Genomic DNA, 72,089 nt, shown 5'->3' with positions numbered 1-72,089 from the left:
TATATTTTTGGACTGAGAATTCATGAGATGCTTTTATAAATGTTTGACGAGATAGACACAAGTAAAATATTCCTCGAATGAATTATTATACAGACAGAGGTTCTGTTGATTGTTATTGAATTAGTTGAACGTTATAATTGATACTAATTGATGTGAATATTTCCCCTTGATTATTATAGCTTGGTAACCTAAGAATTAGGAAATGGGTATGGCCCCTAATTCACGCGAATCCTAAAGGTAGCTACCGGGTTTAACACCCCCACCCAGAATGTTCACTAGACGGAAGAGCTAGTGGGCGTGGTGTTTAGTACTTCGAGGTTTATATATTATTACAGACTGAAAGCTCTGTTTATTTTGGAGATATTTATGATGCGAATTAAATGTTAAGGTCGGTTACCAAGCCAAGCAAAGTGAATGTTATATATCGAGAGAATGATTTTATACACAGGTTATGTGTTGTTATCTTGTACACAAAATATGTGTACGGTTACTAAGATTTATAAAAAATGGTTTCGTACACGAGAAAGGTGATGTGTGCAGCGGTGTATACGAAATAGATTATATTTTATTACAAAATACTATTAAAAATGATACAATTTTACACAAGTTATTTATTTATTTATTGAATGGATATACCTAAACCTTGCTACAACACTTATAGGCAGTGTACCTAATCGTAGAGTAGTGTAGTTTTTAGTAAGTCCTGTTCGTTCCACAGGGAGCTGGTTGATTACGTACTATATTTTTAACAACTATATTTATAAAAATATATATATTTACATATAAGTGTTTATTATTATTATAAAGGGGGATTTTACCGTTTAATGACCGGTTTGTCGAATTTTATATTTTTAAGCGTAAAGATAAATGACAATAATTAAAAGTGCGATAATTAAAAGTACAATAAATAAAATTTCAGTAAATAAAAGTACGATGAGATATAAAATAACACAATTATGCTTATTTAAACTTCCGTAACCATGATGTTTGACGTTTTGATTTTAATTTATTTATCTGGGTTAATTGTCCTTTGTCCTGGATTATTTGATACCTATATGGTTTTTGTCCATAATAGTCCATCGGTCATAATTATAAAATGCTCGTCAAATTAACCTTATTCCCGAAGTCAAATATTCTAACTAATTAGGGATTCGAACTGTAACAAGGTTTTAATACTTTGTTAATAATTACACCAGGTTATCGACTGCGTGTAATCCAAGGTTTTAATACTTTGTTAACAATTGTGAGGTCGGGTTCAAAAAATGGATTATCGAAAATTTGAACTGAAGTACTTGATTGACTGGATGACGATTCTAAAGAAAAATCAACGGCTGTAATATTAGCTAGATGTCTTGATCTAGTTACAGGTGGTGAACGTACAAAAGGTGGTGAACGTCTTGCTCGGTGCATTCACTGAATATCCTATTAGTTTTTAAAGGAAAAGAAAAATTATATAAGTTATCCAATCAATAGACTTTTCTGATTTTGCCCACGTTTCGAATAGCCAAAAGATGCAGCAGAGGGGCAGGATTCGTTTGGTCTCAATATAATTGAGGACTGTTTGGCTCCAATAACCCGGTCCACGTACAAATCCAACAATTACTACGAACCAGAAAATTTTGATGTCTATCAATTTAACCACTTAAAATAAATTTTCGTAATTTTAAGAAATTTAGATAAGAAGTAGAATAAAAATCTATGTCCTAAAACTAGAATAGCGAGAAATAAGAAAGAAAAAGAGCGCGTCGAAAAAGAAAAAGATTGAAAAAGAGTGACTATAAAACTTAAAAACACTTGACTAACCCAACCTTATTACCATTACTAACTTAAAATTATAATCGCAAATTGAGATTACTAATTGGAATGATAATTGATACATAGTAAAAGGCGTCTAAATATATTAAAGCTTACAAGTAAAACTATATCCCAAATGGCAATATCTTAAAAAGGTATTAAAACTTAAAAAGGCGTCGCAAAATTCTAAAGCACCTAAATCTTAGTCTAAAGAAAAGGCATTTAAGGGATTTTACGGCAAAGCCTAAAAATCTAGAAGTAAAAATAACTATGGCAAAAACTATGTTTAAAACTAAATATGAGCGAAAAACACAATTATTAGCTAAAACAATTAAAAAGGGACAAAATATAAAAATATACTAAAAGTTGTAAAAATTACAATTTTTATAAAAATATTATTTTTATATTATTTATTTTATAAAACTATTAATTTTAAATTTTAATTAAACTAATTTAACTAAAAATACAAAATAATAAATAAACTAAACTAAATTAATTAAAATAATTAAACCTAATTAGGGTTAAATTTAAATAATAAAAATAAAAGCCCGTAATTAATGCCTGATTAGGGTTCTGTGTACCCTGTCAGGGTTCCTCCGCGAGTCGCGGTTCCACCTGGCAAAAATCTCCGCGAGTCGCTGGGTTCGAGATTCCAGATGACAGGTTGTTTCAAATTCGACGCGTTTTTACGTAATTATATTTTTTTTTTAAATTATATTTTCTGTTTTAATAATTAAATAAAATATTTATAAAAACTAAATAAAAACTTATGTTTTAAAAACTAAAAAAAATAGAAATACTCTATAATTTTATAAAAATCTTAAAAATAGATTTATATATATATATTTTTTCTTTGATTTTATGTTTTAAATAAAAACAAAATATTTAAATAAAACTTATATTTTTATAAAATAAAAATAAAGAAACTTTATAAAACTTAAATATTTAACAAACTCTTAAAAATATTTATATTTTTGTTTTCTTTTTATGTTTTCGAATATTTAAAACGTATTTTTACAAAAGCGTATTTTTTATATTAGTAAACTAAAAAAAAATCTTTTTTTATATATTTATTAGCGTTGCGCTTCCGGCTTTTAAGCTAGATTGTCCCCGGCAGCGGCGCCAAAAATACTTGATGTTATGCGAGGTGTATATGAAATAGCTTATATTTTACTAGGAAATACTATTAAATACGATACAATTTTACACAAGATATTTATTTATTTAGAGAATGGATATACTTAAACCTTGCTAAAACACTTATAGGCAGTGTACCTAATCGTACAGTAGTGTAGTTTTTAGTAAGCCCGGTTCGTTCCACAGGGAATCTTTTACTCAAAGCTTAACGCTATATTAGTTTAATTTATAAAAATACAAATATATATATATAAGTAATATTATTATTATAAAGGGGGGTTTTTACCGTTTAATGACCGGTTTGTCGATTTTAAAACTTTAGTTGCAGTTAAAAAAATGTAAAAATATTAAATAAATAAAAGACTTAATTTAAAGCGTAAAGTAAATAACGATAATGAAATTGCGATAAATAAAAGTGCAATAAAATAAACTTGCGATAATTAAAAAGTACGATAATTAAAAGTGCAATTAAATACAATAACAATAAATAAAAGTGCGATAATTAGAAGTGCAATTAAATATAAAATAAAGGAAATTAAATATGAAATAAGATAATTATGATTATTTAAACTTCCGTAATCATGATGTTTAACGTGTTGATTTTAGCTTTATGCCCATGGGTTAATTGTCCTTTGTCCTGGATTATTTAATATGTCCGTCTGGTTTTTGTCCATAACAGTCCATCAGTCATAAATATAAAGTGCGAGTGTCCTCGTCAAATTATCCTTATACCCGAAGTTAAATATTCCAACTAATTGGGGACTTAAACTGTAACAAGATATTAATACTTTGTTTAATAATTACACCAGGTTATCGACTGCGTGTAACCCAAGGTTTTAATACTTTGTTAACAATTATGCCAAGTGTCCTTGTACATAATTTCACTCCTGTTTTAATAATTCCATAGACTATTAATTCATTCCCGTGTCCGGTTAAATGAACGATTATTCGTACATATAAATACCCCGCCCATCGTGTCCGATCGAGTGTATATGGTTATTTATAGGGACGTCCAATTGTAAATCTTTATATTAAAATTAACAAATTATCATTTAGTTAAACAAATATAAAGCCCATTAATAGCCCATAGTCTAATTTCCACAAGTGTCGTTCTTTTGTCCAAACCCCAATTATGGTACAAAGCCCAATTACCCAATTTTAGTAATTAGCCCAACATCATGATTACTTCGTTTTAAATAAGCATAATAATAACTTAGCTACGAGACATTAAATTAAAAAGGTTGAACATAACTTACAATGATTAAAAATAGCGTAGCGTTACACGGACAGAATTTCGACTTACACCCTTACAACATTCGCTAACATACCCTTATTATTAGAATTATAATTAAAATTAAAATTAAAATTAATATATATATATATATATATATATATATATATATATATATATATATATATATATATATATATATATATATATATATATATATATATATATATATATATATATATATATATATATATATATATATATATATTACGTTTACATATAGAGAAAGAGAGATTTTATGGATATTTTTACGATCAGAATTCGCTGGCTTTTATAGGAATTTTCATCCAGGGGGACTCCGCGACTCGCGCCCTTTTTGCTCTTCAAACTCCGCGAGTCGCGGAGTTTGTTTTTACAGCTCACCCAGCTTTGGATCTTTGTTTACCAACGGATTTTTATATTATATAATATATAAATAATTATAAGAATTATTTAAATATTATATTATATTTATGTGCATAGTTGACTTGTAATTTTTAGTCCATTGCGTCGAGCGTTGCGAGTTGACTCTGGACCCGGTTCCGGATTTTCGAACGTCCTTGCGTACAATTTAATATCTTGTACTTTGCGTTTTGAATCTTGTACTCTTGTAATTTTGAGACGTTTCTTATCAATAATTAGAACCTCTTTGATTGTATTTTGTACTTTTGAGCTTTTTGGTCATTTGCGTCTTCAATTCGTCGAATCTGTCTTTTGTCTTCACCTTTTATTATTTAAACGAATATTACTTGTAAATAGAACAATTGCAACTAAAAGCTTGTCTTTCTTGAGGAATAATGCTATGAAATATATGTTCGTTTTTAGCATTATCAAATATTCCCACACTTGAGCGTTGCTTGTCCTCAAGCAATATAGTCTTGAAATACAAGAATCACTTCTTTATTCTTCACACTTTGTACATCAGTGATTTCTTTACGGCGGTATAAACAATGGTAGTAACGATATGGTTTACAGTCCCACATGACTATAAAAATTTAGATCTATTAAGGAAATTGGATCTTTATGAAAACATTTGATCTTTTGAAAATTAAATCTAGCTTTTACCCTAGATAAATTTTCGGGAATAACCCTTCACCGGTGTTTGCAAATTATTTTTGTGGGTTTGGTGGGTTTCATATTTGAAAATTTTAGCTCAAAACTTGCGGTTTTGTGTCACCCACTTGCTAACCTTGTATTAGGAACGCAACACATCCAGTATACTTGCTCTGAATATTACCTTTCGGTAAACTACCGTCCGATTGTAAAGGAAAGCGTTGAACAAGCAACTGTTAAGGCAATGTCCCCTGACATGCTTTTAATTATGGTCTATAACGTGTCGGACGCAATTACTATCCTTTGTAGGAGCAATAGTAAATCTCACCCTTATAATTTGTCGGTCTGGCATAAGGTCCTGTCTTTGACCATGCTATGCAACCACCGTTCTTACGGTTGACACCCGATTTAGTTCAGGTGACCTAATGAATTCCAGGTGAATTCCCAGGATTTTACGTTCAATGGTAATGAACGCATTGAAAATAGGTTTTCAGAAAACAAATCGGTTTGTAATTTTGATCAAAATATTTTCTCGTTCAAGCTCGAGTTTAGATATCATTGAATTCCATGAGTTTGTAATTCTCAATCTTTAAGGTCAATCTCTAGGATTGAGTAATATCGGGCTTAAAAGCTGATTTTTGATCTTTTAAGGAGATTATCCTTTCTGGGGTCTGATTCATTAGTCTTATCAAGCTAATTTGCACGGTGCCCTCCCATTGTACGAGATAAATCCTTCTCATGGTTAGGATAAATCTGACCACTTGGCGACCCTGTTTTATGCTGAGGTCCGTGGATTTTCTGCTGATTTTAGTGATGACTTTTCTAGGTTTTTCGTCAACCTACAGCTGGTCTGGACGACAACTTCATGACCTAAATCAAGAAGCGCGTGTCTTTTTCGGAAGACTTTACTTTATTTTAATGATGGAATTGATTCATCGTGTAGATCCATCTTTTCTTTTCTTTTCTTTCATCGGGTAAAACAGTTTAGTTTAGTCCAAAGCAAAAGTATCTTCAATTATTTGTTATAGAAATATGTGACATATGTTTAGGATAACTTGGTAATTTTTCCCACACTTGGCTTTTATTTTCCTTTTTATTGTCCTCTATTCTATTTTAAATGAATTTTAACATTTTGGTTTGTTTCTCAATTTATGTCCTTTCCTAGGTAACAATAATTTCGGTGTTAACACCTAGTTTTATCATTCATAAATATGTATAAACATGATTTTGAGTTCATTTAATTGAAAATTTTGAAAAATTTTACTAGAATTAGGTAGTCAGTATATAAGACTAGGGATGTTCTTTATTATCAGAGAGCACTAGATTCTAATACAACTACTACTTTACTAGTATTTCTAATGGTAACCAAGTGTATAAAGTAAAAATTTTAAAATTCGAAAGAATTTAACCCCTTCCCACACTTAAGATCTTGCAATGCCCTCATTTGCAAGAAATCAGTAACAATTTAAATTATTGAGGGTGATTAGCGTAGAAATGATTAAATTTTACCAAAGTTTCCAAACATATTTTTGTTTATGTTGAATGATAAATGGTGCACATCATTTGTTCATTCCGTCTTGTTGTTATTTCACATATATTTTGCATCTTGTCGTCAAAATTAGTTGCTTTTGCTGAACTTAATGCCAGTCTTTGAAAATGCGTTATTTTACCCTGTTGTGTACATAAGATAAACTGCAAACATATATACATATTTTTGAAGTTTGGTATATTACCCCACATTCAAAAATTATTAAAATCTAATAATAAAAGTTAGAAAATTATAAAAACTATTACAATATTAACATAAGTATTAAATGTATCAACATTACAAATTATAAAATAAATAAAACTAAGTAAACTAGGGATGATACTGATACCAGTAGGAGTTCCATGCATAACTATATGTGTTATAAAATGCTTCGGCTGGGTTATACGTAGGATACGGTGATTGGATCTCTATAGACCAGGGAGGAAATACGGGCGATGGAGTAGGAATATAGTTTCTACCTACATGTTGGCAATGAGCTATGATTTGGTTTTGATGAACTTGCCAATCTTCAAATGCTCTATGTCTAGCATTTTCATACCCTTGTGAAGCTATAAACCTTTGCATTTCTGTCATTTCATTTCCCCCTCCCACATTACCTGGCTGTTGGTTTCTCTCAACCTGTGGATGTCTACCATTATATCGTACTGCGGTGTTATTTCGCCTCTTCAAAACTTTAGCACCATGGTATACATTTAAACCAATTGTATCGTGGGGTTCTGGTTCTTCGATTAATAATCCCCCCGACTTATATCCACACCGAGATATTCAGCAATCAAAGTAATAAATATACCACCTCCTATTATACTGTGCGGTCGCATGCCCCTAACCATAGCTGATAAATAATAACCCACACAATAAGGTATACTTACAGCGCTTTGTGGGTCTCGAATACACATGTGGTAAAACAACTCCTGTTCATTTACCTTTTCCTTATTCTTACCTCGTTGTGTAATCGAATTAGCTAAAAATCTATGAATTACTCTTAACTCTGCTCTATCTATATCCAAATAAGAGTAATTTCCCCCTTTAAATCGGTGATGGCTAGTCATTTGACTCCATACACCATGCGTATCAAAATTTTCATCAATTTTCCTACCGTTCAATATCAACCCTCTACAATCGGCAGATGCTAACTCCTCAGGCGTATATATACGTAAGGCCTGAGCCATGTCTAGTAAAGACATGTGGCGCATCGAACCTCCTAACAAAAATCTAATAAAAGATCGATCAGTTAAACTAACTACCCGATCATTTATTTCTATACTACACAATAATTCTTCACACCATACTTTCTATACAGGTCTACGCATGCTAAATAATCGTACCCAATCGTTAAAAGTAGAATTACCATACCTCTGTGTAAGTAATTCTCTAATTGGCCCGGCCAATTCTACAGCTTCTAATGGTGCCCATTCTATTACCCTAGGTACTTCAACAGCTTTAGAATGAAGAGTATGCAAACCCCTTTAGTATTTTGGATAATCTATCCAACGTCTGTCAAATCTCAAGTTCGGGTGCAAATCTTCCAAGTGCATATCTGAAAATGTCATGACTGGATGAGGTATATCTTGTTTGTAGTAGTTATCCCCCTCCTGTTGTTCCACATTCTCAGCAGGAGCATTGCGAGCTTGGGATGAAGATTCACCCCTTTCAGTCTGCAAAACACATCAAACACAATTTTTGTGCATCCAAATATGCATTAGTGTCAGCAAAATCATCAATCAAAATAATTACAATGACATGTTCAATTTATATCAAACTTAAGCCCATTTTCATATTTTTATCAAATCTACACTTTTTCAAATAAGCATATACGAAAATGTTCGCCAAGTTCATAAGCATTCAACTCAAATAACATGTCAAAATAATCATTACTAGCATTTAAACAAGTTTCAAATGGCATTATTTCTCAAAAATCAAGTTCATGAATTTTAGACTTGAAAAAGTCCACTTTAATTCTCAAAATCATGTTTAGGCTCAAAGTTTGGATCATTTAACTACCTAAACATGTTACACTACTTAATTTAGCAACAATTCATGATAAAAATCGGCCATAACCTGTTTATATCAAAAAGCCCCAAATTGCTCAAGAACACAAACCCTAGATTACTCAAAATTTGAAGTTTAAGGCTTCTAATCATGTTAAATAGCATCAATCTAGGTTATACAAGCATAATACACAAGCAATTTAAGCATAATTACACTAAAAAGCATTAAAATCGAATTGGGGAAAAAAATTGCTCAAGAACACTAATTTTCGGATTAAATGGTGTTTAGGTGTAGAAATTTACCGTTTTTCTTGAGTAATTCCTTGATAGCATCCTTCTCAACATGATTTTAGTAAAAGATTTGATGATTTTCGATGAAAAAATTCGATTTTGGGAGTATTTTTTCAGTATTTTTCGCAGTTTATGTGGGTGTGGGTGAGCAACTGATCTGTTTCTGGCCGTTTTATTTTTTTATGGGTTTTTGGTCCTCCGCGAGTCGCGGCGTTTGGCAGTTTCAAATACCGCGAGTCGCGGTATTTTTTTTTTAAATAAAATCTTTAACTTATAAAACAAATATAAAATAAATTTAAAATTTTGTTTTCCTTTGTTTTAGGACGAGGTCGTTTCGGAACGATGTCCTAGTCCGTCCTTCGACAAAATTTTAAAATTTGTCTATTTGTAGCGATTGTTTTAAAAGCTAAGATTTTTGGGTTTTTTTTAATGTTTTTGGCATACTTTAATTCTATAAGATTAAAAATAATGATAATAAAAGTTCTCGTCCCTCCCTCGAGTAAAGCAATTTCAGTTCAAAGACCTAGTCTTCAACTTACGAAGAATTTTAAAAATCATATTTTTAACTTTGCGAAATAAAGTAAATTTTTGTTTTTAAATTCACACCAAACTTAAATTAAAAATGCATAAAATTAAAAATTCATATTTTAAAAATTAAAAATTCACACCAAACTTAATTTAAAAATTCATATTATAAATTCACACCAAACTTAAATTAAAAATGCATAAAATTAAAAATTCATATTTTAAAAATTAAAAATTCACACCAAACTTAATTTAAAAATTCATATTATAAATTCACACCAAACTTAAATTAAAAATTCATATTATAAATTCACACCAAACTTATATTATATTTTTGTTGTTATACATACAAACTTAAAAATATTAATTTTTCAAATATTTACAATTTTAAATAATATTGATTTAAAAAGTTTACAATATTAAATTAATAACTATATATTAATTTTTAAAAAAACATGGTAAAAATAAAATTAAAAATCTTTTTGGCTTTTATCCCACTTTAATCAATCAAATATTATCAAAAATATACGCCCCTCTTTTCGGTAAAGTAATTTCGGTTCCATGACCTAATTTAACTCATGACGAATTTTTGAAATATTTTGGGTTGATTGATGAAAGATATTTATACCTTAAGAATAAACGTTAAATTTTGCCGTGATGTAATAAATTTTTTAATGATATCAATAATTTCGGTCACCAAACCTAATTTTATTCAATACCAATTTAATACTTTATAGCGAACAAATTAGCGTTTATTATCAAAAGGTTAAAAATAAAAATAAAAAAATAAAAACTGTACAGACTTACCTGTGAGATAGTATTCTTAGTGATACGATCTATCCCACTCATAAGATAGTCGGTTTAATTGGTTTTCCATAGCTACATAGGCGTAACCTCGAGCATTCAGTGTTTTTTCTTCTAAACATATGAACGGTCCGTCTCTGCATAAAGTAACAAATTCGGTGTTTGAATAGGTTTGATTATTTGAACATTTACCTCCATGTGATCATTTTCCGCATTTGTGACATCTTTCTAGGTGTCGTGCTCTTCTTTTCGCTGCGGATTTTGATTTTCCTTTGCCAAATTGTAACTTATTATCTTCGCATCTGGATTCTTTTCTTACTTCGTCCAATCTTTCTCTGATTACTGATACTATTTCACTCGGAAGTGTGTCATTATTACGTTTAGTGATCAAAACGTGTAGCATTAGACCATGGTTTAGTTCACAGGAAGTCTTCATTTAGTAAAAACCTAAAAAAAATAAAAATTCAGAATGGGGGGAGAAGACTAGTTCTTTAGGGTCTGCTAGGGAAAGACCATTCGGGTTCCATTTTCGAGAACTACACGAAAACAGAAAATCTAACTCTAACAGAAATACATATTATCCTTTAAAAGACTTGATTCTCCCCACACTTAGTTAGCTGTGGTATCGAAATTGTGATTAACTTCATTGTCAACTTCCATTAGACTATCTATGTAATGTTTAACTCTGTGACCATTAACCTTAAATTCAATCCCATTTGAATTTATTAATTCTAGCATTCCGTATGAGAAAACTCTTTTGACTATGAATGGTCCAGACCATCTTGATTTCAATTTTCCAGGAAATAGCTTGAATCGTGAATTGAAAAGAAGAACTCTGTCTCCTTCTTTGAATTCTTTTGAACTTCTGATTCTTTTATCATGCCATTTCTTCGTTCTTTCCTTATAGATTAACGAATTTTCGTATGCTTCATGTCTTAATTCTTCTAATTCATTTAGTTGACTTAACCGTAGACGTCCAGCTTCATGTAAATCAAGATTACATGTCTTCAAAGCCCAAAATATTTTGTGTTCAATTTCTACTGGAAGATGACATGCTTTTCCATAAACAAGTCTAAAAGGTGTGGTTCCAATTGGAGTTTTGTAGGCTGTTCTAAAAGCCCAGAGTGCATCCTCCAATTTAATGGACCATTCCTTCGGATTTGATCCTACGGTTTTCTCTAGAATACGTTTTAAAGCTCGGTTGGTATTTTCAACTTGTCCACTTGTTTGTGGATGATATGCGGTGGAGATTTTATGAGTTACTCCATATCTTTTAAGAACTTTCTCAAGTTGATTGTTACAGAAATGAGTTCCCCGATCACTTATTAAAGCTTTCGGTGTTCCAAACCTTGCAAAAAGATGTTTTAAAAAGTTGACTACAACTCGTGCATCGTTAGTTGGGAGAGCTTGTGCTTCCGCCCATTTAGATACATAATCAATGGCTACGAGAATATAGATATTATTATCAGATTTTGGAAATGGACTCATAAAGTCAATACCCCAAATGTCAAATACTTCACATATTTGAATGACATTTTGTGGCATTTCATCACGTTGACTTATTTTTCCGGCCCTTTGACAAGCATCACAGGATTTGCAAAGAAGGTGTGCATCTTTGTAAATTGTAGGCCAATAGAATCCGGCATCATAAAGTTTTCTTGCTGTTAGTTGAGGCCCATAATGCCCTCCTGTTGGTCCTGTGTGACAATGGTTTAAAATTTTACTAGCTTCATCTCCGAATACACATCGGCGTATTATTCCATCTGGACAACTTTTAAATAAATGTGGATCTTCCCAGAAATAGTGTTTTATATCACTGAAGAATTTCTTTCGTTTTTAGTATGACAATCCTTTTTCAAGGTATCCACATACTAAGTAGTTTGCATAGTCTGCAAACCATGGAATTTCATTATAATCTATCTTCAATAGATATTCATCAGGAAAGTTGTCTTGTATGGTCGATTCATTTAGAACTTCTAATTCGGGATTTTCAAGATGAGAAAGATGATCAGCAGCGAGATTTTCTGCTCCTCTTTTATCTCGGATTTCAATATCGAACTCTTGTAAGAGTAAGATCCAACGGATTAATCTTGGTTTGGCATCTTGTTTTGAAAATAGGTATCTAAGAGCAGAATGGTCGGTATAGACCACCGTTTTTGCTAGAACGAGATATGAACGAAATTTGTCAAAAGCAAAGACAATAGCAAGGAGTTCTTTTTCAGTAGTTGTGTAATTTGTTTGTACTCCTTGTAACGTCTTACTAGCATAATATATAGGTTGAAATCTTTTTTCAATCCTTTGTCCTAAAACGGCCCCCATTGCAAAATCACTTGCATCGCACATTAGTTCAAACGGTAGATTCCAATTTGGTGTTATCATGATCGGCGCATTAGTGACTTTCTCTTTAAGAATATTAAAAGATTTAATGCATTCATCTGAAAAGATGAACGGAGCATCCTTTTCTAGGATTTTATTCATAGGAGTGGCAATTTTAGAAAAATCTTTTATGAAACGTCGGTAAAAACCGGCATGCCCTAGAAAACTCCTAACTCCTCTAACATTGGTGGGATGTGTAAGTTTAGCAATTACATCTACTTTAGCTCTATCCACTTCAATTCCTTCTTTTGAAATTTTATGACCAAGAACGATGCCTTCTTTAACCATGAAATGGCATTTCTCCCAATTAAGTACTAGATTTGATTGTTCGCATCTAATAAGCATTCGTTCCAGATTAGCTAGACATGTTTCAAATGTATCACCGAAGACTGAAAAGTCATCCATGAAAACTTCCATGCATTCTTCTATCATGTCTTGAAAAATCGCCATCATGCACCTTTGAAAGGTTGCAGGGGCGTTGCAAAGTCCAAATGGCATGCGTTTGTAAGCAAAAATACCATAAGGGCATGTGAATGAGGTTTTCTCTTGGTCTTCGGGGGCTATTGGAATTTGAAAATATCCGGAAAAACCATCAAGAAAACAATAGTAACTGTTTCCGGCTAATCTTTCCAACATTTGATCAATAAAAGGTAAGGGGAAGTGATCTTTTCTGGTGGCGTCATTTAATTTTCTATAATCAATACATACACGCCATCCTGTTACAGTCCTAGTAGGAATAAGCTCATTTTTCTCATTTGTAATGACAGTCATGCCACCCTTCTTAGGCACGCATTGAACTGGGCTTCCCCATGGACTATCAGAAATTGGATAAATTAAACCTGCGTCTAGCAGTTTAATAATTTCTTTTTTAACTACATCTTGCATATTAGGATTTAGTCTTCGTTGGCGTTGCACATACGTTTTATGACCTTCTTCCATAAGGATTTTATGTGTGCAATACGAAGGACTTATTCCTTTTATATCATGAATCTTCCATGCAATAGCTGGTTTTTGAGCTTTCAACACAGAAATAAGTTGTGATTTCTTATTTTCAGTAAGAGAAGACGATATTATTACAGGTAATTCAGATTCACCATGTAAATAAGCGTATTCCAAATGGTTTGGAAGTGGCTTTAACTCTAGTGTCGGAGGTTCTTCTATCGATGATTTATATCGATATCCGTCTTCTTCTTTTAGCATTTGAATTTCTTCTGTTGTTGGTTCATATCCATTAGCTATTAGTGTAGCTAACATTTCAGCTTCATCAATTGGTTCAGTTCCTTCTCCTAAAGAACATTCTCCTGTTCCTTGTAATTCTGGAAATTCTTCTAACAATTCTGCATGTGAATCTATAGTTTGAATATAATAACATGTATCATCTGCAGATTGCGATTATTGCATTGCTCTATCAACTGAAAAGGTAACACTCTCATCCTCTATACTTAGGGTCAGTTTCTTACCAAACACGTCTATCATTGCTTTAGCCGTGTTTAAGAATGGTCTTCCTAATATGAGAGGAACTTGAGAATCTTCTTCCATGTCCAGAACAACAAAATCTACTGGAAATACTAAAGTACCAACTTTAACTAGCATGTTCTCCATTATCCCTCTAGGATATTTTATTGATCTATCGGCTAGTTGTATGCTTATTCTTGTTGGTTTCAATTCTCCAAGGTCTAGTTTACCGTATAGTGAATACGGCATTAAATTTATACTAGCACATAAGTCTGCCAATGCTTCTATTGAACTAAGACTACCCAGAAAACATGGAATTGTGAAACTTCCTGGATCAGATAATTTTTCTGGTATCTTATTCAACAGCACTGCTGAACAATTAGCATTCATAGTAACGACCGAGAGTTCTTCCATTTTCTTTCTATTTATGATTAGATCTTTCAAGAATTTAGCATATCTAGGCATTCCTGAAATCACATCAATGAAAGGAAGATTTACATTTATCTGTTTAAACATATCCAAGAATTTGGATTGCTCGGCTTCAAGTCTTTCTTTTTTCATTTTACTCGGGTAAGGAAGTGGTGGTTGGTATGGTTTAACATAAGGTTTAGCCTTAACTGTGTTATCTTCATTAACCTTTTCAACTACCGGTTCTTTTTCCTTATCTTGTTCAGATTGTGGTTCTTGTGGAGTAGGAATAGCTTCATCAGAAATTACAGGTATTTCAGGTGGTTTAAGTGTTGTACCACTTCTTGTGGTAATGGCTTTAGCTGTTTCATTCCGGGGGTTTGCATTTGTATCACTAGGTAAACTTCCCGGTTTTCTTTCACCTATTAACCTTGCTAGGTTACTTACTTCTTGTTCTAAATTTTGAATAGAAGCTTGTTGATTTCTAAATGCTTGAGCATTTTGTTCATTCGTTTGTTTCTGAGATGTGAAAAACTGCGTTTGAGTTTCAACTAGCTTCGTCATCATATCTTCTAAATTCGGCTTTTTATCATCGGGTTGTGGTTTGTTTTGAAAATTAGGTCTTTGGTGGTTGTAAGTATTGTTGGATACTTGTTGATTGCTAGGACCTTGTTGGTTGTTGTATGGAATATTTCGGTTATAGTTCTGATTTTGATTGTAAATAGGTCTTGGCGGTTGATAATTATTCTGATAATTATTTCCAGGCCTTTGGTTTAGATATGAAACATTCTCTCTTTGTTCCATTGTTAGTTCAATACTGAGACAATCTTTTGTCAAATGTGGTCCTCCACACTGCTCACAACTAATTCATATTGAGTGAATATCTTTAGTCATCTTTTCCATTCGTCTCTCGACAGCATCTATCTTTGCAGAAATGGAATCTAAGTCATGGCTAGAATCGGCTCTAGCTGCTTTAGATGATCTAACGATATCTTTTTCTTGGTGCCACTCATGTGAGTGGGAAGCAGTGTTATCAATAATTTTGTAAGCATCAGTTTCGGTTTTCTTCATAATAGAACCACCAGCTGCTATATTGATGTCTTTCCTTGTAGTGATGTTGCATCCTTGGTAGAATATTTGTACTATTTGACAGGTGTCTAAACCATATTGCGGACATCCTCTTAATAACTTTCCAAATCTTGTCCACGCCTCATATAGAGTTTCATTTGGTTTCTGTGTAAACGTAACAATTTCTCCTTGAAGTCTTACGGCTTTAGATGCTGGAAAGAATTGTTTAAGAAATTTTTCAACTAAAACGTCCCATGTATCAATCGCCCCTTCAGGTAACGATTCCAACCAATCTTTGGCTTCTCCCTTTAAAGTCTAGGGAAATAACATGAGATATATCTGTTCATCTTCCACTTCTCGGATTTTAAATAGTGTGCAGATCCTATTAAAGATACGAAGATGTTCATTTGGATCTTCCTTTGGCGCACCACTAAATTGGCATTGATTAGTCACCATATGTAGAATTTGTCCTTTGATTTCATAATCTGGCGCATTAATGTCTGGATGAGTAATTGCGTGACCTTGGCCAGTGCGTTTAGCTCTCATTCGGTCTTCCATACTTAAAGGTTCCAGATTCTCCATAATTGAATTTGTTGAATCGGAATCACTAGAGGATTCTGATTTAATGGTTCGTTCCTCAACAATCTCTGTTTGAATGATTGGTGGTTCCGGAGGAAAAATTAATGGTTCAGGATCTACGAATCGTCCCTGAATATTCTCCGGATTCTCAATTGTGAGGTCGGGTTCAAAAAATAGATTATCGGAAATTTGAACTGAAGTACTTGGTTGACTGGATGACGATTCTAAAGAAAAATCAACGGCGGTAATATTAGCTAGATGTCTTGATCTAGTTACAGGTGGTGAACATACAAAAGGTGGTGAACGTCTTGCTCGGTGCATTCACTGAATATCCTATTAGTTTTTAAAAGGAAAGAAAAATTATATAAGTTATCCAATCAATAGACTTTTCTGATTTTGACCACGTTTCGAATAGCCAAAAGATGCAGCAGAGGGGCAGGATTCGTTTGATCTCAATATAATTGAGGACTGTTTGGCTCCAATAACCCGGTCCACGTACAATCCAACAATTACTACGAACCAGAAAATTTTGATGTCTATCAATTTAACCACTTAAAATAAATTTTCGTAATTTTAAGAAATTTAGAAAAGAAGTAGAATAAAAATCTATGTCCTAAAACTAGAATAGCGAGAAATAAGAAAGAAAAAGAGCGCGTCGAAAAAGGTCGAAAAAGAAAAAGATTGAAAAAGAGTGACTATAAAACTTAAAAACACTTGACTAACCCAACCTTATTACTATTACTAGCTTAAAATTATAATCGCAAATTGAGATTACTAATTGGAATGATAATTGATACATAGTAAAAGGCGTCTAAATATATTAAAGCTTACAAGTAAAACTATATCCCAAATGGCAATATCTTAAAAAGGTATTAAAACTTAAAAAGGCGTCGCAAAATTCTAAAGCACCTAAATCTTAGTCTAAAGAAAAGGCACTTAAGGGATTTTACGGCAAAACCTAAAAATCTAGAAGTAAAAATAACTATGGCAAAAACTATGTTTAAAACTAAATATGAGCGAAAAACACAATTATTACGCTAAAATAATTAAAAAGGGACAAAATATAAAAATATACTAAAAGTTGTAAAAATTACAATTTTTATAAAAATATTATTTTTATATTATTTATTTTATAAAACTATTAATTTTTAATTTTAATTAAACTAATTTAACTAAAAATACAAAATAATAAATAAACTAAACTAAATTAATTAAAATAATTAAACCTAATTAGGGTTAAATTTAAATAATAAAAATAAAAGCCCGTAATTAATGCCTGATTAGGGTTCTGTGTACCCGTGTCAGGGTTCCTCCGCGAGTCGCGGTTCCACCTGGCAAAAATCTCCGCGAGTCGCGGGGTTCGAGATTCCAGATGACAGGCTGTTTCAAATTCGACACGTTTTTACGTAATTATATTTTTTTTTAAATTATATTTTCTGTTTTAATAATTAAATAAAATATTAATAAAAACTAAATAAAAACTTATGTTTTAAAAACTAAAAAAAATAGAAATACTCTATAATTTTATAAAAATCTTAAAAATAGATTTATATATATTTTTTTTCTTTGATTTTATGTTTTAAATAAAAACAAAATATTTAAATAAAACTTATATTTTTATAAAATAAAAATAAAGAAACTTTATAAAACTTAAATATTTAACAAACTCTTAAAAATATTTATATTTTTGTTTTCTTTTTATGTTTTCGAATATTTAAAACGTATTTTTACTAAAGCGTATTTTTTTATATTAGTAAACTAAAAAAAATCTTTTTTTTTATATATTTATTAGCGTTGCGCTTCCGGCTTTTAAGCTAGATTGTCCCCGGCAGCGGCGCCAAAAATACTTGATATTATTCGAGGTGTATATGAAATAGCTTATATTTTACTAGGAAATACTATTAAATACGATACAATTTTACACAAGATATTTATTTATTTAGAGAATGGATATACTTAAACCTTGCTACAACACTTATAGGCAGTGTACCTAATCGTACAGTAGTGTAGTTTTTAGTAAGTCCGGTTCGTTCCACAGGGAATCTTTTAATCAAAGCTTAACGCTATATTAGTTTAATTTATAAAAATACAAATATATATATATATATATAAGTAATATTATTATTATAAAGGGGGATTTTTACCGTTTAATGACCGGTTTGTCGATTTTAAAACTTTAGTTGCAGTTAAAACAAAATGTAAAAATATTAAATAAATAAAAGACTTAATTTAAATCGTAAAGTAAATAATGATAATGAAATTGCGATAAATAAAAGTGCAATAAAATAAACTTGCGATAATTAAAAAGTACGATAATTAAAAGTGCAATTAAATACAATAACAATAAATAAAAGTGCGATAATTAGAAGTGCAATTAAATATAAAATAAAGGAAATTAAATATGAAATAAGATAATTATGCTTATTTAAACTTCCGTAATCATGATGTTTGACGTGTTGATTTTAGCTTTATGCCCATGGGTTAATTGTCCTTTGTCCTGGATTATTTAATATGTCCATCTGGTTTTTGTCCATAACAGTCCATCAGTCATAAATATAAAGTGCGAGTGTCCTCATCAAATTATCCTTATACCCGAAGTTAAATATTCCAACTAATTGGGGACTTAAACTGTAACAAGATTTTAATACTTTGTTTAATAATTACACCAGGTTATCGACTGCGTGTAACCCAAGGTTTTAATACTTTGTTAACAATTATGCCAAGTGTCCTTGTACATAATTTCACCCCTGTTTTAATAATTCCATAGACTATTAATCCATTCCCGTGTCCGGTTAAATGAACGATTATTCGTACATATAAATACCCCGCCCATCGTGTTCGATCGAGTGTATATGGTTATTTATAGGGACGTCCAATTGTAAATCTTTATATCAAAATTAACAAATTATCATTTAGTTAAACAAATATAAAGCTCATTAATAGCCCATAGTCTAATTTCCACAAGTGTCGTTCTTTTGTCCAAACCCCAATTATGGTACAAAGCCCAATTACCCAATTTTAGTAATTAGCCCAACATCATGATTACTTCATTTTAAATAAGCATAATAATAACTTAGCTACGAGACATTAAATTAAAAAGGTTGAACATAACTTATAATGATTAAAAATAGCGTAGCGTTACACAGACAGAATTTCGACTTACACCCTTACAACATTCGCTAACATACCCTTATTATTAGAATTAGAATTAGAATTAAAATTAAAATTAATATATATATATATATATATATATATATATATATATATATATATATATATATATATATATATTATGTTTACATATAGAGAAAGAGAGATTTTATGGATATTTTTACGATCAGAATTCGCTGGCTTTTATAGGAATTTTCGTCCAGGGAGACTCCGCGACTCGCGCCCTTTTTGCTCTTCAAACTCCGCGAGTCGCGGAGTTTGTTTTTACAGCTCACCCAGCTCTGGCTCTTTGTTTACCGACGGATTTTTATATTATATAATATATAAATAATTATAAGAATTATTTAAATATTATATTATATTTATGTGCATAGTTGACTTGTAATTTTTAGTCCATTGCGTCGAGCGTTGAGAGTTGACTCTGGTCCCGGTTCCGGATTTTCGAACGTCCTTGCGTACAATTTAATATCTTGTACTTTGCGTTTTGAATCCTGTACTCTTGTAATTTTGAGACGTTTCTTATCAATAATTGGAACCTCTTTGATTGTATTTTGTACTTTTGAGCTTTTTGGTCGTTTGCGTCTTCAATTCGTCGAATCTGTCTTTTGTCTTCACCTTTTATTATTCAAACGAATATTACTTGTAAATAGAACAATTGCAACTAAAAGCTTGTCTTTCTTGAGGAATAATGCTATGAAATATATGTTCGTTTTTAGTATTATCACTTACAGTGGTATTTAATCGCGTAGCGTTACACGGACAGAACTCCGACTTTAAAACCCGTAAAATATTTCTTACAATAACCCAATTATTATTAAACTTAAATTAAACTTAATATTATAAATATAAATATAAATATATCTTATAGAGAGAAGAAAATAAAAATTGAGTCGTGTAGTTTTTTCGTCGAGCAGAAGCCTGGTATTTATAGGCATATTTCCTGATTCTGATGCCCATGCGAGTGCATGGGGTTTCAGTGCAAATCTCATGCACTCGCATGGGCTCATGCACTCGCATGGGTTTTTATGTCTATTTCCCATGCGATCGCATGGCCGTCGGATCCAGCTCACATATTTTTTGTTTTCTTGCTTGTCGACATATTATATATATATATAATTTATATTAATTATATATATATATATATATATATATATATATATATATATATATATATATATATATATATATATATATATATATATATATATATATATATATATATATATATATATATATATTATATTATATTATATTCTTGTGCATAGTTGACTTGTAATTTTTGCTCCGTTGTCTCGTACATTTACGCCCAGTTTATGTCTCGGTTCCGGTTTCTCGAACGTCTTTTCGTATGCTTTAATATTTTGTACTTTAGTTCCGCAACTTGTACTCTTGTAATTTTTAGACGTTTCTTATCAATAAATGGAAGCACTTGGATTGTATCTTGTACATTTGAGCTTTTTGGTCATTTGCGTCTTCAAATAGTCGTTTTCTTCTTTTGTCTTTGCACTTATTTATTTAAACCATTACAACATAAAAATAGAACAGTAGTAACTAAAAACTTTACATATTGGAAGGATATTGATACTAAATATATGTTCATTTAGAGCACTATCAAATATCCCCACTTGAACGTTGCTTGTCCTCAAGCAATACAGAACTTGAAATAAAATCACACTTCACTCGAATCACTTTTTTTATTCTCACACTTTATACATCAGTGATTTTAATACGGCGGTATACACAATGATAGTAACGATGTGGTTTACAGTCCTACATGACTATGAAAATGTAGATCCTTTAAGGAAATTGGATCTTTATCAAAACATTTGATCTTTTAAAAATTCATTCTAGCTTTTACCCTAGATAAGTTTTCTGGAATAACCCTTCACCGGTGTTCGCAAATTGTTTTTGTGGGTTTTGTGGGTTTCAAATTTTAAAATTTTAGCTCAAAACTTATGATTTTTGTGTCACCCACTTACTAACCTTGTATTAGGAAAGCAACACGTCCAGTATACTTGTCCCGTATATTAACCTTCGATAAACTACCGTCCGGTTGTAAAGGAAAGCGTTGAACAAGCAGCTGTTAAGGCAATGTCTAATGACATGCAGATGTTCATGGTCTAAAAATGTGTCGGATGCAATTACTATCCTTTGTAGGAGCAATGGTAAAGATCACCCTATAATTTTTTGGTCTGGCACAAGGTCCTATCTTCGACCATGCTATGCAACCACCGTTCTTACAGTTGACACCCGATTTGGTTCAGGTGACCTAATAAATTCTGATGAATTCTTAGGATTTTACGTTCAGTGGTAATGAACGCATTGAAAATGGGTTTTCAGGAAACAAATCGGTTTTAATTTTAATTAAAATATTTTCTCGTTCAAGTTCGAGTTTAGATATCATTGAATTCCATGAGTTTGTAATTCTCAATCTTTAAATTCAATCTCAAGGATTGAGTAATATCAGTCTTAAAAGCTAATTTTTAATCTTTAAGGAGATTATCCTTTCTGGGGGTCTGATTCATTAGTCTTATCAAGCTAATTTGCACGGTGCCCTCTCCATTTTACGAGACAGATCCTCTCATGGTTAGGATAAGTCTGACCACTTGGCGACCCTGTTTGATGCTGAGGTCCGTGGATTTCCTGCTGAGTTTAGAGATGACTTTTCTAGATTTTTCGTTAACCTACAGCTGGTCTGGATGATAACTTCCTGACCTAAATCAAGAAGCGCGTGTCTTTTTTGGAAGACTTTACTTCCTTTTAATGATGGAATTGATTCATCATGTAGATCCATCTATTCTTTCAAAGGTATTACAATAAATCGGGTAAAACTGATTAGTTTAGTCCAAAGCAAAAGTACCTGCAATAATCTGTACCAAATATGTAATATGTGTTTTAAAGAACTTGGTAAATTCTTTCCACACTTAGCTTTTATTTATTCTTTTCTTTGCCTTTTTATTCTCTTCTATTCCATTTTAAATGAATTCAAGCGTTTTGAGTTGTTTCTCCAATTATGTTCTCTCCGAGGTAATAATAATTTCGCCATTAACACCTAGTTTTATCGTTCATAAATATGATAAACATGATTTTGAATTCACAAAATTTGGCAATTAAACTAAGTGTAAACTTGAGAGAATTTATAACCCTTTCCCACACTTGAGATCATGCAATGCCCTCATTTGCATGAAATCAGACTATAATTATAAATTCATGAGGGTGATTAGTGTAGAAAAGTGATTAAAAATACCGAGTTTGCAAACATATTATTTTATATCACATTTGATATTTTGCGTCTTGTCATCAAAATTAGTAGCTTTTGCTGAACTTAATGTCAGTCTTTGAAAGTGCGCTGTTTTATCCTGTTTTGTACATAAGATAAACTATAAACATACATAATATTTTTATTATATTTTTTTTATAAAACCTTTATTTATTAAAACAATTTAAACGAATACTTTTTTTTTAATTTTGTTTCCTTTTACTTTAGGTAGTTTCGGTATGTTTACCTAGTCCGTCACTCGACAAAATTTAAAATTTGTCGTTTTTAAAGTGATTGTTTTAAAAGCAAAGATTTTTGGGTTTTTTAATTTTTTTGGTATACTTTAGATCAATAAAATTAAAAATAATGATAACAAAATTTTTCGCCCCGCCCTCGGGTAAAGCAATTTCGGTTCCATGACCTAGTCTTCAACTTACGATGAATTTTAGAAATCATTTTTTAAGCATAATGAAATAAAGTAAATTTTATTTTTAAATTCACACAAAACTTAAATTTAAAAAGCGTATTAATTTCATACAAACCTACAAAACAAAATAAAATTCAGAATGGGGGGAAGAAAACTAGTTCTTTAGTGTCTGCTAGTGGAAAAGACCAATCAGATTCCATTCTCGGAACTACATGAGAACAGAACAAATAACTCTAGACAGCATTATTTCTAGAACATTTGAATCTCCCCATACTTAGGTAGCTGTAGTTTTGAAATTGTGATTAACTTCATTGCCAATTTCTCTTGGACCATAATCAACTTGCATATCTGTGACTTTTGCTTTAAGCCATTGGTCAGATTCCTGTGTAATATCCACAAATTCAACTAGTTTCACCTTTTCTTTAAGCGATAGATTGGATACTAACCGGTTACATAACTTAAAGTTCCCCTTGGTTCTAGCATCGCGAATTCGTTTAATAAGTTTTTTCATTGAACTATTAATAACAGAGTCATTTAATTTCGTATCAACAACAGGGTTCTTTGTTATCAGGTCAACATTAGGTTTTACTTCATCTTTCCCACACTTAGGCGTTTTATTATTGTTAAGCACTACCGTTGGAGTTGGTAAAACAACATGGTTCTTACCAATCATTTTTGTTGGTTCAACGGTTTTGGTTGGTGGAGATTTAGTCTTTCAACAAATAAATGTGACCAATTTTTCACCATCACTAAGTGTCATTCTACCCTCTCTTACATCAAAGAACGCCCCGGTGGACGCTAAGAATGGTCGACCTAAAATTAGAGGAATGTTTGAGTCCTCTTCTATGTCAATGACAATAAATTCGACTAAAAAGGTTAAATTACCCACTTGAACGGGTATGTTGTCAGCAATTCCAACTGGGTGTTTAATAGTTTGATCAAAGAGTCGAACACTCATTTCCATTGGACTTAACTCACCTACTCCTAATCTCTTATATAATGAAAGAGGCATAACACTTATACTCGCACCTAAATCTGCTAGTACATCATACATGACACAATCACTAAGTAGACAAGGAACAATAAATTCACCCGGATCACCTAACCTGGGTGGAGGTTTTGGTGGGACTGTCTTCTCCGAGTTTATTTTTACTGTTTTTGTTTCTTGCAATTTCTTATTCTTCTTCTTCTTTCCAGAGGTATCACAAACTTTATTACCTATCACTTGCTCATACTCAACTCCTTTTCTTGGAAATGGGATGGGTGGTCTGTAGGGTGCCACCACTGGCTTTACATACTCGGGTGGTGGTGGTGGTGTTGTAACTTCTTCATTGTTACTCACATCGAAAACCTTCCCATCTTTTGATGATGGTTTTTCAGAATTCGTTGATACCATATTAACATTCTCATTCTGAGGATTTACTTCAGTATCACTCGGTACCTTTCCTTGTTCCCTCTCACTCATCATGCTAGAAAGAGTAGCTACGTGTTTTTCTAGATTCAAAATGGAAGCTTGTTGAGTTCTTAATGACTGATCAAACCTCTCATTTGTTTGGGTTTGAGATGTAATAAATTGTGTTTGAGATTCAACTAGCTTTTGTACCATTTCTTTCAGATTTGAGTTTTTCTGTTCGGTTTGTTGTGGTGGTTTATACAAACCAGGTCTTTGTTGATTGAAAGTGTTGTTTTGAATTGGTTGGTTATTTGGACCTTGTTAGTTATACGAGTTATTGTTGGGTCCATTTGGATTTTAAAGAATGTTTTGATTTCGATTAAAGTTTGGCCTTGGCGGTTGATAATTATTTTGATAATTATTTCCCGGCCTTTGGTTCATGTAGGAAACATTCTCACGTTGTTCCATCGTTTGCTCGATGTGACACTCTTTCGTTAAGTGTGGTCCACCGCATTGCTCACAACTGATTCGTATTGCGTGAACATCTTTAGTCATCTTTTCCATTCGTCTCTCGAAAGCATCTATTTTTGCAGAAACGGAATCAAAGTCATGGCTAAAATCGGCTTTAGCCGCTTTAGATGAACGAAAAATATCTTTTTCCTGATGCCACTCATGCGAGTGGGAGGCTGTGTTATCAATGATTTTGTGAGCTTCGGTTGCTGTTTTCTTCATAATGGAATCACCAGCTGCTGTGTCGATGTCTTTTCGTGTAGCAACGTCGCATCCTTGGTAGAATATTTGCACTATTTGATAAGTGTCTAAACCGTGTTGAGGACATCCTCTCAACAACTTTCCGAATCTTGTCCACGCCTCATATAATGTTTCATTTGGTTTTTGCGCGAACGTAACAATTTCTTCTTGAAGTCTCACGGCTTTAGATGTCGAAAAGAATTGTTTAAGAAAATTTTCAACTAAAACATCCCATGTGTCAATCGCCCCTTCAGGTAACGATTCTAACCAATCTTTGGCTTCTCCCTTTAAAGTCCAGGGAAACAACATGAGATAGATCTGTTCATCCTCAACTTCTCTGATTTTGAATAGAGTACAGATCCTATTAAAGGTTCGAAGATGTTCGTTTGGATCTTCTTTCGGCGTACCACTATATTGGAATTGATTAGTTACCATGTGTAGGATTTGTCCTTTGATTTCATAATCTGGCGCATTAATGTCTGGCTTAATAATGGTGTGACCTTGGCCAGTGCGTGTGGCTCTCATTCGATCTTCTATACTTAGAGGTTCCGTTACTTCCATTATTGAATTTGTTGAATAAGAATCACTAGAGGATTCTGATTTAATGGTTTCTTCCTCGACAATCTCTCGATGTGTAATTTGTGGTTCCGGAGGAATGATTAGTGGTTCTGGATCTTGGAATTGTCCTTGAATATCCTCTGGGTTTTCAATTTTGAAGTCGGGTTCAGAAAATGGATTATCGGGATTTTGAGTTGGAGTACTTGTTTGACTGGATGATGATTCTAAAGAAAAATCAACGGCGATAATATTGGCTAGATGTCTTGATCGAGTTACAGGTGGTAAACGTATGAAAGGTGGTGAACGTTTTGCTCGGTGCATTAACTGGATATCCTATTAGTTATAAAAATAAAAATTATATAAGTTATTAAATTAATAGACTTTTCTGCTTTTGCCCACGTTTCGAATAACCAAAAGATGCAGCAGGGAGCCAGGACCCTTTAAATCGGAAGCCCACAACTCAGCCACTAACAAATCTAACTATTACTACGAAGCAGAAAATTTTGAATATCTATCAATTTAATTGCTTAAAATAATTTTTCCGTCGAAGTTTAAAGAAAATAAAAAGTCTATGTCCTAAAAACTAGAGCGTAGAAATGAGAAAGAAAAAGCGCGTCGAAAAATAAGAAGTCGAAAAACAAACGTCGAAAACAAAAAGTCGAAAAAAAAATATTAAGAACGTAAAGCGTCGAAACTTAAAAGGTCTAAAAGCTAAAAATTAAAACTTGCGTCTAAAGGTATTAAAGCTTAAAAGGAATTCTATATCTAAAACGGCAATAACTTAAAAAGGCACTAAAATCTATTAAATATAAAAGCGATAAGGGACGTCGTAAAATTCTAAAGCACCTAAATCTTAATCTAAAGAAAAAGCACTTAACGGATTTAAAGGCAAAGCCTAAAAATCTAGAAATATAAAATACTACGGCAAAAACTAAGTTTAAACTAATTACGAACGATAAAAATACAAATTACAAATTAAAAGATCAAAATATTTAATTTATAAAAAGAGACAAAAAAATGATAAAATTACTTATTTTTATAAAAATATTATTTTTATATTATTATTTTATAAAAATATTAAACTATATAATTAATAATAATACTTAAACTTAATATTACAACTTAAATAAAACTATATATAAATATATTAAACAATTAAACCCTAATTAGATTAATTAATAATAATAATATTAACCCTAATTCGATCAGACTAGGAAACACTTCTGTCAAATCACCTCATGCGAACGCATGAGGTTCTAGTTGTATTTCCATGCGACTGCATAGGATCGGATACCAGGCCAGAAGTTGGGCTTCGACAGGCTCGGCCCAGTTCCAGTTTTTATTATATTTTTTTCTGATTTAAATTTATAGAAAATAATATGTAATTTAAATAAAACATAAAATAAAAATACTTATTAGTTTTTTGTAACTTAAAAAAAACTTTTTTAATTTAAATACTTAAAATAAATAAATAAATAAATATATATATATATATTTTATACTTTTTAACATATATATATATATATATATATATATATATATATATATATATATATATATATATATATATATATATATATATATATATATATATATATATATATATTATACTTTTTAACACTTATACAAAAATATTTTTACGAAATAAGAAAATAATATATTTTTACAAAAATATAGTAATAATAAAATATAGCATTTTGCTTCGGCGTCCCCGGCAGCGGCGCCAAAAACTTGATGTGTGCAGCAGTGTATACGAAATAGATTATATTTTATTACAAAATACTATTAAAAATGATACAATTACACAAGTTATTTATTTATTTATTGAATGGATATACCTAAACCTTGCTACAACACTTATAGGCAGTGTACCTAATCGTAGAGTAGTGTAGTTTTTAGTAAGCCTGGTTCGTTCCACAGGGAGCTGGTTGATTACGTACTATATTTTTTACAACTATATTTATAAAAATATATATATTTACATATAAGTGTTTATTATTATTATAAAGGGGGATTTTACCGTTTAATGATCGGTTTGTCGATTTTATATTTTTAAGCGTAAAGATGAATGACAATAATTAAAAGTGCGATAATTAAAAGTGCAATAAATAAAATTGCAGTAAATAAAAGTACGATGAGATATAAAATAACACAATTATGCTTATTTAAACTTCCGTAACCATGATGTTTGATGTTTTGATTTTAATTTATTTATCTGGGTTAATCGTCCTTTGTCCTGGATTATTTGATACCTATATGGTTTTTGTCCATAATAGTCCATCGGTCATAATTATAAAATGCTCGTCAAATTAATCTTATTCCCAAAGTCAAATATTCCAACTAATTAGGGATTCGAACTGTAATAAGGTTTTAATACTTTGTTAATAATTACACCAGGTTATCGACTGCGTGTAATCCAAGGTTTTAATACTTTGTTAACAATTACACCAATTACCCTTGTATGTAATCCACCTATGTTTTAATGGGTCCATGATATATTAATTTATCCACTTGGCCAAAATGAATAATCAATTACCCAATCCAATTGATTAATTAAATGATTGTAAACGATGTCGTATAAACGTCACTAAATAGGACATTCGTAATCATTTTAATAATTATTAGATTAACTAATTTGAAGATAGGTTCGACAGGTTCCAATGAGTTGTCATTCAATTAGACACTACCCCCACCAATTAATAGTCATAGTCCAATGTCCACAAATGTCGGTCTTTTGTCCAAACCCGAATTATGGTACAAAATCCAATAACCCCGTCTTAATATTTAGCCCAACATCACGATTACTTCGGCTCAAATAAGCATAATAATAACTTAGTTACGAGACATTAATTTAAAAAGGAAGAACATAGCTTACAGTGGTATTTAATTGCGTAGCGTTACACGGACAGAACTCCGACTTTAAAACCCGTAAAACATTTCTTACAATAACCCAATTATTATTAAACTTAAATTAAACTTAATATTATAAATATAAATATAAATATATCTTATAGAGAGAAGAAAAGAAAAATTGAGGTGTGTAGTTTTTTCGTCGAGCAGAAGCCTGGTATTTATAGGCATATTTCCTGATTCTGATGCCCATGCGAGTGCATGGGGTTTCAGTGCAAATCTCATGCACTCGCATGGGTTTTATGCCTATTTCTCATGCGATCGCATGGCTGTCAGATCCAGCTCACATATTTTTTGTGTAACAACCCAAACCAAACCACGAACAACCCGCGTGAAAATAGCAAATATTTTTTTTTTTGCTGGAACAACATATGTAGCGGCGCGCCAGAAGGCCGCGCGGCGCGCCATTCTGGTCTGTCCAAAAAGTCTTGAAATGCTAAAAAGATTGGCCACTTCCCGACATAATTAGACAAAACGCTTTTAACAACATATTCAAATATGTAAAACTAACACATTCCATTAATAAAAATGAGTTTTACGAAGCGGGGCCCACATCGGACGTTTTACGAGTTTAATACAAAATATGAGTTTTGACCATCAAAAAGTTTAAGTACCAAACTTCACTACGAGCATGGTGTTTGGGATTAAACTACCCAAGTCTCGGTCAAACTCCAAAAGCTAAATATCCCAAAAGCATTCTCTAATAACGACGGGATCTTTAATCCAAGATGATGCCCTTACCCTTGTCCACAACCGAACCTATAAAAAGGTAAACAACGAGAGGGTAAGCAAAGCTTAGTGAATGCAATAATTATACACATACATATATAATATACCTACTTGCAAATCACTTACACAAACTCCGCATACATGCTAGCAACACAATTAGCTTATAATCTCGAATACAAGCTAGAAATCTCCAATACCACAAGCTAGCATAGCAACGCATATAATATAATTCGAATAATATATTATGCTTACACTTACAACACAATTAACCATGGTTAACCAATCGTACAAGGGAATGGCGCTCGCGAAAACGCCATCGGTGTTCATAACATCCGCTAGGGTACTTAACACCTCGTATCACTAACCCCTAGAGTGGCACCTTAACACCTCGGCACTTCACCCCGAGTGGCATCTTAACACCTCGATGCTTCACTCATTATTTTACGGAGTGGTGTCTTAACACCTCGACACTACACCCCTAGGTGGCATCTTAACAACTCGATGCTTCACCCCGAGTGGCATCTTAACACCTCGATGCTTCACTCATCACGTGAAACGTGGTGTCTTAGCACCTCGACACTACTGTAACGACCCGGAAATTTCCGACCAAATTTAAACTTAACCTTTATATGTTTCCGACACGATAAGCAGAATTTGTAATGTTGAATCTTAAAAAGTTTGGAACTACATTCATGTAATCAATTACCCGTTGACCGTGTTCGACGATTCACGAACAATTATGTGTATATAGATATGTATATATAATATATAATATTAACTGAAAACATTAACAAAGTATTAGATATATGATACTTTACATGAACATATTTGTTTCGATATATTTATCGACAGAATTAAGAGATAATATCAAATGATTGAATTATCAGATACATTATGATATGATTACGGGCCTATGTTATGAGGTCCACTGTGATTTAAGAAATCTATTCTTTTTGACAACTCATTACTTAACCAGTATGATAAAGATAACGATATTTATATTTTATTTTATTAAATATATATAACGATTTAAATTAATATTATATATTTTTATACGCGTATTATACGTACATAGTTTTATACTTTTACTATACTTTAACTTTACCTTTACGTTACTTTTACTTTACTTTAACTTTAATAATTCACTTTAATAATTCATACTTTAATAATTCACTTTAATAATTCATACTTTAATAATTCACTTTAATAATTCAAAAATCTATTATAAATAGAATTCAATAGGTTTCATTATTTCATAGAAACTTGAAAATATATTTCTCTAAACTCTCTCAATCAAATTACATATAAATATATTTACTTAGTACTATTTCAAGATATTATTAGTATACATAAAATACTACGACGGAGTTATATTCAGACGATTTCAAAATAAGTTTTCAAATGGGATATAGCTAAGGAAATTATGGGTTATAGCTATGAAGGTTATGGGTATTGATCGAGGGTATTGCTCGTGAGGTCAACCTAACGTTTATCATTTTCGTTGCGTCTACGTACTTTCCTGCAATATTGAATCACAATATTGATACGTGAGCATTCATATCTTATCTTTTATATATTAATAGTGTATCCCTGACTAGTGCTCGAGTATATATGATTATGCATGTTTGTATGCTTAGTTTCGTCGTTAAATAGTTTATGATAAATCACGAATTTGATACATATGCTACTGAGATAAGTTATATGATATGCATGTCGTTGAAAAGCTGAAGGAAAAAAATTAATAACTTTTCATTTAGAAATCGTGTGGTTTCGATGAACGGATTAAAAGATATGGTCAACTGAATTATCATTAATTTTAATATTATTATTAAAACGATTATTATAACTGTTATCAGTTGATGTTATTACTAAAATTATCTTTATTACTAAAAATTAATATTTTTATTGAAACTATCATTTTATTATTTTTATCATTATTATTATTATCAATATTATTTTATCAAATAAATATGCGTACAAAGATATTTTTACCACACGTAATGTAATTACATTAATAATACATACCACTATATTTTTATGATATTAAGTGAATTTTATAAATTTTATTACTTGAGATATATAAAAGTATATTTTTATCATATATGAATTTTAATATAAATTTTTATTTATTAATAAATGACTTGTATTATTTAGTATAATAAGATCTGATAAATATATTTAAATATATAAAACTACTATATATAAGTTATATAATAAACATGTATAGATTTTGAAAGTCATTTTGGGTCAAGTTGACTTTTGTTGACTTTTGCATGTCGGTCTCGAGCATTAGGATTGTGATACACTACGACTTGACCTAAATTGTTAGACAGATATTGACCAACATATAAATATATATCCTTAATATAGGTTCGTGAATCCGAGACAAACCCTGCACTTGTTCAGTGCCGTCATATACATAATTGCTACAAAATACAGTATTGTGAGTTTCATTTGCTCCCTTTTTATATATATTTTTGGGCTGAGAATACATGCGCTGATTTATAAATGTTTTACGAAATAGGCACAAGTACTAAAACTAATTCTATGTGGGTTTAAACCAGAAATATACCCTTAGCTTGGTAACATTAAACTACTTGTCTATGTACGGTAGGCGCGAATCCTAAAGATAGATCTATTGGGCCTGACAAACCCCATCCTGACTATGGGATGCTTTAGTACTTCGAGGTTATTTTAAACACACCTGATCTGGTGTACTTCAGAGGGTAAAACATGAACGTTAAGGCTTGTTACCGGGTGCCTACAACTTATAGAATACTTTTATTCACTTGCGAGTGTACGGATATTTATAGAAACTGAAATCTTGTGGTCTATTACTATTACGGAAATGATGGATTATGATAAACTAATGAACTCACCAACCTTTTGGTTGACACTTTAAAGCATGTTTATTCTCAGGTATTAAAGAAATCTTCCGCTGTGCATTAGCTCATTTTAAGGATATTACTTGGAGTCATTCAAGACATACTTTGAAAGACGTTGCATTCGAGTCGTTGAGTTCATCAAGATTAATATTTAGTCAATTATAGTTGGATGTAATATGAAATGGTATGCATGCCGTCAATTTTTGATGTAAAGAAAGTTTGTCTTTTAAAAACGAATGCAATGTTTGTAAAACGTATCATATAGAGGTCAAATACCTCGCGATGTAATCAACTATTGTGAATCGTTTATAATGTATATGAACGGTTCTTTTCAGTTGGTATCAGAGCGGTGGTCTTAGCGAACCAGGTCTTGCATTAGTGTGTCTAACTGATAGTTGTTAAGATGCATTAGTGAGTCTGGACTTCTACCGTGTCTGCATGTCAAAATTTTTGCTTATCATTTTTAGTCGGAAATCATCTACTTACCATCCTTAGGAAATTACCTGCTTATCATTCTTAAGTCTAGACGCGTTTTCCTACATTTATTTCATAATAGTGTATAGACGAATTCTTATCTTAGCATATCTGTTACTGTGAACTTTGACTGACATCTTTCAAAGATTCCTCCGTAATTTATGGGATTTTGGTATTATATATACATATGTAAATTATGTATTGAAGAATACCAAATCTAAATTCTACAATCTATTTCATACCAAAAAATTCTTTCCCTGATCATACAAGATGGAACCCTCAACCAGTTCAAGTTCCTCGGATTCCGACAGCTATGCTGATATGGATTTCCACATGAGCTCCGAAAGCAGCGTGACCGGAATGAATCAACCAATTAGCCATCATCTATTCTGGATGAATTGGGGATGGGTTCGTAATCTACTTAACCATTGGAGACAAGAAGAAGGCGATCCTTTTCATCCACCACATTGCCCTCTTGGCAATGAACCTGAAGCACTTACCGGCGAACCTGTCCGAAACACCATTTTCTCTCTCATTTCCAGAGTATCTCGTCATGATTGTATACTACACCAAATTCTAGATCTTATTTATCCGCTCGTCCGAACCGACAATTACCCCGGTGTAATAGAAGAAGTCAACGAGCTTCACGCTCGGGTAGTGGCTTTGGAGAATATGGTGCAAAGGTTACAAACACCAGCAGCAGCACCAACAGCATAACCAGTACCACCATCAACGGTACCATTACCACCACCAACAACAACCGCATCGCAAACCTCAACTTCACAATCTGTCCCACGAGCATCGACGTCGTACGCCATGTAGATACCAAGGAAAACCACAACGATGAAGTATTGATTCATAACTTCATTGGGGAAACATTCTATGGCGATTATGTAATTTCTAAAGTTTAGAAATTATCTATCCTCGCCTTAACCATAAATCAAATGAGTTTAATTTAATATTAACTCATTAAATCAATATTACATCTGAAGAAATATACACATATATATTTCCATAAAGACTGTAATAAAATTCTTTTGTACAAAATATTAATTGTGAATTTTTTTTAACGGGTAGGTAATACCCGAGAGATATATAAATTCACAATTATTATGTTACATTCTTCGAATCTGATTCAGCAAATCATCCATTATACTCCCTACTTTCACAACAATATACATTCTTTTATAAAAATCAAAACAACCATACTCATTCAAAATCTAATTACATATTCTGATTTTGAAATCTCATAATTCGATTCAAGATATAACCGAAATCGTCACTCTTAGATTCCTACATCTTTCAAAACTATACTTTGACTTCAAAACTGTCCTAGAACCTCATTTCTATTCATGGAACTCACAAAAATATTTGTATCATTCAAAATCTTAGAACATCATATGTATATTAACAATTACAATATGTGTTCAAACACTTCGAAATTCCTAAAGACATGCGAGATGATGATCCAACCACATATTACCCACTGTCATGCATCTGAAAAGCTCTCGAAACCAAAGTTATAGTTTAACACGTATCCATGTCAGATCCTTTGATATTTATTACCAAATATAATTTTTCAATCTCTTTCCAAAATAGACAGTTTTGTCACAGTTCCAGCAAATCACCTTCATTTGTTTATACTAATAAACCTTATTATAACAATTACCCCTTCATCATTGTTACCGGGGAACCTTTCATATCTCGCCACATTAGCAGTAAACTTATCAACAACTTCATTAACCTTCGACTTAAGCCTCTCCGAAAAGCCACTATACCTATTCATTAAAACCCCATCATGTACTCACCTACATCCTGTAACAATAATTGTCACACCAACTACTGGGAATTAGCAATCAGTATTTTGAATTTCGCGACAATTTTACGTCAAAAGTTATACATATAACGTCTATCTCCTAGACTTACATACTTCGAATGTGAATTTTCTGAAAAACATCCCAAACCATGAACTAGTTCTCCGAAATTGAAAAAATGCTGATGAAGCAGCAAAAACTGTAAACGACTTTAACAGTCAAAAGTTTGATGATAAAGAATAGTATGGTGGTAAAGTTGAGAAAAAGAGAAGGTTTGAAACTGGAAAATGGATTGAGCATACCATGAAGGAGGCTGTGGACAAATCACAAAGACTAAACCTGCCTTCAAAGGATCCAAATGATTCAGTGTCTACTGAAATCGTTAGCAAACAACTTACTTCTTATTCTAAACCTTCACAGACAAATCTTCCTCATCATCCATATTATCGTATCTTTTATTATAATATCTTCGATATTCCTGAAGATATTTTCACAACTATTCTTATCTGAAATCTTTTATCTCTTCGCAATATCTGCGTTACAACATAAAAAGAAACTGTGTTTGTTTCTAAATTCTAAAAAAAAAAAAATTTGAATTTAAAATAGAAATGTTTTTGAAGTAGTGTTGGGAACTGAAGCATGAATTAGTATAATATAATGACACTTGATCAACGTGATTATATTACAGTAAGTCATGCTGAGTTTCTAATGGAACGTGATGATTCACAAAACATACTGTCATCATGTACTGTTTATACGACTCTTACATTCTACCCAATTTCCAAACATATTAAGAACATATCATCTTGATAGCTCTATATTTTCGGATATTCTGGTAATTTGCCAAATCAAGATCGTGCCATTACTATTTTCTTCTTGGAACATTAACTATGTTCATCCAAAAATTCATATCTACGAATTCTGGACCATTATCCGCTTGACTTAAGGTCGGAAAGAGAAAACGAAAGCATGAAGCTCCGAAATATAATGGAGAATATAAAGCCCGATAACAACCCCGAAATTACAAACCTTGTATATCAATGCGTATAGCAATATAAAGACACGGGAGAATGAAAAACACAATAACCCCAAGGTAATGGTAGAAGAAAATAACTTCCTCCGGTGGTAGATGAAAAAGAAGAATGACATATATGAAAGTTAAGAGTATATCAAGAATCAATACTGGATGAAGCATATTAACGAATGCTTTAAAGTATGAATTGGGGAGAAAGACTAGAATGTGTGAGATGTGGAAATAAAGAAACGAAGGGGGTGGAATTATAGTAAAATATCAGACAGAGAAATCGAGACAGATTATCGCATTTAATCAAAGAAGATCCTGATTTCCTTAATCGCTGAAGAACCAAATCTTATTGCAAAGATTTTCTTTAAATCCCATGAATTCCGAAAATCAATCATAACTACGTCATCGGTTAAAACGAATATACGTTTACTCATTTCACTCTCTTGCGATAGCTTCACATATACTCTTCGCGTAATCAAATTATTTTATCTATATTACTCAATGATGATAAAACTCTATTTATCAACTCATATTCATCATGAAAACATTTTTATAGTTAGCCATGACGACCTCGATCAAATTTCGGGACGAAATTTCTTTAACGGGTAGGTACTGTAACGACCCGGAAATTTCTGACCAAATTTAAACTTAACCTTTATATGTTTCCGACACGATAAGCAGAATTTGTAATGTTGAATCTTAAAAAGTTTGGAACTACATTCATGTAATCAATTACCCGTTGACCGTGTTCGATGATTCACGAACAATTATGTGTATATAGATATGTATATATAATATATAATATTAACTGAAAACATTAACAAAGTATTAGATATATGATACTTTACATGAACATATTTGTTTCGATATATTTATCGACAGAATTAAGAGATAATATCAAATGATTGAATTATCAGATACATTATGATATGATTACGGGCCTATGTTATGAGGTCCACTGTGATTTAAGAAATCTATTCTTTTTGACAACTCATTACTTAACCAGTATGATAAAGATAACGATATTTATATTTTATTTTATTAAATATATATAACGATTTAAATTAATATTATATATTTTATACGCGTATTATACGTACATAGTTTTATACTTTTACTATACTTTAACTTTAACTTTACGTTACTTTTACTTTACTTTAACTTTAATAATTCACTTTAATAATTCATACTTTAATAATTCACTTTAATAATTCATACTTTAATAATTCACTTTAATAATTCAAAAATCTATTATAAATAGAATTCAATAGGTTTCATTATTTCATAGAAACTTGAAAATATATTTCTCTAAACTCTCTCAATCGAATTACATATATATATATTTACTTAGTACTATTTCAAGATATTATTAGTATACATAAAATACTACGACGGAGTTATATTCAGACGATTTCAAAATAAGTTTTCAAATGGGATATAGCTAAGGAAATTATGGGTTATAGCTATGAAGGTTATGGGTTTTGATCGAGGGTATTGCTCGTGAGATCAACCTAACGTTTATTATTTTCGTTGCGTCTACGTACTTTCCTGCAATATTGAATCACAATATTGATACGTGAGCATTCATATCTTATCTTTTATATATTAATAGTGTATCCCTGACTAGTGCTCGAGTATATATGATTATGCATGTTTGTATGCTTAGTTTCGTCGTTAAATAGTTTATGATAAATCACGAATTTGATACATATGCTACTGAGATAAGTTATATGATATGCATGTCATTGAAAAGCTGAAGGAAAAAAATTAATAACTTTTCATTTAGAAATCGTGTGGTTTCGATGAACGGATTAAAAGATATGGTCAACTGAATTATCATTAATTTTAATATTATTATTAAAATGATTATTATAACTGTTATCAGTTGATGTTATTACTAAAATTATCTTTATTACTAAAAATTAATATTTTTATTGAAACTATCATTTTATTATTTTTATCATTATTATTATTATCAATATTATTTTATCAAATAAATATGCGTACAAAGATATTTTTACCACACGTAATGTAATTACATTAATAATACATACCACTATATTTTTATGATATTAAGTGAATTTTATAAATTTTATTACTTGAGATATATAAAAGTATATTTTTATCATATATGAATTTTAATATAAATTTTTATTTATTAATAAATGACTTGTATTATTTAGTATAATAAGATCTGATAAATATATTTAAATATATAAAACTACTATATATAAGTTATATAATAAACATGTATAGATTTTGAAAGTCATTTTGGGTCAAGTTGACTTTTGTTGACTTTTGCATGTCGGTCTCGAGCATTAGGATTGTGATACACTACGACTTGACCTAAATTGTTAGACAGATATTGACCAACATATAAATATATATACTTAATATAGGTTCGTGAATCCGAGACAAACCCTGCACTTGTTCAGTGCCGTCATATACATAATTGCTACAAAATACAGTATTGTGAGTTTCATTTGCTCCCTTTTTATATATATTTTTGGGCTGAGAATACATGCGCTGATTTATAAATGTTTTACGAAATAGGCACAAGTACTAAAACTAATTCTATGTGGGTTTAAACCAGAAATATACCCTTAGCTTGGTAACATTAAACTACTTGTCTATGTACGGTAGGCGCGAATCCTAAAGATAGATCTATTGGGCCTGACAAACCCCATCCTGACTATGGGATGCTTTAGTACTTCGAGGTTATTTTAAACACACCTGATCTGGTGTACTTCAGAGGGTAAAACATGAACGTTAAGGCTTGTTACCGGGTGCCTACAACTTATAGAATACTTTTATACACTTGCGAGTGTACGGATATTTATAGAAACTGAAATCTTGTGGTCTATTACTATTACGGAAATGATGGATTATGATAAACTAATGAACTCACCAACCTTTTGGTTGACACTTTAAAGCATGTTTATTCTCAGGTATTAAAGAAATCTTCCGCTGTGCATTAGCTCATTTTAAGGATATTACTTGGAGTCATTCAAGACATACTTTGAAAGACGTTGCATTCGAGTCGTTGAGTTCATCAAGATTAATATTTAGTCAATTATAGTTGGATGTAATATGAAATGGTATGCATGCCGTCAATTTTTGATGTAAAGAAAGTTTGTCTTTTAAAAACGAATGCAATGTTTGTAAAACGTATCATATAGAGGTCAAATACCTCGCGATGTAATCAACTATTGTGAATCGTTTATAATGTATATGAACGGTTCTTTTCAACTACACATTTCATGCTACAACAAATAGATACATTATATACCTACACATATAATTATTCCACTCTCCTTACGCCTTCGGTGAAAGATAATCAAGTCCGAGAACCTTCAATGTAACGTACCTATTACATGATACATAATATCAATCACAAACTCAAGTTGGTCAACCCACTAAAACTCCATTCTAGGGTTACCTTGACCCATGGTGCAATTTTGACCCATTTGCAACCCTAACCCTAATATTTGGGTTAACATCCCTAAAACCCTAATCATTATCCAAGTTAGGTCCTAAGACACTTTCCAATACAAGGTTTATACATCAAACAAATACATTTCACCACTTAGGTCCATCATGACCCATTTGACCATTTAAAGTCAATACATCCATTCCGGGTCACCCACTAACCCACTTAACACCCATTTATATATATATATAGGTATGCTACCAATTTTACTAACTAATTTAGGCTCATAAACATAATTTGAAACTTTGAAAACCCTAATTAGTCATCTTTGGGTCTACATGACCCAAATTCACCCAAAACCCCCAAATTACTAGCAAATGGGTTTTAATGTTCATCACTTACACAAACCCTAACTCTTATACAATTAAAATAAGGAAGTTAGGTTTAGGGCTTACCACAACTATCAAAATGTAGCAAAAGAGGAGATGAACAACTTTAATACCCGAGCTCTAACCCGAAATGGGCTTCTTCTTCCTTAAATGGAGCTTTCTCACTCTTGAATCACTCTCTCTCACTAGAATTAATGGATGATGATAAAGTAGGTGAAAATGGAGTAATGGGGCTCACCAAAACTGATCCCAAGCCTTAAAGTCGGACCTTAAGTGGTTTTACCAAAATGCCCTCAAAATATCTTGATTAAAAACAAAGTGAGCTGTCAGCCCGTAATGGCGCGGCGCGCCATAAGGCCGCGCGGCGCGCCAAATGCCAAGTTCAGCTTCTTTTGCCTTTTAATTAAATACAACCCAAACCCCACAACTTGAATAACTTATACACACAAATGTACAATAAAATATTCAGGTCTTACAACTCTCCCCCACTTAATTCGGAGCGCGTCCTCGCGATCCAAGCCACATGACAAGAAGGAAGATAAACCAACACGAATTCTTCGGGTTCCCATGTAAACTCGGAACCTTTACTCCGACGCCATTAAACCTTAAAAGTTCTCACCTCCTTGTTACGCAACATTTTCACCTTCTCATTAAGTATAGCAATCGGCTCTTCAACATATTCCAACTTATTGTTTAGCTCAATTTCGCCTAAAGGCATCCATGAAGAATCATCCGCAAGACACTTACGGAGGTGGGAAACATGAAATTTGTTATGGATCCCCGCAAGTTCTTCGGGTAATTCCAATCGATATGCAACTTCACCAACACGAGCTAAAACTTTGAATGGCCCAATAAACCGAGGAGCTAACTTTCCCCGTTTTCGAAATCGAATAATACCCTTCCATGGCGAAACCTTAAGCATTACCATGTCGCCTTCTTGAAATTCGATCGTTCGTCTACGTTTATCGGCATACAACTTTTGTCTATCTTGAGCCTTCTTCAAATGATCCCGAATAATATCAATCTTGTTATTAGTCTCCAAAACCAAATCGGTACTCCCGATTTCCCTTTGACCCACTTCAACCCAACAAATTGGAGTTCGACACCTTCGTCCATATAGCATCTCATAAGGTGGCATCCCGATACTAGTATGATAACTATTATTGTACGAGAATTCCACCAAAGGTAAGTGCTCGTCCCAACTACCACCAAAATCAATAATACACGCCCGTAACATATTCTCCAAAGTTTGATTCGTACGTTCGGTTTGACCGTCCGTTTGAGGATGATATGCCGTGCTCAATTTCAATTGTGTACCCATATCTTCATGAAACTTTTCCCAAAACCGAGATGTAAAACGAGTATCTCGATCTGAAATAATCGATATAGGAACTCCGTGACGCGAGATGACTTCCTTGATAAACAACTTAGCCAATGTCTCCGACGATATCGCTTCTCGAATGGGAAGAAACAAAGCACTTTTCGTCAATCGATCAATTATAACCCAAATCGAATCAAATTGGGTTCTCGCCGTTTTAGGTAACTTTGTGATGAAATCCATGGTAATGTGCTCCCATTTCCATTTCGGGATTTCCAATGGTTGTAACTTACTATACGGCTTTTGGTGCTCGGCCTTAACTTGCAAACACGTGACGCATTGTTCAACATACTTCACAACATCACGTTTCATGCCCGGCCACCAATAATCCTTCCTCAAATCAAGATACATCTTTGTTGTTCCCGGATGAATGGAATACTTTGACTTATGTGCTTCATCAAGTAGCATTTGTCGATACTCACCCATCTTAGGCACCCACACTCTTCCTTGAAAGGACAACAAACTACGCGAACTCATAGTAATGAATTCCGATTGCCCCACAATTCGCTCCGCATGCTTGTTGTGAACGTAAGCCTCTATTTGAATCACACCAAGTTTTTCAAGAAAATCGTTAGTAATAATCATACGTAACAATCCCAATCGTAACGCCGGGTGATGACTCTTTCGACTTAACGCATCCGCGACCACATTCGCCTTGCCCGGATGATAAAGTATTTCACAATCATAATCTTTTACCACATCCATCCACCTACGTTGACGATAATTCAAATCTCGTTGGTTAAAGAGATGTTTCAAGCTCTTATGATCCGAATAAATCGTACTCTTAACACCATACAAGTAATGGCACCAAATTTTCAACGCATGCACAACGTCCGCCAACTCAAGATCATGAGTCGGATATCTCGTCTCATGTTTCTTTAATTGTCGAGAGGTATAAGCGATGACTTTACCCCTTTGCATAAGAACACACCCGAGCCCATTTAGTGAAGCATCACAATAAACCGTCATGTCTTCCACTCCTTCCGGCAAAACTAACACCGGAGCTTGACACAACTTCTCTTTTAGCAATTGAAAAGCAATTTCTTGCTCGTTCTCTCAAGTAAATCTCGCGTTCTTCCTCGTCAATTTCGTCAGTGAAGAAGCGATCTTAGAAAAGTCTTGGATAAACCGTCGATAATAACCGGCCAATCCGAGAAAACTTCGGACTTCCGTAGGCGTAGTCGGTTGTCTCCAACTCTTCACCGTCTCTATCTTCCCCGGATCTACTTGAATGCCGTCTTTGTTCACAATGTGGCCAAGGAATTGAACCTCCCTTAGCCAAAATTCGCATTTGGAGAACTTAGCATACAACTTCTCCTTTCGTAACATCTTCAATACTCCACGCAAATGACGTTCATGTTCGTTCATACTTTTCGAGTAGACTAGTATGTCGCCAATGAACACAATTACCGACTTGTCCAACATAGGTTGGCACACTCGGTTCATAAGATCCATGAATACCGCCGGTGCATTCGTGAGACCAAAAGGCATTACCACAAACTCAAAATGCCCATAACGCGTTCGAAAAGCTGTTTTCTCGATATCTTCCTCACGGACCCGCATTTGGTGATAGCCAGATCGTAGGTCGATTTTAGAGAAATACGTTGCACCTTGGAGTTGGTCAAACAAATTCTGAGGTAATGGATAACGATTCTTGATCGTCACTTTATTTAACTTCCGGTAATCGATGCACATCCGCATACTGCCATCTTTCTTCTTCACAAATAAAACCGGAGCACCCCATGGAGAAGCACTCGGTCGAATAAAACCCTTCTCGAGAAATTCTTGGGTTTGATTTAACAACTCTTGCATTTCCGTCGGCGCTAAACGATAAGGAGTTTTAGCAATGGGGGTAGCCCCCAGAACCAACTCAATGCGAAATTCAACTTGTCTTTCCGCCGGAACATCCGGTAACTCGTCCGGAAAAACGTCTTCGAATTCACTAACCACCGGAATTTCACGAATGGGTGGTGACTCATCACGAGTATCAACAACATGGGCAAGAAAGGACATGCCACCACTATCGAGGAGACGACGTGCCCGTGCAAAAGTGCATATCGGCACAAGTCTTCTACGCTTATCACCGTGAATAATTAACTATCCCCCTCTTGGGGTATTACAACGAATAAATTTTTCATGACATGCAATATCGGCTCTATTACGATCGAGCCAATCCATACCCACAACAATATCAAAGTCGCCCAAAGTCATCGGAATGAGATCTATCTTAAAGTTTTCGGCACCAAACACAACATCACAATTTTTACACACGTCAACCACTAGCACCGTCTTGCCGTCTGCTATTTCGACTTCTACCGGACGACTTAACTTAGCTAACGGTCTATTAAGTTTAGGCACAACTTTAGGAGACACAAATGAAAAATTTGCACCGCTATCGAAAAGAATCCTTGCCGAATTAGAATTAACCATGAAAGTACCTGAGACAACTTCGTTCGATTATTTGGCTTCATCATTGGTCATCAAATAGTTGCGACCCCTAGCCGTACCCGCCGCCTTCTCTAATCGCTTCACATTATCGTTTCGCAAATCGGGACACTCCGGCTTTTTATGCCCTTCTTTTCCGCAATTAAAACAAGTGACCTTGTTTCCGAAAGACGGTTTAGGACATTCACGAGCCATATGACCCTGTTGCCCACAATTGTAGCACGTATAAGAAAAACCCTCAGAAGCGCCCTTCTTCACGCTATTAACACTCTCGGAACCCTTCTTGTTCTTGTTCTTCTTGTTTGAAAAGTTAGAATGACTAGAACCTTCAAACTTTCTTTTGAAAAACGTGAAATCGCTTTTTCTTGGAACATCCGGCTTAAAAACCCGGGCCAATTCAAATAACTCATCAAAAGACTTAGCCATACCCCGACTAATCTTACCCTTAAACTCATCATTCAAAGTACGGTAGAAATCTTTCGTTAGCTTGTGATCGTCACCCACATATTTCCGACAAAAACGAGTTTTTGCCAAAAAGGTAGACTTGAGTGTGACCAAGTCCATTGAACCTTGTTGCAAATGGTCCAACTCGTCCCGAATTCTGTCAAGATCGGAAGAAGTTCGGTATTCTTTGAAGAATTCCTTCTTAAACTCCTCCCATGTCAAGTTCATGCATTGCTCTTCACCATATAAGTTGATTTTGTCGTCCCACCACAACTTGGCTTCTTCCCTCAACATACTAGAACCATACCTCGCCTTCCTTTCGGGAGGACACTCCGCGGTACGGAAAGCTCCCTCGATATCGGAAATCCAACACGTGCTTTTCAACGAATCTCGCACCCCATTAAACATCGGAGGTTGAGTATCCTTGAAATTTTTGTAGTGGAAGTCCCGCTTTCCACCCCCACCATTACCTTCACCCCCTTCGCCTCGAGGATAAATGTTTCTAACCTCTAAAGCCTCCTCTATTGCGGCTTTCATTCGATCATTGATCATTTCGGTCACTTGTCCATCGACCGACTCTTAGAAGACCTTTCGAACGTCGTCAAGAAAATCCCTCTTTAGCCTTTTAAAGATGGCCTCAACCTTGGCCGTGAGTTCAACGTCCTCACTCGTACCTCCGTCATTGGTGTCGTGTCCATTTCTCATCTTCATTCTATAAAACGAAGTAAATTAAGCAACAATACGAAAGGACTTAATCCATATGTATATACATATACACCACACTACCCCGTCTTGCTCAACAATCATCGTACATCGCTTGTTTGACACGATTTGAACCCGTAACAATGGTAGCTAATCATTGTTACGTGAGCACATCGCATTAACTCACTAGTACCACATCTATCTCGCTTGACGATTTCAAATACCACACAAAATAATAGCGCATGATTAGTTCACATAAACCTATGCACTAATCAAAACCCGATCCAACCCAAAGTCCTACAAGTCCCGCATAACGCGCACACAAAAGTCTAAGTCTAGGCGCCTATCTCAAGTCACCTAAATCCCTTAGACCATGCTCAGATACCACTTGTAACAACCCAAACCAAACCACAAACAACCCGCGTGAAAATAGCAAATAATTTTTTTTTGCTGGAACAGCATATGGCGCGGCGCGCCAGAAGGCCGCGCGGCGCGCCATTCTGGTCTGTCCAAAAAGTCTTGAAATGCTAAAAAGATTGGCCACTTCCCGACATAATTAGACAAAACGCTTATAACAACATATTCAAATATGTAAAACTAACACATTCCATTAATAAAAACGAGTTTTACGAAGCGGGGCCCACATCGGCCGTTTTACGAGTTTAATACAAAATATGAGTTTCGACCATCAAAAAGTTTAAGTACCAAACTACACTACGAGCATGGTGTTTGGGATTAAACTACCCAAGTCTCGGTCAAACTCCAAAAGCTAAATATCCCAAAAGCATTCTCTAATAACGACGGGATCTTTAATCCAAGATGATGCCCTTACCCTTGTCCACAACCGAACCTATAAAAAGGTAAACAACGAGAGGGTAAGCAAAGCTTAGTGAATGCAATAATTATACACATACATATATAATATACCTACTTGTAAATCACTTACACAAACTCTGCATACATGCTAGCAACACAATTAGCTTATAATCTCGAATACAAGCTAGAAATCTCCAATACCACAAGCTAGCATAGCAACGCATATAATATAATTCGAATAATATATTATGCTTACACTTACAACACAAATAACCATGGTTAACCAATCGTACAAGGGAATGGCTCTCGCGAAAACGCCATCGGTGTTCATAACATCCGTTAGGGTACTTAACACCTCGTATCACTAACCCCTAGGGTGGCACCTTAACACCTAGTCACTTCACCCCGAGTGGCATCTTAACACCTCGATGCTTCACTCATTATTTTACGGAGTGGTGTCTTAACACCTCGACACTACACCCCTAGGTGGCATCTTAACACCTCGATGCTTCACCCCGAGTGGCATCTTAACACCTCGATGCTTCACTCATCACGTGAAACGTGGTGTCTTAGCACCTCGACACTACACATTTCAAGCTACAACAAATAGATACATTATATACCTACACATATAATTATTCCGCTCACCTTACACCTTCGGTGAAAGATAATCAAGTCCGAGAACCTTCTATGTAACATACCTATTACATGATACATAATATCAATCACAAACTCAAGTTGGTCAACCCACTAAAACTCCATTCTAGGGTTACCTTGATCCATGGTGCAATTTTGACCCATTTGCAACCCTAACCCTAATATTTGGGTTAACATCCCTAAAACCCTAATTATTATCCAAGTTAGGTCCTAAGACACTTTTCAATACAAGGTTTATGCATCAAACACATACATTTACCCACTTAGGTCTATCATGACCCATTTGACCATTTAAAGTCAATACATCCATTCCGGGTCACCCACTAACCCACTTAACACCCATTTACATATATATAGGTGTGCTAGCAATTTTACTAACTAATTTAGGCTCATAAACATAATTTGATACTTTGAAAACCCTAATTAGTCATCTTTGGGTCTACATGACCCAAATTCACCCAAAACCCCCCAAATTACTAGCAAATGGGTTTTAATGTTCATCACTTACACAAACCCTAACTCTTATACAATTAAAATAAGGAAGTTAGGTTTAGGGCTTACCACAACTATCAAAACGTAGCAAAAGAGGAGATGAACAACTTTAATACCCGAGCTCTAACCCGAAATGGGCTTCTTCTTCCTTAAATGGAGCTTTCTCACTCTTGAATCTCTCTCTCTCACTAGAATTAATGGATGATGATAAAGTGGGTGAAAATGGAGTAATGGGGCTCACCAAAACTGATCCCAAGCCTTAAAGTCGGACCTTAAGTGGTTTTACCAAAATGCCCTCAAAATATCTTGATTAAAAATAAAGTGAGCTGTCAGCCCGTAATGGCGCGGCGTGCCATAAGGCCGCACGGGGCGCCAAATGCCCAGTTCAGCTTCTTTTGCCTTTTAATTAAATACAACCTAAACCTCACAACTTGAATAACTTATACACACAAATGTACAATAAAATATTCGGGTCTTACATTTTGTTTTCTTGCTTGTCGACATATTATTATATATATATATATATATATATAATATATATATATATATATAATTTATATTAATTATATACATATTATATTATATTCTTGTGCATAGTTGACTTGTAATTTTTGCTCCGTTGTCTCGTACATTTACCCCCGGTTTATGTCTCGGTTCCGGTTTCTCGAACGTCTTTTCGTATGCTTTAATATATTGTACTTTATGTTCCGCAACTTGTACTCTTGTAATTTTTAGACGTTTCTTATCAATAAATGGAACCACTTGGATTGTTTCTTGTACATTTGAGCTTTTTGGTCATTTGCGTCTTCAAATAGCCGTTTTCTTCTTTTGTCTTCGCACTTATTTATTTAAACCATTACAACATAAAAATAGAAAAGTAGTAACTAAAAACTTTACATATTGGAAGGATATTGATACTAAATATATGTTCATTTGGAGTACTATCAAAAGGTGTACTGTATTTAAAAGAAATCGCATGTACATTACAGGTGGGTATATGATACAGACCCATTTGTACCATGCACATTTAAATCTTGTGGTCTATCAAAATTATGAATTTTATCGTTTATGATAAAACTATGAACTCACCAACCTTTTGGTTGACACTTTTAAAACATGTTTATTCTCAGGTCATGGCATTTGCTCATTTTAAAGATATTAATTTGAGTCGTTCATGGCATATAGAGGTCAGTACCTCGCAATGGGACCATATGTTGAAGACTTCGTCCAGGTGGATTAGGACGGGTCATCTCACTAACAATCATCACACTTCTAAACAGGCCAAAATGCTCGACCTAAAAACCATGCCTTAAGCCGCGCCGCGGGAGATGAGGTCGCGATGTGGCCTAATGAAGCCAACAGCAACCTTGTTTTGAGCCACAGTTTTTCGCGCGTATGACCTTTTCAAGTCGCGTTTCGCATTCCTTAAGTTCCAAATGTTATTTTCAAGCTCACTAACATAACCTCAAACCATTTTACACTTTACGAACGTGCACTCCACACTCTCCAAATCCGTGTAGCGTTTCAATGGTTCGAGCACTTTCAACTTAGCAATCCAATCAACTAAAATGACGTTGGATCATGCTAAAATCACCAACAATTCCCCCCATTTTAGTATGATCCTTGATTACTAAAGTACCAACAAACAGATAATTAGTGCATAAGTGTAAATGTCACATGGATTGAATTTACACATAGTATATTACTCGTGCAAGAATTCGAAAATCAGGGTGATCTAATAGTTTGAACCCATCAATTCATTTGAAAACCTGTCAATAATATACACACTAGTTCCATACTTTCTACAATTAACCCGACACTATTATAAGCCATGTGTCCCAATCCTCTCATGAACATATCAAAAGCCAAGTCCCAAGCTTTCTTAAGGCGGCTTAACCTCATGTTCAAATAGGTAGTTTCTTTAATCTTGCTCCCGCGATGCAATTTTTCAAGATAACTATTAAGAAGTATTTAACTTCAACCTTCTTTATCTCACGGGTCCGAACACATACTTTGGGATCATATATTTAATGTGTTACAATCTTCAAATAGTAGGCTTTCCTCATTGAATTCAGCTCCTGACGTTGTACTAGAAGGGAATTGGGTATCCCAGTATGGAAGATCTAAATGGACTTCAATCCCACAACATTAGCCATCTTTTGCCGGCTTTCGGCTAATGCTTTTATCAAGTGATTTAGTCAAACTTTGTTGTAACCCAATAAAATCTACATACATCACTTCATTCGTGATGAACCTCATGAAACACTATTTGTCTAGGGCATAAGTGTCTAGCTAGACTTTCACTTGTACATTCAAACACATGCCTTAGTCACGTGACATCCCATAACTAGGGATCACCATGAACTTTCATCTCATTCATTATGACTTCAATCAATTTCCTTTCTTTTGCAATCATTTAAACCAAAGATTTGCCAAGTTCTTATTATACCATAAGAATCTTGTGAGTACTCAAATCAATTGATTGATGAGTCCTTGCATATGTCCATCTCTTACAAGTAATCAATGTAACCATATAATTCATACACCCTTGATAATGTATCCCCATTATCCTTGTGTACACAATTATTACCATTACATTAGACAGTGAGATTATTGTTATAAACATACCCTAGTCAATCCACTTCTAAAACCAAGAAGTAAAGACAATAAGTTTATAATATCGAAAATCTCAACATTAAGACTTTTATCCAAGATACCTCATCTATACCAAGTGCAAAAATGTACAACTTGTAGATGCATTTCCTTCTTGATCAATAGTAAACTCAATACAATTTCAATATGTCTTAGGATCACCATTGTGAACTAAACCATAATTCATGGTTGACTTTAACAAGTATTAAAATACTTAAGTTACATCACAATATATTACCCTAGACATCGCTTGATCTTTTCCAACACCATGCTAAATTGGTCACTTGATGTAATCACATACATCATACCACCAATTTCCATAGCATACCGGTATTTAAAACAAATAAGCAATATCTAATCCCATTCCATATTAAAACCTATTTATTGTACTAACTTATACCATCTTTATAGATATCAAAAGATTTATGGACATAAATAAAGAATCATGGTAATTTTATTTAGTAACAAAAACAGTCACCTCACAATAATGAAAATTATTTTGTGACATTTCTAACGGATTATCACCACCTGTTAAATGGCCTTACAATTTCTATCAATTAAGCCCTTATTTTACCAACAAGTACAATTATCTACAACCAATGAGGGGGTTTCCATGACAATATCCAAAAAAAAAAAGTACAGGTGGTATTCATGTATTCATGTTAATATTCAAAGAATATAAAAACACATTGTTTTATTGACCCTCTATGTATACACAATACAACCATATATACACACACAATATAATACTTACGTTCTATGAAAACTAATTACATTAACCCTTGTATAGAACTTAACCGTTGTTCATAACATAACAAAACTTGTAAACATTGTGACAGAAATCCAAATGTTGAACACAACTGACAAAACCCATCTTCCATAAGAAGACAACCGTTTACCAAAGTCAAACTTTTAAGATTAATTGATTATAAAATTTTAAAGTTTTCCCGACCATTAATCCAATGGTTTATCCAACCATTAATTCAACATGAACAGTAGATGTGGAATCATCTTTCTTCAGATAATAAAAGTTGTAATATCTGAACAAGGACCAACCATAATTTCACCATGGATCATGTAAAATAAAGTGGTCCAATCAAAACATATTATTTCATGGAAAGAACTGAGATTCCATAATAATTAAAATATTTCATTACCATGATAAATTTTCTATATCAAGTATCATGATTACCAATTTTCCAAATTAATACAACACAGATTCCATACTTCAGGAATCTCGATTCCACCACTTGTGTTATGCCTTATCATATATTGATGATAAGTTCCATATTAATACAATTACCGTTCTCGTTTGATTTAGTAACCACGTCACCATATTTCATTCATTTGATGAATCAAAATGAAATCATGGTTCATGAAATGTCCCGTTCATATTGATTATAAACGTTCCATATTAATTGATTTCGTTGCGAGGTTTTGACCTCTATATGAGACGTTTTTCAAAGACTGCATTCGTTTTTAAAACAAACCATAACCTTTATTTTATCGAGATGGTTTAAAGGACATCACCTAGATTATCCAGAAATGATAATCCAAAAAATATCACACTTACACACTACCAATACATATTGGTTTACAATATTAATATGTTACAACAAAGTAAATCTCGAATGCAATTTTAAACAATATTATACAAGCATGCTGACACCAAATCTTGTCCTTATTTGAGCATGCAACAGTGGAAGCTCTTAATAATCACCTGAGAATAAACATGCTTTAAACGTCAACAAAAATGTTAGTGAGTTATAGGTTTAACCTATATATTTATCAAATCGTAATAATAGACCACAAGATTTCATATTTCAATATACATCCCATACATAGAGATAAAAATCATTCATATTGTGAACACCTGGTAACCGACATTAACAAGAAGCATATAAGAATATCCCCATCATTCCGGGACATCCATCAGACATGATATAAAAACTCGAAGTACTAAAGCATCCGCTACAACGGATGAAGTTTGTTAGGCCTAATAGATCTATCTTTAGGATTCGCGTCAATTAGTAGACTCGTTTACTAATTCTTAGGTTACCAAGTAAAAAGGGGCATATTCGGCTTCGATCATTCAACCATAGAAAGTAGTTTCATGTACTTGTGTCTATTTTGTAAAACATTTATAAAGCTGCATGTATTCTCATCCCAAAAATATTAGATTTTAAAAGTGGGACTATAACTCACTTTCATAGATTTTTACTTCGTCGGGAAATAAGACTTGGCCACTGGTCGATTCATGAACCTATAACAAATATGTACATATATATCAAAGTATGTTCAAAATATATTTACAACATTTTTAATACGTTTTACTATTTTAAGTTTATTAAGTCAGCTGTCCTCGTTAGTAACCTACAACTAGTTGTCCACAGTTAGATGTACAGAAATAAATCGATATATATTATCTTGAATCAATCCACGACCCAGTGTATACACGTCTCAGGCTAGATCACAACTCAAAGTATATATATTTTTGGAATCAACCTTAACCATGTATAGCTAACTCCAACATTACTGCATATAGAGTGTCTATGGTTGTTCCAAATAATATATATACATAGGTCGATATGATATGTCAAAACATTTTCATACGTGTCTATGGTATCCCAAGATTACATAATATATTAGAATACATGTATAATACATTATGAGTTAGCTAGGATATGATTAATATAGATTTGTTACCAATTTTCACGTAGCTACAACAAGAAAAATTATCCAATCTTGTTTTACCCATAACACAAGTGGTGAAATCGAGATTCCTGAAGTTTGGAATCTGTATTGTACTAATTTGGAAAATTGGTAATCATGATACTAGATATAGAAAATTTATCATGGTAATGAAATATTTTAATTATTATGGAATCTTAGTTCTTTTCATGAATTAATATGTTTTAAGTAGACCACCTTATTTTACATGATCCATGGTGAAATTATGGTTGGTCCATGTTCAGATATTAAAACTTTTATTATCTGAAGAAAGATGATTCCACATCTACCGTTCATGTTGAATTAATGGTTGGATAAACCATTGGATTAATGGTCGGGAAAATTTTAAAAGTTTATAATCAATTAATCTTAAAAGTTTGACTTTGGTAAACGGTTGTCTTCTTATGGAAGATGGGTTTTGTCAATTGTGTTCAACGTTTGGATTTCTGTCACAACGTTTACGAGTTTTGTTATGTTATGAATAGCAGTTACGTTCTATACAAGGGTTAATGTTATTAGTTTTCATAGAACGTAAGTATTATATTGTGTGTATGGTTGTACTGCGTATACATGGAGGGTCAATAAAAGAATGTGTTTTTATATTCTTTGAATATTAACATGAATACATGAATACCTCCTGTACTTTTTTTTTGGATATTGTCATGGAAACCCCCTCATGGGTTGTAGATAATTGTGCTTGTTGGTAAAACAAGGGCTTAATTGATAGCAATTGTAAGGCCATTTAACGGGTGGTGATAATCCGTTAGAAATGTCACAAAATAATTTTCATTATTGTGAGGTGACTGTTTTTGTTACTAAATAAAATTACCATAAGTCTTTATTTATATCCATAAATATTTTGATATCTATAAAGATGGTATAAGTTAGTACAATAAATATGTTTTAATATGAATGAGATTAGATATTGCTTATTTGTTTTAAATACCGGTATGCTATGGAAATTGGTGGTATGATGTATGTGATTACATCAAGTGACCAATTTAGCATGGTGTTGGAAACGATCAAGCGATATCTAGGGTAATATATTGTGATGTGACTTAAGTATTTTAATACTTGTTAAAGTCAACTATGGATTATGGTTTAGTTCACAATGGTGATCCTAAGACATATTGAAATTGTATTGAGTTTACTATTGATCAAGAAGGAAATGCATCTACAAGTTGTACGTTTTTGCACTTGGTATAGATGAGGTATCTTGGATCAAAGTTTTAATGTTGAGATTATTGATATTATAAACTTATTGTCTTTACTTCTTGGTTTTAGAAGTGGATTGTCTAGGGTATCTTTATAACAATAATCTCACTGTCTAATGTAATGGTAATAATTGTGTACACAAGGATCATGGGGATACATTATCAAGGGTGTATGAATTATATGGTTATATTGATTACTTGTAAGAGATAGACATATGCAATGACTAATCAATCAATTGATCTGAGTACTCACAAGATTCTTATGGTATAATAAGAACTTGGCAAATCCTTGGTTTAAAGGATTGCAAAAGAAAGGAAATTGATTGAGGTCATAATGAATGAGATGAAAGTTCATGGTGATCCCTAGTTATGGGATGTTACGTGACTAAGGCATGTGTTTGAATGTACAAGTGAAAGTCTAGCTAGACACTTATGCCCTAGATAAATAGTGTTTCCTGAGGTTGATCAAGAATGAAGTGATGTATGTGGATTTGGTTGGGTTACAACAAAGTTTGATTAAATCACTTGATAAAAGCATTAGCCGGAAGCCGGCAAAAGATGGCTAATGTTGTGGGATTGAAGTCCATTTAGATCTTTCATAGTAGGATACCCAATTCCCTTCTAGTACAACGTCAGGAGCTGAATTCAATGAGGAAAGCCTACTATTTGAAGATTGGAACACATTAAATATATGATCCCAAAGTATGTGTACGGACCCGTGAGATAAATAAGGTTGAAGTTAAATACTTCTTAATAGTTGTCTTGAAAAATTGCATCGCGGGAGCAGGATTAAAGAAATTACCTATTTGAACATGAGGTTAAGCCGCCTCAAGAAAGCTTGGGACTTAGCTTTTGATATGTTCATGAGAGGATTGGGACACATGGCTTATAATAGTGTCGGGTTAATTGTAAAAAGTATGGAACTAGTGTGTATATTATCGACAGGTTTTCAAATGAATTGATGGGTTCAAACTATTAGAGCACCCTGATTTTTGAATTCTTGCACGTGTAATATACTATGAGTAAATTCAATCCATGTGACATTTACACTTATGCACTAATTATCTTTTTGTTGGTACTTTAGTAATCGAGGATCATACTAAAATGGGGGGGGGGGGATTGTTGGTGATTTTAGCATGATCCAACGTCATTTTAGTTGATTGGATTGCTAAGTTGAAAGTGCTCGAACCATTGAAATGCTACACGGATTTGGAGATTGTGGACTGCACGTTCGTAAAGTGTAAAATGCTTTGAGGTTATGTTAGTGAGCTTGGAAATATGGAACTTAAGGGATGCGAAACGAGACTTGAAAAGGTCATACACGCGAAAAACTGTGGCTCAAAACAAGGTTGATGTTGGCTTCATTAGGCCGCGGCGCGACCTCATCCCCCGCGGCGCGGCTTAAGGCATGGTTTTGATGTCGAGCATTTTGGCCTGTTTGGAAGTGTGATGCTTTGTTAGCCCGCGGCGCGGCTTAAAACTGGTTCGCTAAAAAGGTGCCTTTTCAACCCAAAAGACACATTTGAACCCCAAACGTTATGGGGTTGTTTCAGGACATTTATGAACGGTTTTTTCATGTATTTGGACTTGTTTAAGTACAAATACATGGGTGTGACATGTAACACCCGGAAATTATAATACATCAGAAAGTGTCGCCAGAAAGCGTCACCAGGAAGTGTTCTCAGAAAGTGTCAGGAAAAATCTACCTATACTTATGCATTTTCAGATTTTGCATCAGAATCAGGGTCAGACAACTTCAGTCCCTGAAGTTGGAAATGAAATCTGTTTTCCCAGGTCTGAGCATCGCCGCGGGCATTTGAGCCGCTCCGCGGGCTAATGCATGACCAGATGGTGATTTTTGTTAAAAAGCTCGACATGGTTTTTCAACTATAAGCCGCGCCGCTGGCCGTGGAGCCGCGCCGCAGCCTATAACTATAGAAAGTGCTGTTTCAACATTTTAAAAAGGGTTAAATGAGGGGTAATGTTGTCTTTTCACGTATGGACGGTTTTATCACCACAAAACTGATCCAAACCTTATCCCAAACTCATTTTCTCCCATTTTCTTCTCATCCACTTCCATGAAATCCTAGAGAGAGAGACGTTCTAGAGAGAGAATTTGGGATTTGAGGAAGAAGAAGAGTGAATCGGGTCAAGTCTCAAGAGTTAAAGTTGTTCACCTCATTCACGGCTACGTTGTGGTAGTGTTGGTAAGTTCTAACTCCGAATTCCATTGTTTGATTTGATATTCAAAGTTAAGGTTTGAACTTGATTTGTTAAGAAACCCATTTAAACTCATTAAGTGAGTTTATTGATGCAAGTAATCGGGTTTAAAATTATTGTTGGTGGGTTTTGGGTTGGTGAACGAATTGGCCATGTTTAGGGCTTGTAAATGGTGTATAATCACTAGTGTTAGTGATTATAGAAGTGTTGGAAACTATATTAGGTGTATTTGGTTGACTATTTTTGAAATGGGTCAAAATTAGAGTTTATGTGTCAAATTGGGCAAGATAGGTGTTTAACACTTATGATTTGGTTTAATTGGTGTATTGGGACCATTCTCACTTGTGTTAGTGATTATTGGTTAGTTTAGGCGCGGTTTATGTTTGAAAGTGCTTTTGGGTCAAAATTGCACTAAGTGTCAATTTTGGTTGTTTTGTAAATCCACCCTAATTGTGTTGTTTGTATTGTGATAAATGGAATAGGTGCTTTCCATTGGCGATTTCGGATTTTGGTTTTGCATCCATCAATATTTCAAGGTGAGTGTCAATATACTATGTGCATATGTATGTATAGGATGGGTGCGGGTCGGGTGAAGTGATCCTCGGCTATAGAGCTCACTTCCCATATAGGTGGATTTGATGGACTTGTGTAATAGGTCCAAATGGCACGATTGTGCGTTTTGGTTGACCACCTTTGACGAGGTGCACACTTTGTGTGTACGATATCACATGGTCTTGTGATATGGATAATCCTGATGGCGTGGGATTGGTATTTGAGATGTGGTTGAGTAACCCCGATGATGTGGATTTTTATAATCCCGGGACCGTGGGTTTTGATTTGGGAGGTGAATCACGTGTGGCGCTGATTTACGATGATGAGTGTAGTTTCAGTCATCTTATTAAGGTAGTGGTCACGTGTGGTGCGGATTCACTAAGGCTCATGTAGTTTCGGCCAACCTCGATGTTGTTGTGGTATTGAAGATAGTAGTCGCGTGTGGTGCGGATTTACTAAGGTTCGTGTAGTTTCGGCCAATCTTCATTTGGTATTGGGTTAAGGGGTTAACCTTGGGCGGTTTACGCTTTGTTATATATATATATATATATATATATATATATATATATATATATATATATATATATATATATATATATATATATATATATATATATATATATATATATATATATATATATATATATATATATATATATATATATATATATATATATTGATGTATTGTTGTGATGTAGCTAACCCTCCGGGTGTAGTTTATTGGCGTTGTACATATCGTTGTTGGTGTACTTACATTGTGGATATATTAGTTTTTTGTATAGCGCTCGTACGGTATGCTTAGGTTAGCTTGCCTTTATGCTTGGATGCTCCGGTATGTGCTATTTGATTATTATTATTGTGTGGCGTGTCTATTTTATGCATATGTATGTATGTATGTAGTATATTCGCACTCACTAAGCGTTAGCTTACCCTCTCGTTGATATTATTTTTATAGGTTCGCAAGGTGGCGGCTCGGGTAAGCGTGAGAACTAGTGGACTTGTGTAGGTTGATGTATAAGACTTGCTTTTGGATCGATTTAGGATTGGGTAGTGTTTTCCCAATCACCATGCTCGGTTTTGTTGGAAATTAAACTAATCGGGTCGAAACTATCTTTTGACGATGTAAACGAGTTTTGGTAAACTATGATGTGTACGCCCGTTTGGATATTTAAACTTATGTATTAAATGTTTTAAAGTTGTCCAAACTTACTATTGTAATGGAAGCGTTTTGGAAATATAATTGGGACCTTAATGTTAATAATATTAATGTATTATGAAAGAAAAATTTTTACGGGCCGTAAAATGTATGATGGGTTGGGTCGTTTCAAGTGGTATCAGAGCAAGGTCTAAGGGATTTAGGCGACTTGAGATAGATGCCTAGACTTAGACTTTTGTGTGTGCTTAATTTTTGCGGGACTTGTAGGTGAACGGGTCGGACGGGGACTTGGTTTGTGACTTAGCGTGTAGCTGAACTAACTAGGATTGTGGGTTGTGTTGCGATGTAATTCTTGCGTGTGTTTATATCGCGTAGAATTTTTGTTTGTGTTGGTTTATATCATTGAGCGAGATAGTCGTTGTACTAATGAGTTGAGAAGGCGTGTGCACGTAATAATGACTAGCTACCATTGTTACTAGTACAAATCGTGTCTAACAAGTGATGTAAGACGATTGTTGAGCAAGATGGGGCGATGTTGTGTGTGTGGTTTTACGCGTTCGTTGTTTAATCATTTGCATTCTTTAGATGAATACGAGAAGTGAGACTTCGAGGACGAATCAAAGCGACGACGATGAGTTTAACGCTAGAGTTGCGGCCGCCGTTGCGGAGCAATTGTGAGTGTTACGAGAAGAAATGGATAGGAAGTATTCCGAATTTTGAAGTAGTGGTGAAATGGAGCGTTGACATAAGAGCTTCATGAGGACTAAACCTCCAATGTATGACGGGAAACCGGATCCTTTGATAAGCACAACATGGATCTCGGATGTGGAAGGGTGTTTTCGCACTATTAAATGCCCTCCCGAGAAGATGACAAGACTCGCTACTAGCTTGTTGCGGGGTAGGGCGAAGGATTGGTTGGATGGTAAAATTGATATGGTTGGTGGTGAATCGTTTATGGGGTTATCGTGGGACGATTTTAAGAAGGAATTCTTCGAGGAGTTCCGGACGCAAGCCGATTTGGCAGAATTGCGTGACGAGTTGCGAAATTTGCAGCATGGTTCAATGGATTTGAGTACTCTCAAGATGACCTTTATGGCGAGGCTCGTTTTTACCCGGAGTATAACAGAAGGGATAGTATGTTGATGGGAGATTTCTATCAAACTTTGAATGATGACTTGCGGAGCAAGATTAGCCTTGGTCAAGTGAACTCGTTTGCGGAGTTATTCGCCGTGGCTAGGGGTTTCGAATCGCATTCGAAATCGATAGTTGGTGAACCTTCAAGTAAGAGAACTAAGGGTGCAAGTGTGAGCAGGGGTGGTACACGGACGGGTATATTGGATTCTAGTGCGTCTAGGTGTTACAATTGTGGCGTGAGGGGTTACAAGTTTTGGGAATGTTCGGTGATAAAGGGTGATGGTACGGTGTGCTTCAATTGCCAAAGAGAAGGACATCACAAGTCGGAGTGTCCCGAGTTAGCGGGGACGGGTGTAACCCGTGGCCAATTGGGTCGAAATACTCTATTAAGAAAGTGTTCGCACGATTATAGTATCAATCCGGTGACAGATTCTTTACCCACTAATCCATATTTCTCCAACAATTTAATAGAGTATTTCTCAAGAATCGGGCCGGGAGAATTTGTGATGTTTTGAAGGTATGATGATTATGAAGGAATGGATTTTGGTGTATGGTTGGATAATTATGGACTTGTGGGATATATTCACTTATATTGATTGCACGAGAAGTTGCATTAATACTGCCAATAATCATCGGGTACGCTTGTTCATCTCTATCATTTGTGTTTAAATGATTTGTTTATAAATATGAAAGTTGGTCATTGATTTTGGATTGATTGATTATAATTATAGTTGATATTGACATAACAACACGATTGTTGAATCCAAAATTGAGACTTTCATAATCTGGTGACAAAACGTTGTAAACGTGTTTAATAAAGTAATATGTGTCTGAACCATGATTTCATTTTGCTTCATTAAATGAATGAAATATGGTGACGTGGTTACTAAATCAAACGGGAACGGTAATTGTATTAATATGGAACTTATCATCAATATATGATAAGGCATAACACAAGTGGTGGAATCGAGATTCCTGAAGTATGGAATCTGTGTTGTATTAATTTGGAAAATTGGTAATCATGATACTTGATATAGAAAATTTATCATGGTAATGAAATATTTTAATTATTATGAAATCTCAGTCCTTTCCATGAATTAATATGTTTAAGTGGACCACTTTATTTTACATGATCCATGGTGAAATTATGGTTGGTCCATGTTCAGATATTAAAACTTTTATTATCTGAAGAAAGATGATTCCACATCTACCGTTCATGTTGAATTAATGGTTGGATAAACCATTGGATTAATGGTCGGAAAAACTTTATAAGTTTATAATCAATTAATCTTAAAAGTTTGACTTTGGTAAACGGTTGTCTTCTTATGGAAGATGAGTTTTTTCAATTGTGTTCAACGTTTGGATTTCTGTCACAACGTTTACAAGTTTTGTTATGTTATGAACATCGATTACGTTCTATACAAGGGTTAATGTAATTAGTTTTCATAGAACGTAATTATTATATTGTGTGTGTGTGTGTGTATATATATGGTTGTACTGTGTAGACATGGAGGGTCAATAAAAGAATGTGTTTTTATATTCTTTGAATATTAACATGAATACATGAATACCTCCTGTATTTTTTTTTTGGATATTGTCATGGAAACCCCCTCATGGGTTGTAGATAATTGTGCTTGTTGGTAAAACAAGGGCTTAATTGATAGCAATTGTAAGATCATTTAACTGGTGGTGATAATTCGTTAGAAATGTCATAAAATAATTTTCATTATTGTGAGGTGACTGTTTTTGTTACTAAATAAAATTACCATGAGTCTTTATTAATTGGTGATTTATGTCCATAAATCTTTTGATATCTATAAAGATGGTATAAGTTAGTACAATAAATATGTTTTAATATGGAATGGGATTAGATATTGCTTATTTGTTTTAAATACCGGTAGGCTTTGAAAATTGGTGGTACGATGTATGTGATTACATCAAGTGACCAATTTAGCATGGTGTTGAAAAAGATTAAGCGATGTCTAGGGTAATATATTGTGATGTGACTTAAGTATTTTAATACTTGTTAAAGTCAACCATGGATTATGGTTTAGTTCACAATGGTGATCCTAAGACATATTGAAATTGTATTGAGTTCACTATTGATCAAGAAGGAAATGCATCTACAAGTTGTACGTTTTTGCACTTGGTATAGATGAGGTATCTTGGATCAAAGTCTTAATGTTGAGATTATTGATATTATAAACTTATTGTCTTTAATTATTGGTTTTAGAAGTAGATTGACTAGGGTATATTTATAACAATAATCTCACTGTCTAATATAATGGTAATAATTGTGTACACAAGGATAATGAGGATACATTATCAAGGGTGTATGAATTATATGGTTACATTGATTACTTGTAAGAGATGGACATATGCAAGGACTAATCAATCAATTGATTTGAGTACTCACAAGATTTTTATAGTATAATAAGAACTTGGCAAATCCTTGGTTTAAAGGATTGCAAAATAAAGGAAATTGATTGAAGTCATAATGAATGAGATGAAAGTTCATGGTGATCCCTAGTTATGGGATGTCACGTGACTAAGGCATGTGTTTGAATGTACAAGTGAAAGTCTAGCTAGACACTTATGCCCTAGAAAAATAGTGTTTCGTGAGGTTCATCACGAATGAAGTGATGTATGTGGATTTTGTTGGGTTACAACAAAGTTTGACAAAATCACTTGATAAAAGAATTAGCCGGAAGCAAGCAAAAGATGGCTAATGTTGTGGGATTGAAGTCCATTTAGATCTTTCATAGTGGGATACCCAATTCCCTTCTAGTACAACGTCAGGAGCTGAATTCAATGAGGAAAGCCTACTATTTGAAGATTGGAACACATTAAATATATGATCCCAAAGTATGTGTACGGACCCGTGAGATAAATAAGGTTGAAGTTAAATACTTCTTAATAGTTGTCTTGAAAAATTGCATCGCGGGAGCAGGATTAAAGAAATTACCTATTTGAACATGAGGTTAAGCCGCCTCAAGAAAGCTTGGGACTTAGCTTTTGATATGTTCATGAGAGGATTGGGACACATGGCTTATAATAGTGTCGGGTTAATTGTAAAAAGTATGGAACTAGTGTGTATATTATCGACAGGTTTTCAAATGAATTGATGGGTTCAAACTATTAGAGCACCCTGATTTTCGAATTCTTGCACGTGTAATATACTATGAGTAAATTCAATCCATGTGACATTTACACTTATGCACTAATTATCTTTTTGTTGGTACTTTAGTAATCGAGGATCATACTAAAATGGGGGGGGGGGGGATTGTTGGTGATTTTAGCATGATCCAACGTCATTTTAGTTGATTGGATTGCTAAGTTGAAAGTGCTCGAACCATTGAAACGCTACACGGATTTGGAGAGTGCAGAGTGCACGTTCGTAAAGTGTAAAATGGTTTGAGGTTATGTTAGTGAGCATGGAAATAACATTTGGAACTTAAGAAATGCAAAACGCGACTTGAAAAGGTCATACGCGCGAAAAACCATGGCTCAAAACAAGGTTGATGTTGGCTTCATTAGGCCGCGGCGCGGCTTAAGGCATGGTTTTGATGTCGAGCATTTTGGCCTGTTTGGAAGTGTGATGCTTTGTTAGCCCGCGGCGCGGCTTAACACTGGTTCGCTAAAAAGGTGCCTTTTCAACCCAAAAGACACATTTGAACCCCAAACGTTATGGGGTTGTTTCAGGACATTTATGAACGATTTTTTCATGTATTTGGACTTGTTTAAGTACAAATACATGGGTGTGACATTTCAAGCATTATGTGGGTTCATATGAAAATGTGTGACTCTTTAAATACACTTTTTGACCCATTATAAATATATGGATTCATTTCCATATGAATGGTTAGACACTTTACACAATGTTCCAGATTTTGAACATGTCTAACACACTTTCAACACAAAACTTCCAGATTTATACAATCTACAATTGCAAGGAACAATTATCTTTTGGTTAAGACGATTGTTCATACTAGTCTTATCCTAATAGTGATTTCGTGTAACTCGTGGACATGTGGGTCGAAATACTCTATTAAGAAAGTGTTCGCACGATTCTTGTATCAATCCGGTGACAGATTCTTTACCCACTAATCCATATTTCTCCAACAATAATTATCAAATAAATTATTATCGTTCGAGATTTATTCATAACTTTTAAAGTTTAAATCATCAGATTAATCATTCGGCGATTAATTATTTAGTTTTATCAAACACAGGTGATTTGTAAACTACCATTTTTAAGTCGTAAATCACCCATCACCCATCATTATCATTATATATGTAATACGACTATAACAACGAGTTGCAGACAAAGTGTATTTATGTACTCCGTATAAAAGTTTGCAGTCAGTCACTCGCATCTATATCATATAAAAGCTTATACCATTCATCATTAAACACTCTAAAAATAGAGACAAATGTGTTTGATATCATATATATTTTGCAAATAGCAAATATATGTTTGATAAGATCTTAAATACTTTTTTTCCCTTTAAAAAAAACTCCAAAAATCGTCGGCTAACAAATATAGATTACAAAGTCAACTTCTGGAAAAGAAGAATCTCAAGTAGAAAATAGTTGGCAATTTGACCCATTCCATTCCTAGTTGCACAACTACTTCAATTCCTTTTATTTTTTCATTTAATCATTTAATTATCTTCATATACTTTCTTCCCCATTGCACACACAAACACATTCAACTTCAAAAAGATATGGAACAATGGTACAAGCATTTCAGCCACCCGCACAACCTAATCATGCACCAACTGCCCGAAACCATCGAAGTCAACTGTTCCGGTTGCAACTCTTCTTGCACCCAAACCGTATTCGTTTGCTGGCAATGCAACTTTTTCCTTCACGAACAATGTTATCGAGCCACTCGATCCTTAAAACATCCATTACATCCTTTACATCCCTTAAGTTTAATTCCTTTCCCTACTTATCCATCCAATTCATTCTACTGCAATTCATGTAACATCATCGGAACCGGCTTTTCTTATTCATGCGCTAATTGTGAATTCGACCTTCATGTTCAATGCGCTTATTCCATTTCCATGGCTGCTGCAAGTTTTCAAAACTCTCATCAGTTTCAAGAACTAGTTCCACCAACTTGGAACGAACATAATTCTGTCGTTGATCATAACGCTGTCCCCTTGTTTTCGTATGAGCCTCTAAATTCCATTTCCGATCGATATCATTCTTCGAGTCTTGATCTACCTTACGATTCTGTTCATCAAAATTCAATTCCTATGACTGCACAAGATTCGTCCATGGCGGCTCAAAATCTTGATGATTCTCATAATTCGATCCCTAGTGTCCAATATCCGTCTATTGATGCCATTCCAACGAGTCTGATTCCTACCGCGCATGATTCAATTCTTCAAAATGAGCCTTCTATTTCCGTTCCAACGAGCTCTCAAAAACCGCCTAATATTAGCCAAAATCCCTCCATGGCTCAAAGTGAACCTTCCGTTTTTATTCCTACTGCTCCATCGAATCCAATTCCGAGCACCCAAGATTCATCAACATCTCAAACCAAACCTTCTGTGACTCAAAATGAATCAAAAGATAATAAAATCATGCATTTCAGCCACCCACATAATTTAACTGCGATCGATTTAAAAGAAGATGAAGAAAATGAAGTTACGTGTTCAGGATGTGAGGACACTGTAATTGGTAAGGGCTATTCGTGTGTCGAACCAACTTGTGACTTTCATCTTCATGAATCATGTTTTCAATTAAAAAAAGTGCTTGATCACAAATCGCACCCTGAGCACCAGTTGACTCTCCTCGCATTAGCCCCGTACAATAACAAAAACGGAGAGTTTACATGTAACGCATGTTTTAGTGATGGAACAGGTTTTTGTTATCACTGTTCTGTTTGTAAGTTTGACCTACACATTCAATGTGTAAGCTTGCCTGAAACAATGAAACGAAGCGATCACGAGCACTTGCTTAAGTTATTTTATTCTTGTCCGGTAAAAAATGAGGATTATACGTTTTCTTGTGATGTGTGTCATGGTGAAGTTCAAAAGGATCGTTGGGTATATTATTGTGAATCGTGTGATTATGGCACACATTTGGGTTGTGTTGATTGTGATGAATGTGAAGCGGATAGTATTAATGATGCAGAAGCGCAGCTTAATAGCGTTATGGATGCACGAGCCCAGCTCGAGCGGCTGCAGCTTCAAATGCAAATGGCTAGACAGCAAGCGCAGCTTATGGCTAGTATGGGTGCCAGCCTGGCTAACTTGGTATAAGTTTTGTTGCCTGGAAGTCCATAGGAAACTGATGTGGCTCGATCTTATTTGATGATTACGTCATTAACCTGTAACTACTCTTCATGTACTTTTTCAGTCGCGTTAATTATTCATCTTAACCATTTCAAGATAGCATGGTGATTGAAAACCTGCGTCATTTCAAAATGTCTCAGGTTCAAAACTTACTGTTTTGGGATTGTCCAAGAAAAGGGTCGAAAACGGTCACTTGATACCCGGATAGGCCTAGTAGCCTCAATAGAGAAAACCTAAAACATTTACCCGTTAATTATTCATCTTTGTAATGTGTTACTTCTTCTCATTTACTGTAACTTGTTTACTTGTAAAAAATTGTTCGCCAATCGTCATATAACGTACAAAGATATTTCATTTTCAGTCCATTATGGGCTGTTTGGAGTTGCGTTTTGAAACTAGTTAGTGTTAGACGATACATATATATTAGGTAGGGTGAAGGGATAAAATTTTCCTACCCTGGAAAGGTGAGTATTATTACCACCGTACTATTGGTTGAGTGGTAAAAAGACTCAATTGGTTCTGGGCCCGTATCCTTGAAAAAATAGGCGCAGGTTCAAATCCTGGGGGAAGTTTTCTCCAAAGTTGTCTCTCTGGTATCTTTCACTCTATGCGGGCCAAGCAATTAACCTAAAGCATTCCGGGTACGCTTTGCGCGATGGATGCGAAGAGTTTTTTCTTAACGGGTGTGTGGGTGGCAAAGGAGATGATTCGATCCCAAAATTGCAGTTCTAAAAAAAGGTGAGTATTATTTATTTAGATGTACGTGGTCTAACTAGATTATCCCGAATCTTTCATGATCACCATAAGATATGTTGTTAGAACGCACGGCAACTGCTTCATACTAATTTATCTGCATCATTTGCAGAACGAAAATAATCAGGTGTTAGGCATGAATAATTTGTCAACATAATCTTTGATGTTAAGTTTGAAAAATGTAATAGATCAAAGGTGTTTCATCAATTTGTCATCAAACAGAAACCACATATGTTCACATTACAAAATATAATTAGAAAAGTACAGGTACAAGACAATTTAACTCCACAAATTTCAGTCCAGGTTTATTTTCCAAAACCATCACTCATATTCTCATATTAATAAACAAACAGATATGTATACCAAATGCTTACTCACAAAGCACACAAATATGTATCCATAACTCAGTATTAGGTACGAACAGTCGCTTAGCAAACAAAAGCCGCCTCAACATGATTATCGTCACAGTAGAGACCCGGGTGTTGAGTGAACCCCTGTTTCTTTAGCAACTTCCTAGCCTCAGTAACGAGCTGGGAATTACTAACACGACCATCTGATTCTTCAATAATCGTTTGAATCGCATTACTAAGAGCCCCATAAGCTTGATCCGGTTTGCCACTTGGAGTGGCATCAGCTGACGTCTCGTGCGTCTGACACCCGCTGATCAAAATACCGTTTTCTGGCAACTCGCGTTTATTCGATCCAGCATACGCCTCTTCTTTCCTCCCCACTTTCGTTTCCATTGCGGGTTTTGCGTAGTCCGAATCATTATCGAGTTTTTGCTTCAGAAACTCTTGAGCTAAGCTCCCAACCATACCAAGAAAACCGCCACTACCACTTTCACCACCACCAACATTGTTGCCTTGAAACTTGTTTAATAAAACATTCATGAACTTTTTCACCTTCGGACTCGAATCTTCACCGAACATATCAAATAATGTCGGTCTTACTTTCCCGACATCGATATCTTCTTTGCCGGTTTGTTGTTTTAGTATGTCAATTAGGGTTGAAAGAGGTAAAGATTTGTTTTTAACGTGAAGATTTCCATCGTACGTTTCTTCTTGTTGTCCTTCATCTTCTTCTTCATTGCGTCTATGGCGTAAACCAGAGGGAAGATGAATACCACGAGATTCCAAGGCGGTTTCAGCAGTTTTATGCAAGAAACTTCTAAATCCAAAACCCGATCCAGATCCACTATTTTCGTTTTGTTCTGTATCGTTTTTGTAGCTTTCGCCAATTTGTTCTTTAGCTTCATCGATCAGTCCACCACTGTGGCATGAATCGGATACAATAGTGATTCTGCAGCCATGAGGCACTTTATCAACAAGCTCCCTGAAGTCGTCATCTGTATTTACACACAACAATACAATACCAATATTATGAACATGCTAAAACAATAAATCTACCATTTCTATTTGTGGTATGTTGTAACCAGTGGCGATTCTAGGATGCAAATCCAATGAGGTCCTATACAATTTGAGTGGTACTTTATAAAAAAATTTCTAAATAATGACGATTCACTTCCATAGAAATTCAAAAATTTTAAAAATATATGGGGTCCTATCTATAAATTTAGTGGTGTCCTATAATATTTTAGTAGTATTTTATAAGTATATAAAAATTTTTAATGGGGTCCTTTGACCCCACTTGGTTCCATATAGACTCGCCAATGGTTGTAACAGAATGAAAACTTTCACCACTCGACTCTTCTTCTCACCATCCTTTTGTTACAATTTGTCCATTTTATGTATGTTAACATGACCATATATTGTATATGATGATGTAACTATATTACTGTTATTTCTATATGTATAAGTATGTTATATCATATATTTAATTGTTTTTGCTTATAGAAAGTGCAAACGTATACAGAGCTTACTGTAAAATAGCAATGGATGGAAAGAATCATCTTTATTCCTCAAAAAAAGTGATAAAACATAGGGTAGATTGTTTTAGGATGACAACTCACACACCTCAACACAAAATTTTACACGAATATATACATATTCTCCGCCCCTACTTTTGAAAATGATAATATTATGGTTAGAGGGCACCTCGATACCGCTACCCCTTTAGCGTAAAATGTAGTATATTATATATTGTATATACAACTCATATGACCTGCATTAATTCGATTTATTTCTATTTTCTCAAGTCATGCCATATACTATCTTGGACCAACTTAAAAACCTTGTAGCATCATCATCATCATCATCAAACTTTATCCACACACAAATCATCATCAAAAATGTTTTCAATTCAATTCTCTTAAGTAAGACATGATATTTTTCAAGTAATGATTTTTATTAATTATTAATTATAATACTCTCTATAGTTAAAATTATACAGATCTAACAAACAAGTTTATCGGGTTGCAAAAATAACAGTACTCACTCCAGACAACATAAATCAACTTCTGATACATATTCATAAATAGGTCAAAAGTCATTACAGCAATGTCACATTAGATCTAGCACTTAGCTAAGAAACAGAACCATATCACACTAAACGTAAATTAAATCATTAACTACTTAGATCCAAAGAGTAAGTTTTTACTACTTCACTTCTATAATCAATTATAAACCTACTAGTAATCAATGTTTAAACACCTAAAATTCAGCAATAATTCAAAAACATAAACACAAAACTACCTGTATCAACAGTAATTACCGTTAATTAGGTTAAAATCAGAGGGAACGATACACTCATCATATCCTGTATCATCATCATCACCAGTTTCAGCCGGCAATCGAGTTCCATGACCGCTATAATGAACAAACAAAAAGTCTCCTTCCTCAGCCGATTGAACAAGATCAGCGAGCGCTTTACGGATGTTCCGGCCAGTAGGTTGAGTGTAGGAATCATCGGAATCGATAAGAACGTTGATATCCTCATCGGAGAAACCGTACCGATCGATGAGACAACGGTGCATTCGTTTGACGTCGTTAATGCATCCTTTGAGCTCGGCTTTTGTTCCGGCGTAATTGCATCCGATCAACACTGCTTTCTTCCCCATTTTTTTAGTTTAGAGAAAGTTGGTTGACAGAGAGATATGGATGATTGTATGGATGGATTGATTGGGTTGAAATATGATTGATGAGTGAGGGCGAGATTTACTCTTTTGGTTGTCTTAACGAGCCAATTTGACTGTGATATTTTTTTATTAAATTAAAGACAAAATTGCCAAATTGGTCCCTGTGTTTGTCCAGTTTTTTTTTTTAGTCCCTCTCCCTCAAAATCGTTTTTATTAGTCCTTATTTCTATTTATGAGTCCCAAATTCGTCCCTCTGTTAACTTCTTATGAACGTCCGCTAAGTATAACACACATGCTCCTCACGTGACCGTTTGTATCCTACCCCTTTAAATCAATTACCCCCAAATCAGCCCGTTCGTACTGTATGAAATCGAAAAAATCCTAACCCTAATTTCTTCAAACGAGTACTAACCAGTTTCATACAAGTACGTTAACGCACGCCAAGTGAACGTAAATTTATCGATATGCTGTTACAACAATTCAAATAATATAAATTAAGGTCAAATTATATTAATGAATTTCTGTAATTCAGCAACAAATCCGAATTCAACTTGAAATTAGCACCGCCAATTAGAATTCAGGCTGCGAAGATTATATTCGAAATCTAAACTAGCAGATTAAAAGTAAATTGAAGTAATCAGTAATTAAGTATATTCAAGTAGTAGTTAAAAGAAATCAGGTGAAGTAATTTAGTGAATATACAATAATGATTCGAAGAGATGAACCTTATTGATAATATTTCGGATACGATTCGCGCCGGATGTAAGAGTGTCAGTGGAAGACACCGATTCCGATACCGATTCTAATTCTGATTCCGATTCCGATTCCGACTTTAATTACTATTTTAATTTTTATTTTTATTTTTATTTTAGTGTTAGGAAAGCAGGGGTTGTGGTGATAAATATATACATAGATATAGAAATATTTTGGTTCGTGTGAGATTATATGTTTGCTTTGGTTAGGTGGAGGTTGAGTAGAGGAGTTGAAAAAATGTTCCCGATACCTATTCAAGACTTCTTCGAATCCATTACAACACCTTTCTTCTAGATAAAAACTGAAGCCGTCTTGATCATGTGAGGATGCTGCCAGTTGAAAAAATGTTATAAGATATTACCAAATCATATTTCGCAAATTTTACTATCATAATAAAAATTAAACACTAGCTTCCAAAACCATACCATCTCCAAATCCGTAGCAGGGGATCAAGTTATCTTCATCAAAATACGGGTAATTCTGTTCGTATTGGGTCAGGTAATTTTGCTCGTATTGTGATGGATAAGAATATGATGGTTGAGGGATATTTCCGTACTGATTTCTGTAGGAAGACGATGTTGGTTGATAGGATGGAGAATTATAATTCTCATCCTCTTCCTTTGAAGTCTTGGCACCCATTTAATCCAATCAAATCAATTTATCTACGCACTTTCGAACTAATCAATCTTTTCTATAACAACTTTCTGCAAAGTATACACTGATAATTCAAACGCAAAATAGTTAAAAACTAAATCAGACATTGTATATGTATATATAGTAACCAGTGATATTCATGTGCAATTGTACTTAACGGACGTTCATAAGAAGTTAACAGAGGGACGAATTTGGGACTCATAAATAGAAATAAGGACTAATAAAAACGATTTCGAGGGAGAGGGACTAAAAAAAAGAAATTGGACAAACACAGGGACCAATTTGGCAATTTTGTCTAAATTAAATCAAATACATTATGGTGCTCCATTCCTCCATGTTGTCGGCACAAAATAAAGATTTAATTAATTTTGTTTATTTGGTAAAAAAACTATAAATTTATAAAAAAATCAACAGACACTTCATAAAAAAGATGACGTAAACAAGATACAACACAACTGACTTCCAGAGGGCAAAAACACACGATCAAAACCAAACGAAAAGAGCTAGCCAATATAAACGACCATAATAATTTTTTTTAACGACAATTTTTTGGCATCAGTAGATTATTTCTTTCAACGACCCTCATCATTTGGACGTAACACACACGTTCGGGCGGAAATCCGAACCCGATCGATGGTACCCGGGAACACATCCATTTGGGCAGTGGTTCCGGGTAGGGTTAACGACCATAATAAATTGGGTCGTCAGTTGATGTTTACGGATGATTTCTTTGATAATTGCATTCTTGTTTAGCTTTTAATACATCTAGTCAGCTTGTAGTAGGTAGGGAAGTGTTCTGGAAGATTTTTAAGCTTGATCTTAAGTGTACACAAGTCCCTAAGTCAGTCTCTGAAGCTCTTGTTGGTCGGACATGAATGTATGAGAGATTAGGGCTTAGTGTGTGTTTTAGTGTGTGTAAGTCTTGTATCTTTTTGACTAGATGCACAATGGATCTAGGTCATAGATAGATCTTCATGGACGAGCTTCAATTAAGTGAAGTATGCTAGTCTTCTTGATCTTACGGAGTAGTGTTTTAGAGTGATATCTGAAATTAGGGTTTTCGAAAACCCTAATCCTGACTTTGCCTTGTTCTTCAGTTTAATCTTATAATTTTTAGACCCCAAGAGTTCTTCACGGATGTATATGAGTCTAAGAATACATATTTTAAAGATAAGTAGGTAGAGTATACCTCTTCGATAGAAAATGTACTAAAAACCTTGTCAAAAACCCTGTTTTGGCCTTATTTTGGTAATTCAACCTTTTGACCCTTTAATATTAAAATTTGTATGATTTTGCATGTTTATAGCTCTTTCTGTTGATATTAAGGTTAAACTATGAGTGATATCACTAGTAAAAACATGACCATTTTAAGTGATATCATTCTTCAAGTACAGTGTAACCGAGGGTCTTGATCCTATGAAGTAGCTAATTAATTTCATATAACTGGACAAGTCTCGATCACAACTTAAATTACGTAAGCATGGTAATATTAAACACATATTCAAACATAGCTAATCATATGTAACACCTCGTTTTCCTTGTACGAGGTCCAAAGGTGCGTATTTTACCTTGTAAATGTTTAATATTGACCGTGATTGATTTTATATGTGTCAAATGTTGAAAATTGGACAAACTGGACCGACAGCCTAGTTTAATCCGAATATCTAGCAACAAGTTAAGATGTTAACAGCCCAGGTGTGGACCGGCGGTCCACTTTGGTCCGGCGGTCCAAATTTAGTAAAAAAATGGAAACAGGTGCAACCTGGACCGGCGGTCCACTTTTGCCCGACGGTCCAGCATGGAACTTTTGAAATTCGCAGGTCAGGAGTGGACCGGCGGTCCATGACGGGATTTTGTGTAGTTGGCAACATTTAAGGGTGTATTAAAGAGGGGTATTTTGGTAATTTCACTTGTGGGTGTATAAATACATGGATACCAGATCTAGATCTCATTTTATCTTTATTTCTCACCTACTTAAACCTTATCCTCTTGATTCTAGAGAGAGGTTAGAGAGAGAGAGTGGTGATTTAGTGGGTTTTAAAGAGGATTTTGCTAGATCGGGTTTATTGCTTGCTTGTTCTTGCATCCTCCATCGTTTTTGTTCATTGTGGTAAGCTTCAAACTTGATTTAGTTGTCAATTTGTGTATATTGTTGCTAGTTAGAACTTGCAAGTGGTAAATCTTTGGATTTGCAAGTTTTGGGTGTTAATGGGTTTGTAAAAAATGCGAGAACACAATTAAATGACGATTTTTGTTAGTTGGTTCAATTAATGAAGTTTTAATGAACATTAAAGTGATTTGTGACTTGATTAGCAAGCATAACTAGTGATTAAATGGTTGAAGCTTGAAAACCTTGAAATGTTGACTAGTCAAAGTGACAAAATGAGTTTTTGTGAAAAAGACGAGCTAAAATGCTTTCGAGTCCTAAAGTTGGTGTATTTAGGTATTTCGGGAACGCGGGAACTAGTCTCGTTAGTTTTGGACT

General features: G+C 33.9%; 2 protein-coding genes and 1 non-coding gene across 3 annotated transcripts; 2 read left to right on the top strand and 1 right to left on the bottom strand.

Moving 5' to 3' along the window:
* The first annotated feature begins 21,690 nt into the window (after positions 1 to 21,690).
* On the top strand, positions 21,691 to 64,746 carry LOC139897308 (uncharacterized). The gene is made up of 2 exons (XM_071880003.1): positions 21,691 to 21,732; positions 62,848 to 64,746. Exons 1-2 carry the CDS (start codon positions 21,691 to 21,693, stop codon positions 64,375 to 64,377), a joined length of 1,572 nt encoding a protein of 523 aa, XP_071736104.1. The 3' UTR covers positions 64,378 to 64,746.
* On the top strand, positions 25,368 to 25,474 carry LOC139903470 (small nucleolar RNA R71). Its single transcript, XR_011778287.1, has one exon. It is a non-coding gene; the product is annotated as a small nucleolar RNA R71 (small nucleolar RNA).
* Positions 64,747 to 65,350: 604 nt separating the features above from the next.
* Positions 65,351 to 68,273, bottom strand: LOC139902788 (metacaspase-4-like). The gene is made up of 2 exons (XM_071885398.1): positions 67,834 to 68,273; positions 65,351 to 66,508 (listed from the first exon to the last, which is right to left on the bottom strand). The coding sequence occupies exons 1-2, from the start codon at positions 68,177 to 68,179 to the stop codon at positions 65,592 to 65,594; spliced, it is 1,263 nt and encodes a 420-aa protein (XP_071741499.1). The 5' UTR covers positions 68,180 to 68,273; the 3' UTR covers positions 65,351 to 65,591.
* Between the last annotated feature and the right edge of the window lie 3,816 nt (positions 68,274 to 72,089).

The sequence above is a fragment of the Rutidosis leptorrhynchoides genome, chromosome 3 (assembly GCF_046630445.1).
Source record: "Rutidosis leptorrhynchoides isolate AG116_Rl617_1_P2 chromosome 3, CSIRO_AGI_Rlap_v1, whole genome shotgun sequence".
Taxonomy (NCBI): Eukaryota; Viridiplantae; Streptophyta; class Magnoliopsida; order Asterales; family Asteraceae; genus Rutidosis; species Rutidosis leptorrhynchoides.
Note: the sequence above shows the minus strand (reverse complement) of the source record. Positions and strands in the feature narration are given on the sequence as shown.

Bases quoted from the DNA above. Each gene is read 5' to 3' on its own strand.
- LOC139902788 (XM_071885398.1), bottom strand. From the start codon at position 68,179: ATGGGGAAGAAAGCAGTGTTGATCGGATGCAATTACGCCGGAACAAAA. The intron at 66,509-67,833 runs GTAATTACTGTT...GTGTAAATACAG, and splicing joins TGATTTTAACCTAATTAACG to ATGACGACTTCAGGGAGCTT.
- LOC139897308 (XM_071880003.1), top strand. From the start codon at position 21,691: ATGCAACCACCGTTCTTACAGTTGACACCCGATTTGGTTCAG. The intron at 21,733-62,847 runs GTGACCTAATAA...CAATGGTACAAG, and splicing joins TGACACCCGATTTGGTTCAG to CATTTCAGCCACCCGCACAA.